The 59,432-nt window shown below is 41.2% G+C and overlaps 3 protein-coding genes and 4 long non-coding RNA genes across 13 annotated transcripts; 4 read left to right on the forward strand and 3 right to left on the reverse strand.

The window, feature by feature from the left end:
* Positions 1 to 9,960: 9,960 nt before the first annotated feature.
* On the forward strand, positions 9,961 to 27,620 carry LOC124202003 (paired box protein Pax-6-like). 2 transcript variants are annotated; one of them, XM_046598275.1, is made up of 11 exons: positions 9,961 to 10,554; positions 15,242 to 15,279; positions 16,631 to 16,796; positions 16,874 to 17,054; positions 19,637 to 19,806; positions 19,891 to 20,045; positions 26,052 to 26,234; positions 26,329 to 26,411; positions 26,492 to 26,784; positions 26,851 to 27,338; positions 27,410 to 27,620. In XM_046598275.1, the coding sequence occupies exons 2-11, from the start codon at positions 15,270 to 15,272 to the stop codon at positions 27,499 to 27,501; spliced, it is 1,821 nt and encodes a 606-aa protein (XP_046454231.1). In that variant the 5' UTR covers positions 9,961 to 10,554; positions 15,242 to 15,269; the 3' UTR covers positions 27,502 to 27,620. The 2 variants fall into 2 exon arrangements, with proteins under 2 accessions (XP_046454231.1, XP_046454232.1); XM_046598276.1 differs by having other exon boundaries at positions 16,655 to 16,796.
* A 425-nt stretch (positions 27,621 to 28,045) lies between these two features.
* On the reverse strand, positions 28,046 to 29,619 carry LOC124202004 (zinc finger CCCH domain-containing protein 11A-like). 2 transcript variants are annotated; one of them, XM_046598278.1, is made up of 5 exons: positions 29,431 to 29,619; positions 29,064 to 29,301; positions 28,902 to 29,003; positions 28,674 to 28,835; positions 28,046 to 28,602 (listed from the first exon to the last, which is right to left on the reverse strand). In XM_046598278.1, the coding sequence occupies exons 1-5, from the start codon at positions 29,488 to 29,490 to the stop codon at positions 28,160 to 28,162; spliced, it is 1,005 nt and encodes a 334-aa protein (XP_046454234.1). In that variant the 5' UTR covers positions 29,491 to 29,619; the 3' UTR covers positions 28,046 to 28,159. The 2 variants fall into 2 exon arrangements, with proteins under 2 accessions (XP_046454234.1, XP_046454233.1); XM_046598277.1 differs by having other exon boundaries at positions 28,046 to 28,606; positions 28,678 to 28,835; positions 29,431 to 29,618.
* A 4-nt stretch (positions 29,620 to 29,623) lies between these two features.
* LOC124202001 (cytoskeleton-associated protein 5-like) lies at positions 29,624 to 38,635 on the forward strand. Its single transcript, XM_046598274.1, has 30 exons — positions 29,624 to 30,018; positions 30,177 to 30,288; positions 30,353 to 30,501; positions 30,589 to 30,798; positions 30,912 to 31,083; positions 31,143 to 31,275; positions 31,328 to 31,545; positions 31,605 to 31,799; positions 31,865 to 32,045; positions 32,114 to 32,604; positions 32,669 to 33,039; positions 33,099 to 33,282; positions 33,425 to 33,607; positions 33,740 to 33,976; positions 34,037 to 34,202; positions 34,282 to 34,664; positions 34,722 to 35,015; positions 35,078 to 35,281; positions 35,366 to 35,501; positions 35,599 to 35,792; positions 35,860 to 36,248; positions 36,319 to 36,406; positions 36,470 to 36,549; positions 36,628 to 36,760; positions 36,822 to 37,009; positions 37,079 to 37,244; positions 37,322 to 37,669; positions 37,734 to 38,024; positions 38,098 to 38,214; positions 38,281 to 38,635. The coding sequence occupies exons 2-30, from the start codon at positions 30,190 to 30,192 to the stop codon at positions 38,383 to 38,385; spliced, it is 6,105 nt and encodes a 2,034-aa protein (XP_046454230.1). The 5' UTR covers positions 29,624 to 30,018; positions 30,177 to 30,189; the 3' UTR covers positions 38,386 to 38,635.
* Positions 38,636 to 40,004: 1,369 nt separating this feature from the next.
* On the forward strand, positions 40,005 to 40,859 carry LOC124202005. The gene is made up of 4 exons (XR_006877844.1): positions 40,005 to 40,045; positions 40,111 to 40,225; positions 40,436 to 40,607; positions 40,679 to 40,859. It is a non-coding gene; the product is annotated as an uncharacterized LOC124202005 (long non-coding RNA).
* Positions 40,860 to 41,533: 674 nt separating this feature from the next.
* On the reverse strand, positions 41,534 to 42,757 carry LOC124202006. Of its 3 annotated transcripts, none has more exons than XR_006877845.1 (4): positions 42,676 to 42,757; positions 42,486 to 42,613; positions 42,193 to 42,277; positions 41,534 to 41,831 (listed from the first exon to the last, which is right to left on the reverse strand). It is a non-coding gene; the product is annotated as an uncharacterized LOC124202006 (long non-coding RNA). The 3 variants fall into 3 exon arrangements; XR_006877846.1 differs by having other exon boundaries at positions 42,691 to 42,749; XR_006877847.1 differs by having other exon boundaries at positions 42,486 to 42,603; positions 42,676 to 42,749.
* Positions 42,758 to 43,080: 323 nt separating this feature from the next.
* LOC124202007 lies at positions 43,081 to 43,807 on the forward strand. The gene is made up of 3 exons (XR_006877848.1): positions 43,081 to 43,286; positions 43,367 to 43,548; positions 43,617 to 43,807. It is a non-coding gene; the product is annotated as an uncharacterized LOC124202007 (long non-coding RNA).
* A 1,313-nt stretch (positions 43,808 to 45,120) lies between these two features.
* On the reverse strand, positions 45,121 to 47,780 carry LOC124202008. 3 transcript variants are annotated; one of them, XR_006877852.1, is made up of 4 exons: positions 46,343 to 47,780; positions 46,131 to 46,270; positions 45,858 to 46,083; positions 45,121 to 45,399 (listed from the first exon to the last, which is right to left on the reverse strand). It is a non-coding gene; the product is annotated as an uncharacterized LOC124202008 (long non-coding RNA). The 3 variants fall into 3 exon arrangements; XR_006877851.1 differs by having other exon boundaries at positions 45,858 to 46,062; positions 46,131 to 46,292; positions 46,343 to 47,656; XR_006877850.1 differs by having other exon boundaries at positions 45,858 to 46,062; positions 46,343 to 47,649.
* Between the last annotated feature and the right edge of the window lie 11,652 nt (positions 47,781 to 59,432).

Raw genomic sequence — 59,432 nt, forward strand, 5'->3', positions numbered from 1 at the left:
TAACACAATACTCTTTAAAAAAAAAAGATGAATAGTTCTTGTGATAGTGACCATATAGAGCTCAAAATGCCACGTAACATACGTGTATAGCCTATATGTATTTCTATATACCCATTTTATCGTCGTAAAATACATTGATAGGGCGCGTCATTTGTATAAATTTAATAGTTAAATACTGTTAAATATCAGCGCAGTGTTCAAATGACTCAGCCCCGGGAAAGTTTTTCTTTATTCCTTATTCTTATTATATTATTTCGGTCTTCTTCTTTGGCTATCCGCATCATATGCTGTTAAGCAAATGGTACAGAAGTAATTCGGTCGGGGGCCCCCCTTATCATTCACCACCTTGTGTGCTGCTACAGCTCTGCTGCTGTTGGATATTTCGGCCTCATGTTTTTATATTATATAAGGTATGACTACTAGCTACATATGGATAATAATAGAGAAATACCTCGGAAAAAAGGCCCTCTCAACAAGGTTATATGTGGGAAAATGTCATATTTCATACACATTGTATAGCCTACGCAGTTTTATAAGCGTGTCAAAGATTTTTGTCGAACTATTATAATACGTGTAGGCCTACACGTTTTCCTGCTTTTGTGACCCACAGCATTTGGGTTATAAGCGACGAGGTGTCAGCACATTATAACCCGTCAATTTCGATATAGCCTACACAACAGAAAAGGATAGAATGGAACTGTTGGATGGATGAGTTGTACAAATGTTTTTTTTCGCAATTGATATTATTTCCTTTACGTGCTGTCCGTCTTATTACTGTACTGAATATGGAAGCCCTTTTCCGGAGGAAATCTCTGTGCTGGATAATAAGAGAGAGAACTCTTTTATAGAGGCATATCAATAGAGCATTGACGTGTGGGCGCTTGTATTAAATACAGCAGGGCCTAAAGCAGTTGGCAACGTCACCAGTTGCGGTCTGAAAAATATATAGGACTATCCGGCCAGTCCTACAGCAGCCACTCGGACAGCAGGCCAGAGAGGGAAGAAGAAAAATGACGAATGGGTTTTCTATATAGAAATATATAAAATATATAAGGGTGACGATTGAAAAGAAGCGACCGACAAGGGCGAACGAAGGAGGAGCACAGCCCATAGAAAAAGAGAGAAAATATAAAATACATAGAAGAAGAAAGAAAAGAGACATCTCATTTTGGCTGATATGCTTTTGCGGCTTGTCACTTGCATTGCAAAGTCACTCTACAACATTTCCAGGCATAGCCTACAATATATATAAATAGGCAGCGCATGATACGGATGGATATATGGCACAAAGCGGCCGGCCGCTTGCGCTGGGTTATTATAAATAAAATATGAAATGTGTGTGACGTAGGCGTCTCGTGTGCGAAAGCAAAAATCTCTCTATAATACATAAATATATATATATAACAAGAGCAGACCCAAAAAGTGTGTATGTGGCGTCGATGGCGTCATAAATCATCAATGGCACGCTGCCGTTGATAGCCGACCGTCGCTTGTATTTTGCCATACCAAGATAGTCTAGTACAACATAATGTGTAATATTGAACTCTTCTGCAGAGACTCGATATACAACCCCTCGATTTTTTGAAACGAAATTTTACAGTCTCCCCTTTTCTTTCGTGATATTTGGTTCAAATTGATTTATATTCATTTCCCCCTTTTTGGCTGCTGTCCCTGCTCCTATCTCTGTGTATACACCCCTGTACATAGGCTACACAATAGGAGTTCAACATAAAATACATAAATAGATATACACACAATGGATAAAAGATACAACATTGTATCGTGTACGCGCGGTCATTTCATTTTTTTAAAACCGCCAGCGAATTGAAATTTGATTTACAACACGCGACGTTATTTTAAATAAAATGTTTTTCTTTAGTTCTTTATACCCTCATGGCATCCATTATTCATTGGAGAGTATCTTTTTCCACTGTCTTATTTGCATCCAAATGGACGATATGACACCGATTGCCATTTGGCACTGCGAGGTCATCAATAGGCTTTCACATAATATCTTATGTATTTAAAAATTCAAATTTAATGTGAATGGTTAACAATGTTTAATGTGATAATAAAAAATTGGAGTCGCAACTGTTGGACTGTTGCCGAGGCCAATTCGTACCGCGTTCAGTACATCGGGACTCCCGAAATATGTGTTCTTTCGGTTTTGTAGGTCTGCTGTTTTTTTCACGCTTGAAGGCTGAATTAGGCTGTATTTAATTATATAAGAAATTGTGAAGAAAAAATTGACTTTCTCTATACTGAGAAACCCTATACAGATGATGTTCTTTTGTACACCTCATTTGCATTTCAAATGGACACTGTGACATTGTGATTGTCGTTTAGAGGTTGCCAAAAAATCGTATTTCGCTGTCGGGGCATCCCATTAAACAAATTGTTCGACTCGTTTCAAATAATATTTCGCCGACTATTGTAAGTCGATGAACCCCGAACAGATTGGCAGCAGCACACAAGTGGCTTCCAAGTGCGTTGAAAAAGCTATACAAGCGAACGGGGTCATCAAAAGGGGAACTGGTGACAATGGCCATCTTCAACTTTATGTGTTATAGGTAATGATTGATGCTGGTTTTTATTCGATTCACAAAAGAATCAACAGCAGCAGCAGTAGGAGGAAAAGGTCAAAGGGGTCCTGCTACTTTTTGGAGGTGTTCCGTTCCACCCTCTGATCCCCCTCCCATACAAATAACTATATAGGATAACACCTCCCCACTCTTTTATGGGCGAAAGAATGAAAGCCCAGGTGTTAAACTGATTGTCACTCCTGTGTACAGCACATATACAGAGACCCTAGATACTTATACTAAACGTCTCTTGTAGGGTCGTTATTTAAGCCATAGTCAGATATGAATAATATAACCCATTTGGTATTACTCGATTTTTGATTATTTGTTAAATCGATATCTTAAAAACAATTGGCTAATTAGAATAATAGTGTCGTCTGCTGTCGTTTAGTTTTCACAAATTCCGAAAGACACGCGAAGTTTCAGCTCTCAAATTTCAAGAAAAAAATAGATAAAAAACAGTGAATAATAACTATGGTGGACCAAACAATTACACAATAGCTTTTGGGTAAATGTGGCTGCACGAAAAATCAGCAAAAATGACAAAAATGTGGTCGTCCTATGAAACTTTGGTGTCGTGGGTCTCCATGATCTCCACTCGATGTTTTTTGGCGGGTAAATGCTACTAAGAATATAGAAATGCAATGATTGTGGGAGCTCATACTGAAGTACTCCTGTTCCAAATGTGTGCAATGTTATAGTTCCTGAGATTAGCATTTATATCATGTAATTCCCCTGTTGATGTGTGGCAGTTTTGTTTTTTGTAACCTCTTTCTTTTGTTTGCAGATTTTACGCCTGATGAGCCAGCCAACATAACCACATGCCAGTTTTGCTTGTGATACCTGTCGTCAGCAGCAAAACTAAGGATCATCACTTGGGTAATGATGTGTGTTACTTTTATTCAGAACTGTGACCTGCTAGATATTCTTATGATGCACAACTTTCAATGTAAATGCTACGTGGAAACATTCCATTCTCCCTATATTATAAATTAGGGTTCACTCGCTGTTTCATTTTAAACTATTCCTTAATTGCTGTTTCTATGTCAATATTTTTCGTAACCCATATTTTATTTTTCATTTAGGTACAGCATCTCATTCCATTGGAGAAACTACCCAGATGTCAATCAAGTTATGGATCTCTCCTTATCCCTTTTCTTTAAATGCCCTCGTGTATGCCCATGCGAGTGTGGGTGTATTCACGAGGACACCCTTTCAATTCCCTATCCCGGCTGGTGTAAGTCAACTCTTCAGAGGATGGATGGAGCAACTTTAAATGGATACCTGGCCGTTTTTCCCAGGCATAAAGGTAGGAAAACTGTCTCTCTATTCCTCCTTTTTTTGACTGTTTGGGGGGCGTTAATTATGAATCGTAACATTGTACGAAGTACGTTTATTCCTGATGAGCTAGGCGATTGACTGTAACTGTTTTCTCTTGACGTTTTTATTTTTTCCCATTCGGGGTTTATTCAAAGAAATCTCAATTGTCGAACGACTGCAAACCAGGCTTGTTTTTGTATCTCACAACTTTGTCTGTGTGTTAAACAATCCGATTCGAAAATATTTGAGCTTTTAAATACTTGAAGCAAAGTGCAAACAATTTTATGACCAAGAGTGACCTGCCACCACCACACTGGCACCTCCTCGTCTGTTGGTTGTATTAGCCAGACATGAATAACCCATTCTGTCCTCCAGAGTAGCTCCTTTATAGGGTCAAACACCTTTTTTACGTGATCAATAACGAGCGAAAAACCAAGTCAATGTACAGAAATGGTCTGGGACGGTTGACGACTTTCTCTTTTTGATGAAAATCGATTTCCTTCCTTCATTTTTCCTTTTATAAACAACAAAAAACTAAGAAAAACAAAAGAAGAGAAAACTGTTTTTGGCGCGAGCCCAAACTAGCCATGATCAGATTAAAAGATCTCTGCTGTAGAATATCCTTCCATTATTACAACAGCAGCAGCAGCTTTAACCCTAGACTCTTCTTCTTCTTATATATTTTTCCGTTTGTTGTTTCCTTTTTTTCTATTTCTTCATCTCTCCGGGTCGTTGAGTAATTCAAGACGGCCAAGGATTTTTGAGAACACGAGAAAGGCGGGTTTATAATAATAATAAGAGATATATTTTGTCCTCTCTCTCTTCTATTCTTTTTTTTTCTTTTTATCGCGTTTTACGTATATATCTATTTTATATTTATTCGTGGCGTAGCTTTTTCTTATTTCTAACGGCGCTCCTCTGGTTCCCCGAGCTGCTGAGCTTGACAACGTCTCCAATGGCCGATGCCAAAGATGCGACGCCGCCGTCGCTGGATGGCCGCGTGACTCTTTCGCGTGTTTTGTGCGGTCCCCATCGCACACATTAGCTCATGGGATGTATAGACTTGTGCTGCAACATCTAACGGCGATATCCAGCAAAGCAAACGACAATAAAAATCAAAAGAATATTAGCTCAGCAGGCCGTGGTGCCGTTGGCATCAGGATCACTAGTTCCCCCACCCAAGAAAAAGAATCCTGACGCAATACGTCGCTCGCTGGGGGACCCATGTGATATCGGGTCCTGATTTCAACTTTCGGCTCCCGCCAGCAGATATGATCTCGTTCATCATCGACTATAATGATCTCCTTTCTATATATATTTTGTGTACTGTTATATTTCTTTGATGGCCGCCCAGCACCGAGCTGATGTAGTGATGTATAACCTAGTCGGTTAGATGGTCTGTGTGTGCTCGTACAAGTTTCTCTCTGGTGACGATATCCTTTTGATTTTGACGTTCCCGTTTGTATTCAATCTTGGCGCAGACAAGAAGAAAAAAAATAAAAACGGAATCCTTCCATCTATCAGCTCCCGGTTCAATGGGAGAATGAGCAAAAAAAGGGATAGTATAGGGGGATATACACAAAATATGCCGTCCAGCAACCCTGCAGTGAGAGAACCCCCCGCTGAATCTATCCGACAATAGTTTTTCTATACCAACAGCTAGAGAGTGTATAGTATGTACAACCACCGAACCCTCCTACTTCTTCTTTCTTTCTCATGGCAAGCTCTCTTTGACAATGATTTCCGGACGGCGGCACTCTTCGACTAACATCCAGCCCAACAACATACACATTTAAAACTGATTTTTTAAAAGCAGCGCGTTTATTATTCTTTTCTCTTTTTCACCAAATCGACGTTGACTTTTGAGACTTGTTGGGAGAGAGACTCAATGTCTTTTATCTGGTCGATTGTTATTTCGAACAAGAAGGAAGATGGACTCAACGGATGAACGAGAAAGTAGGCTGCAAATAACCTTTGCGTTTGTGTCACTAAAGAAGGTTCAAACAATTGAGACGAGTGTATCGGCCGACCACTTTTCAACTAGATGAAAAGTATTAGGTTTACAAATGTCAGTGACATGATTAGTCTCAATTCAGACTCTGCTGCTACCACCAATTTGAACAGACCCGGAGTAGTAGCAGCAGCAGCTACCGGGTTGTAGGCTCCTTTGATAGAATGAATATGATTAGGCCTATATCTTTGGCTGGTTGATAAATCAAACTAGGGAAAAAAGCAGCAGCAGCAGTTGCTGCTGCTGTGGATGAGGACTACAAATATCTCTCTGGAGAGAAAAAAAGAGGCTCCCGGGGGTAAACGATAAAGAGACTATTAAAGCTGTCACTTTTGTGTTTGAATGTCGCTTTATTTATTTGCCTTTCGTGTGGAGAGAAAGAAAAAGAAGAAGAAGACGAAATTCAAGAAGAACGGCGACGTAATTTTCCCCCCTTCTTAAATAAAATAAAAATAAGAAAAAGCAACAGCAGCAGCAGAAGGCTATCCTGTTACGAATTAAAGGTAGAAAAAGAAGGAGCCAGCCAGCCAGCAGCAGATGGTCTTGATAATATTTTTCTTTTTTAAACGCACAAGTCAAGAAAGAAGTTTTTGGGGACCCGAAAGAGGAATGTCAGGATAAAGTAACACGGCAGCTATATACAGTCGCAAGTTTGTCTTGAATTTTTATTTTATTTTTCATTCCTTTTAAGAAAAAACCTCCCCCCTATTTATATGCATATTTCTCTCTTTTGGCCATTAATTAGTCACGGACGGACCGAAAGTGACTGTATATAGCTTCAGATATATGTACACCTTTTTTTTTTTATTTTTTTCGTTTTTGCTTCTGTGCAAGGGGAAATCTGTCACCTGCGACGGTGGGGCGTATATATATTTCCATAGAGCATAGGCTACAGCAGCATTCATAGACCGCATGTTTATTTATTTATACCCACCACCACCACTACTACATTTGTACAACATAATAGAACGCTGGCTCTTATTCAGATTTTCTTCTTCATTCGCATCCCTATACCCTCCTCTTATCATCATCTTTTCTTTGATTCAAATTCTTTTTTTTTTATTTAACAAATTCACCTGCTGTATTTCAAAGGTGCAACAACAGAGTCTATATATATACTTGGACGTTCTACTTGTATACAACTGCCTACTTTCATTAGGACAGTTTCAACCGGGGAGGTCCCATCATCAACGAATAATATTTCAATAGCAATTATGAACAAATTTTGATTTACAAAAAGGGGCTACCAACTTGGCAAAACATGGGAATAATTATTTAATCAGATACTATTTTGTAAGAAGAAAGAATTATTTGGAATTTTCGAAAAAATTATTTCTCTTCACAAGTTTGTTATTATGTTATTGCACCGGCCACTGCTGCTGCTGCTGTTTGTCGCCATATTGCTGGATCTATCGTCTATATACTCGCAGCTCAGCAGAGACCGCCGACTGGTCAAAGATATGGCCACAGCCAAATAAGAAAAAAAAATCTTTTTTCTTTCTTTCCTTTGATATATAAAAAGAAGCACACAAACCCGAGGTACTTTATGTGACACTTCTTTCCGTTGAAGAGCTCTCTCGAGAGAAACTCTTTTTTTCGTCCTTCTTTCTATTCTTTTGCCTTGGCTGCAAGACTGTATAGCCGCCGTCCAGTTAACATTACGACCGTGTGTACTGTAGCCCCTTGCTGCATTTTCCTCCCTTCTTTCGTGGGTTATTATATTCTGTGTAGTACTCGATAGAATATAAGGGCCCCAGTAAGAAAGAGGGGGGCTACTCTCTCTCTCTCCTCCATGGCCGACACGAAATTACGACTATTTGTATAACTCACGGGGGCCGACAAGTGTCGCAATAAAACTTATTCCCTCTCGCCATTATACACTCCTCTCCTCCTCCGGTCTCTCTCTATATCTTGTAATGCGCTATACGCGGTAGCGCTATATGATTGCGTCATCTAGGGCGATCGGCCAAGACGAATTTCGGGATCGATTCAACGTATTTTGGGGGTTTGGTAGAGACAAAAAATTCACCTGTCGAGTTTTTTGCCATTTGGTTTAGTTGTGCCAGAAGCAAAAGTCTGTAAGGTCTCTCTCGTAAATCCTGTACTACATCCTGCTAATGTTTTTGGGTATGCTACAGCTAGGCGATCATCGGAATAATGTTAGACTGTGAGTAACCTAAGCTGTTTGTATGACGATATGAACTCTTGACTGTCCCGTCTATATGTATATATTTTCTTGTCAGGATTATCCGCCATCAGCCGAGAGTCTATAATATTTTAGAATGCGATTCATAATATTTTCCAGAGTTTTTTTGATTTATTAGTCTGGGTTCCCTTTGATCTTTATTAGATGTGCATTTGCCTTTAGTCTGTTAGTCATAAACCTAATCCCTTCCACGTCACACGCAATCCCCCCTCTACCCTCTGCGACTACTGCTGCGTTGATGCGGTGTCATTTTACCGAGCAGTGATACACACACACACATCAGCCTACCTTTGATTTTGATTCAAGTCGCCGACATGGGCGGCATACATGGCCAATTTTTCATCCAACTAAATCTTAAAATTTTATTCACAAAAATTAGCTACGAAAAAAAAAAAGAAGTTTTTTAAACCCAAAAGATTTTGGCGGGCTTTGTGCATTCTCTAACCGGTTGTTTGTTGAATGTATCTAACGTCATCATTCTATCCTATTTCACGACCATGTTTGTCTATCCCCCCTCCCTTTGCCATAATAACACTAGACACACACAAAAAACCAGAGAAAAAGGAAACACAAACAGACACAAACAGACAAAAAATGGATCAAATAACCACCGAGAGAGAAGAGGGAGCACTGCATATAATAATGTATCCGGCGCTTGTTTACCGGTTTGATTAAGAGAGCTATTTGTGACGGGGCGTCAAAGGAAAAAAAGACTTGTGTGCAAGGGTGGAGGGTGCTGAGGGGGTTGGATCCATTGCATCAGATAGACTCTGCTGTGTGTGCACACACAAGAACCTCAACTGTAATATTCAGTAGCCGGCGAGGTACACTGACGAGTAATACTCTCTGAGACCCCCAAAAAACGGTGTCAACATGTATTCTAACAGGCCAAAATCAGAGTGTAGACTCTCCTATTGAGAGCTAAAGAATTATAACGATCCTGGGGTACATAGAGGGGAACAGCCCAGCAAATAAAAGTAAAAAAGGATAAAAAGTGAGGGCCCTATAATCTCTCATACCGACCGCGTGTGTTTGCTCAATCTCAAGGCCTTGTTTAGATTGCTGCATATGACACATGCACATAGGTATATAGGAATAATCAAATCTGTGTTTTTTGGCTGGGACTGGGTTGTTCACATCTAATAATAAAAGGTCTAGTCTCCCTCTTACCCCACGACGGAAAACCCCCCTGCAATCTTTTTTTGACACCACACCATTGACAGTCGAGGGACTTGATATAAAGAAGGGGCGGTGTGTGTGACGCGGTCGAAAATAACCTATCATTAGACGTAAATAGTGTACACACAGAATGACATCGTCTTTTATCTGGCGCTGTGTGTAATATTACACCGGGCCATGATTACACACGTATGTACCCCGTGATTATACCGTGTCACTTTTGTGGTGAATCGACAAAGAGCGCAACATTTTAATTACATTTCACCCTGGCAATTGCCAATTGAAATTCACTTGACTCGCCAAATTATTTGTCAATTACTTTTTCAACAAAAATTTTAATTCCCAGTGTATACTAGAGTGCCACCGCTGGCCTATGCTCAGTGGGATGTAACGGCAGCGTATAGAGGGTGTGTGTGTGTGTACATAGCGGCGAAAGAAGGAGGCGGAGCTTCGAGTGTGGAGATCCCTTGGCGTTTGGGATCACCCTCCATGGGCCAGCCGAGGTTTTCGGGTTGAAGGTTTGCCGTTGAAGCGCTCTGATTGGCTTCCAAGCGGTCGATAACAAGCCCAGCAAGGACCGCCCCCTTTTTCCTTTTCCTACACACACACAGACAGACAATATACGTGTGTGTGTATAGAGGAAAAAGCAGCCGAGGAGAGAGAGCGACAACTTGTAAGCTGACCCATCCGGATAGAGGCTCGTGGCCGGAGCATTAGCAACTGGCAGTCGAAGGCAGCCCACAAAAGCTGAGAGACTCTTGACAGAGACAGTGAGGTACTGCTGAGAGTTAAAATACGAGTCGAGAGGAGGCCCAAAAGCATTTGGACACGGTGCTCAAGAGCCGCTCACTTCAGTCGGGGGAGGTGAATCGGTTCAACACGAGCGCGTCGACTTTTTCTGCTCTCTCGTCCATTTTCGCCATCGGCAGACCGACTTAAACAATCGTTTAAACAACAACAACAACAGTTTTTGAATTTTCCCCATTTGAACTTTATATCGGCCGAATTTTGGGTTTGGACCGCTGTGCTCCCGTTCGTACCTCAGCTAGAAAAACCGGTGTGCTTTAACCGTTTCAAACTTCCCGCTTGAATTTTTTATTTTCGTTCCGGTTCGTTCGTGATTCGAGTGAAAACAGACACCACCCAGTTTATTAAAAAAAGACATCGATTGCATAATTACTTCATCGGCGAATTTTAAATTTCATCGGAAATCGCCGTGTGACAAATAGCCGAAAAATATTTCATCAACTGTGCCGGTAAGTCGTCATCACTGTTCATTCATTTTTCAAATGGGATTTACAGTTGGAAATGATTATTTCATTCGGCGAATAATCTATTAGGCTTGTTGTACCGAGGCTGCTATTAGTCTCGGCATTGTAATAGCCCCTCTCGTTTGTTTGAATTCCACATAGTGACTGGCTGGTATGCGCAATATTGCCAAAATCCCGGTGACTAGATTGGAAATCCTTGCGAGTGGATTAAACGAATTCGCTTTTATTAATAAGACGGGGGGCAAAAAGAAACTTGCGAATGAAATTTGTATCAAAGGGGAACAAAAAACTCCGGCGAAAAAGATTTTTGCCGGAACTGCGTTGCCTGGAGACGACGGAAAACATCCGGGCCCGAAAAATGTGTTTAGATCTCTGGGATCTATACTTTTGCAGAGTTACAAAATTTTGTTTTTCGCTTGTGGGGGTTGGAAATAAATAAAAGGTAGACAGGAAATCAACATTTAACCAGCGTCAATGATGGATTCGACACGGCCCCTTTAGAACGTCAAGCCTATAGCCGGCGGAACCAAAAATGTTAGTCTGCGCCTATAATATCAAACGAATAGAATAGTAGGCAAATAAAAAAATTTGAAAAAATTAATTTGAAATTAAAATTGTCGACCAAAAATAATTGGCCATCGTGGCTGATCTACTCGGAGGTCGTTTTTCGTATAAATTCTTCTGCGTGCCTGATCCAATAGAAAAATTCAATTTGACAGAAAGAAAGAAAGAAAGAAAGAAAGAGAAAAATATGTCTATCTTGTGATCGTCCAAACAGACAAATAATCACCAGCCGAAAAATCAAAAGGAATTTTTACTAGGAGAGATTATAAGACGACTGGTGATGGCGGCGGCGGCTGTCTGTGAATGTGTGGGAGAAAAAAGAAATGGATACAAACAGCCTCAAACACAAGAAGAAGAAGAAAAATAGCCAAGGCAACCAAACAATGTATTAAGCTAATCCGATAGTTTCTTCTTCTCTATCTCATAGAGACACACACCGACCGCAGAAAATCTTCTTCTCTTTCACCCTCTTTATTTTCCACATTTTTTTGGTCTACCCCCAATGTCTTTCTCTTGTTCATTTTTTGGAAGTAGATTCTCATTTCCCTGGACCGAAATGGGCTGATTATATTTTCACCCAACGGTATCAACTGAATTGAGCAGTTGTACAATAGTCAATTTCGCACAAGCGTCCGTCTCAAATCATTGGACAAGCGAAAAGAAGTTTAGTGGCACGGAATGATCCCCCCATGACCCCTGGCTTTCTTGTAGTACATTTAGAAACTATTTAGGGTCGATATATAATCAACCGAATTTCGCCTTTTTTTCCCCAACAATATATAAGGAAGTGTGTCCACGTGTCCACGTCATGAAGCATTGGAAAAGGAAACCTGGCAATTTTCTCCCTACCTACTACGTACACATATATATATTTAACAGGGAACAGAAAAAATAAGAATCGATAATATTAGGCTAGCGGCCCAGTCATTCGAAAACAACACAAATCAGAAACAAAAAATGTCTAGACCCCAAACTGAAATCACCGACAAATCTCGTTATCCTCTTTCTTTTATGGCCAGTGCTGTGTGCTATCTACTGCGTCGTAGGATTTTTCTTCGTCACTATACGACAAACACGTTATGAGCTTAGACACAATAACACAAACGGTCAGGAGCTAGACGAGGTGAAAGGTGAAAGAGAAGCGCGAAAAGACGCCAGAATAGTTTGACAAGTTCTAACTCTCCTGAAATAGAATCACGAAACCTTTGTGCTTGGCGTTTTCTGTATTATAATACCAGTCAGTCGTGTTTCCGTCCGCTGTCGGAGAAGGTCCGTCGATTTTGATTTGACTGGACAATCAGCGCGTGAACCAAAACGGGAGAGAACGTAATCCTTGGCCGCACGATTCTTATTTTCTTCTTCTATTTTTTGTGTCCGTCCCATTGTCCGTCACCCATGTCACACCATGTGTGTGTCGTTTCTAGCCATAACGGTCAACACACACGCTGTGTGTGTGTATAGTACGCCAATCCAATTACAAGTGCCGTGAACGAAACGGACGTAAGGGAGAGAATCGAGTTTTTTTTAACACCTTGGGCTCATTTGCGTGCAAGTGAAATTTAGCTGGCCCAAAATCCAGCCAGTGGGGGAGGGAGGAAGCTTATTATGAATGTACTATAGGGTATATGCATGAGTTAGACACAAGTGTGAAATCCCCCCCAAACTTTATTTTTTTTAACAGCCAGCAAACAAGATTTCTCTTTTTCTTTCTATCTCTCAAAATGAGACTAGGACACTGTGTGATGATAAATTGGTCGAAAACAAACCCAAATAGAATGACACATGAATAGTAGTAGTACGTGATACTAGGCTATTCCGGCACGCAAATAAATTGTTAAAACAAGAAAAATGTAATACGCGTGTGAGAGTATAGGTCTTCCAAGGGGGAAATCTGTGCAGGCGTGAGGCCTATACTCACGCGAAAGCTTATTATAACTACGCCTAAAAATATAAGACGAAGGTTTATTTAGAAAACGACTCTTGTGCTCGCAACTGTACATCGCTGGGCGTCAATGTTGATTTTGTTTTCAATCACAAGTGGGAATGGAATATTTTTTCCTGGACAGAGGTCAAAGGAGCCCCTTTTTACAAGTCCTCCTCCTACCTCTCGATTAGTCTGAGGCCGTGTAATGGCGTCACTAATGGCTGTTACGGCCTCATAGGTTACGCGGCCTATACAACCCGGTAGCTGGGCGAATAGAGACCCCCCTCGGTGGCTGCAGCAGTAGAGAAGATGTGAAGACATAAAAGCCGCGACCCAAAGAACCGCCATTGGGCTCCTCCCTCCTTTGCATAGGAGCTGCTGAGAAAGAAAAAGAAAACAGATTTTGATATTTTTCCTGGAAAGATCCAAGTGAAACGATGAGGGGAGAGAAAAAAGAGCCGAAAAATGGTGAGGATATTGAGGACTCTACAGCTATTGAGATCACTGTGCATTTGGCCCTTCTTTTCTCCATTCTTACACGTACATTACATGTGTTCAGGAATATATAAATGAAAAGCTGGCCGGCTATACACTGTGTGTACACTGGGAACTTTTTTTGGGGGGACTAGGCCTAAACAGGAGGCCCCTTTTTTTATTCCCCCCGGCGAAAAAATTCATCCAAAAGAGATATATGTACGCAGGCTATATATGTGTATTCTGTACAGCTTTTGATTGATGTATAGATAGCGCAATTCAACATCGATCAATGTTGGGAGCCGCTCACGGCCGCCAACAACAGTAGCACCAACCGCCGGGACATCCCGCTGACATTGTTCACAACCCCACCCGATCTGATTCATTCAATCTAAACAGTTCCCATCGGAAGCATTTAGCTTTTTGTGTTGTACATGTCTCATTTTCGACAATCATTTCAGTCCATCGCTATTTGTTGCCTTGGGATATCATTCTCAACGTCAGAATTTCAGAGTAAAATTCTAAATTCTGAAAATGATTAGAAAATTAGGGATTTAACTATTGATTGGTTTAACTATTATTTTTTCTTGGCTTCCAAGAGGGGTTCAATTTGATACTAAAATAATCCCGATCCGTTCAGCGGGAGTGGGTGAGAAAATCGCTTTGATCGTTTTTGGGGATTTAGTTTGAAAGGGGTCGATTTTTAATCTATATCGATTTCTTAGCAGGGCTAATTAGAATATAAGTGTCGTCTACTTTCTTTTGGTTTCCCAGTTTCCAAAAAAATGAAACGCACATTTCGTAGTCTGTGGTCTAGATTACAAATAAAAATAATAATAATAAAAAAAATTTTGATGTAAAATAACTGTCGATTGATTTATCATTAGACTATCAATGTTCACATTTTTTGTCGGATGATGGAAGACGTGTTAACGCGGTAACAAAAAAAAATGTCTCAACCGAATTTCAAAAGGGGAACACAAACAAAAAATTTGCTGTCAAGTTTTTATTTCAATTTTTTTTTTGTTGCGTTTGTTATTTGTTGTAGTCGAGTGCGTCGACTTTCAAGTAGATGCTCTTAGGGGGTGCCAAACAAATGGCTGCCGCTGTATAGAGCAGAGCAGAGAGGACCGATTATGATTTCATACACAAAAATTCAAAAGGCTCCTCCCCCTTCGTTGAGACTAGACACAATCTATGTTGTGTGTAGAGTTGCTACCGTATATTACCGAGTCCTACACCCATTGCCAACATTTGACGTTGTAAAAACTGGGCGGCAGCGGTGGCAAACCGAAGCCTCACCCGGCCCACCCTCTCCCCTCAATCACCCTCCCATGTCTGTACATAGGCAGCAGCTGAAAAACTCCCGACTGAAAAGAGAGAAGTGGTTCAGAAGCGAAAAAGAAAAGGGAGGGGACAGGATTATGTCATAAATCACACACACACACACACATCCTCTTATAACAAATAGGACGACATGTGTAAACTCACAACCCCCCTCTCTCTATGTGTATTGCAGGGGACCCTGTATTATATAGATATTGATAATAATTTTGGGGTGTCGTGAATTGTGTGTGTCTCTTTGCTGTATCATGATGTCAAACACTCTCGTATATCAATTGATGTTTTTGGTACAGCAGCACCTGATTCGCTACTATGAAAACCATTTTTGTATTAAAATTTTATTCATTTTTTAAATTTCTTTGGCAGGGAGGACGTTGGACTCGACAGCGGAGCCATGATGGACAGTAAGTTGATCGTTCGATTTACCTTTACCGTGTCGTCACAACCTTCTTCTTTTTCCTCTTTTATTTTCTTCGCATAGTTTATTTTTCGGCTTCTTATTTGACATTTCGTTTCTTCTATTCCTTGAATATGTTTTGGCGAAAGATGGAAAAAATGCGTAGCGAATCAAATCCATTTTGGGGTGTACAGAATTTTCTTTTTAACGATTGAAAACCCGTTTTTAACGGATACAACGCTCTAAATCATTTCAAAGATTACAAACAAGTCCAAGTACTCTTAATGCATTCAAACTGCGTCCAGAAATAGCTTTATACTACCTCCGGTAAATTTGTATAACATCAGCGTATCTTTATTTTTCTTGTTGAAATTTCTGATGAGACTGTCAACATGTTTCCATATAAGAGGGGCACAAGAAATATGTAATAAAAGTTGGCCGAAATCCAATAGAGACGAGGTTTTTTTCCTCCTTGATACATGTCATATCATTTCATACCTTTATACGTACGTACGTATAGACGTAGGAATCGTATAATATCCATCTCCCGCGAGTATTTTAGTTTTGAAGGGTGGTTAGCGTCGCAAAGTTGGGGGGGCTGACAACATGGAGCGCCGGCGATGTTATAATGACGCCGTTGCTCGGCAGCGTTCATCACTTTTCCTCGCCGGCGCGGGGGGGTACCTCCTTCGTTTTCGCCCCACTTTTGTATCTCCCCACTCGAACGTTTTTCCCAATATCGCCGGCCCTTGACCGATTCCACTGGGTATAGAAAAATCTTCTATTTTTTTCCCAATGTGAGTCTCATTCCTTTTGCATGGGATTGCAATTGCAATCGTCTACCGAGTTCCACGCCAGGGCCATTCCTCATCTTTGCTGGTCGAACTTGACCCAACTCCAAGCACATCCCTCACTCTGTAGAAGAGAAATGCCTCGGTTATATCATGTAGGCTACAACGCTAAGTAATAGCCTACATGAAATGCGTTGGTCGTATTAGATTGAAAAAGATCAAAGAGCGCTCGATCGACGTTGGTGCTTTATTACTTTCGCCAGACACGCGTCTCCCGCCCTTTCCAATCTTTCTGAAACTTTTGGTATGAAAATACCAAAAGCTACAAAACAATCCAATTGAAAATTGCTGGGCGGGCTTGGGGTGGGTGGAATATCGTACATAACGATTTAGAACAAATTCAATTCGTTTTTATAAATCTTCTCTCGACTATCTGTGCCATTTGTTCGGTTTGTTTTGCTGAGCATTTCTGCATCCCTGCGCACTCTTTTTTCCTACCTTCTTCGTTTCCTTTTTGTGGCTGTTTCGATGACAATGTTGCATGAACACGTACCGTCAATACCTTAGGTCATAGTGGTGTGAACCAACTAGGCGGAGTGTTCGTCAGCGGTCGACCCCTGCCGGACCAGACGCGCCAAAAGATCGTCGAATTGGCCCATTCGGGAGCCAGGCCTTGCGACATTTCGCGCATCCTTCAAGTCTCCAACGGATGCGTCTCGAAAATACTCGGAAGGTAATTCAAATTGAAAAAATCAAATTTTAAATTTCCCGCCTAAAATTTCGACATTTGAAAAAACGTCCATTTTTCAGGTATTACGAGACGGGCTCGATCCGGCCTAGAGCCATTGGCGGCTCCAAACCTCGGGTGGCCACCAACGATGTCGTCGGCAAAATCTCGCAGTTCAAACGCGAATGCCCGTCCATCTTCGCCTGGGAAATTCGCGATCGTCTCCTCCAGGAAGCCATCTGCAATAACGACAACATTCCCAGCGTGAGTTTCACTTTTCATTTTTATCAAATTTGCTCAAATCGGCCTGCAAAGGCCAGCACGTTTAATAATGTCGACCGGCAACCGATGACATGGAATGAGGTGATGGAAAACGTTACGTTACATATTCGGTGCGCACATATTGCCCCAGGAATTTCATATGCGAGCGATTTTCATCCGGGGTGGGGGGCGTAATACCTCCGCAATTGGGATGAAATGTTTCGAGTTGCACTTGAAAGGAAAGTGGTGCCGGCCTTATTCCTTTGACTGATACTTGCCGGATCAATCTCGCATATATTCACCTTGTTAGAGTTTGGAAACATCGTATTATGTATAGGATTGCTAGGATTCCATTTATTGTATTATTATGCGTGAAAACTTTGTCCGTCGGATGACGTCGTGCATCCGAGATGGGGCCAACTAATTGGTCGACAACCTCGTGAGCCGCTTGTTCACGCCGTAACGGCCGCATCGATTTGCGTTAGTTATAAGACGGAAACATGTTGAAAATCTTTTTAAAAAAAGAAACTGCAAAGGTTCAACTTTTATTTATGGGAAACTCAAACGGAAACGAACGAGATCAATCGATAGAGCTCTCAACCGAAAGACCTTCCAATTATCGATCGGCTATCAAAAGCCCAAAAAGTCAAAAAATATATCTTGGACCCTTTGACGTGTGAGTAGGGATATCCTCCTCTCCAAATAATCTACAAAAGAATACGTGTAGATAGAAAAAGACAGATGAAAGGGTTGGTGATGCTCAGTCCAAGTGGTGTGTGGTGTCTGGTTTTATATATAGATTGAAGTCGACGTGATTGTGTGTGTGTGTATTTACCCATTTCTCTCTGACTCGTCAAAGAAGCCGGACAAAAGTTTGGGGACGGGCCGTGAGGCGTAACCCGTCCTCCCATTCCCACCCATAAGATAATGAAAGTAGAAAAAAAACACGCTGTTTAGTAGCCCCCTTACGTCATTTCATTCATACCCATGCATTTGGACCGAACTGGGAGGAGTAGACACACACACAAACTGTGTCATTAAATGAAAAGCTAGCCTAGAATTAGCGAGTCAAACAGTACGAGTTTTAAAAAGCCGGTGGTGATGGCCATACATTCGATCTGATGTGACTTGGACGCCCCCCTTGGTTATCTAACATTACCACGACGTACAAGAAGTATAAAAAAGTGTCTATAGATTCAAGAACTAGTACTTTTCCCCCTTGTAAAAAGTTGTTCTATTCATCTTTTTTCTTTCTTATTTGTCCGTGTGATTTTTTTGTGTATTCCCCCCCTGGTTGTGAACATTCTGTTTGGTATTGTGAGACACGCCGTCGTTTAGGGAGGGGTTTTTTTAGCCCTTTGCGCAATATTATGCAGAGGAATCCTGCAGCGAGAGATTTTCTCTTTTGTTCGCTTTTGGGTTTGGCGCAGACAATCGAAACTATATGAACCCATGCCGTCACTCCCACGGCCACTGGCTGCTGGAATAAAAATTTATATTTTTCCAGGCACTGGGCGTTCAACAAATTTTTCAAGGAAAAATTCGAATTCAAGAAGAACCGTTGTGGAGAGAAAATATAAAGTGTCTTTTGTGTCACCGGACAACATAACCACCAGACTAGTAGCCCATTGGAAATGGAAGAAAAGAATTTCGGGTGAATCTTTTCATTCTATAATGTCTGATCGAACCATTTTTCAAGGTGGACAAATTCGATTGTGTTTTGGCGCAGTAGATTTGTTCACTCCCGGCCGCCAAAGGTGACCGGCGGGCGGACTAGATTGACGGAACAACACGGGGGTCTCGACCTCATATGTGAATGGGCCCCCAAAGTAGGAAAGAGGTGGAGTCGGTCCGACCCTCTTTCTCTTGTCTGCTCAAACCAAGGAGGAGGGAGAGGTTCATCCCGCCAGGATTTTTATATAATCAAAAAAAAAAGCCCCTGTTGTTGTGTGTGTGTTGGATTTTTGCAGCGATGATGGCGGGACGAGCAACAACTCGGCCGGAATACAAAAAGAGAGAGACGCAATTGTGTGATGAATTCGCCGTATGTGGTCGCTCCTATTTTTATAGACGCTCGGCTTTTTCGCGTGTGCATCTTTTTTTCCTTCTACCGTGGGAAGGTCCGCAGGTCATTGGATGAATTCTCCTATATGTACATGACCCAATGTTGTTCACCCTCTTGTACAACACACAAGGCCTACCGAAATATATATAAAAAGGGAGGCCAGAAAATGTCGGTGAGCATCAGCAGCAGTAGTCTGAGTAGAGAAAAGCAATGGGTTTTCCTCCGCGCTTTTATATACATCCGATTCCGGACAATGCCCAAAAGTCTCTCCGGGTCGTCTCTTTTCTTATACTATAGCTCGGCTCTTTCATACTAGCTATAACGATCCGTGTGTGTACATATTTAGTTGGTGTCCTGCCACACAAAAGCAAAAGGAGAATAACGGAGAATAAGAAATCGAAATTTGGTATTTTTCAAATAGAAACTCAACTTTTATGTTATATATTTAGAAAGTCGATGGCTATTGAAATTGTTACTTATAACTTATGATTCTTTTTTTCTTCTATCCTTGAAACGGCAGGTTTCATCCATCAACCGTGTGTTACGCAACTTGGCGGCGCAGAAGGAGCACCAGCAGCAGCATCAGCATCCGCACCAGCACGCCACTATTCCGTCGCCGGACTCGGTCTACGACAAACTCCGAATGCTCAACGGGCAGTCGCAGTGGCCGCGAACCAACACCAACACCTGGTACACAACAAAACAAATTGAATCAAAGAAAAATTTCAATTTTCTTCATCGAATCGACTCTTTCTTTTTAATCAAAATGATCAGGTATCCCAATGGCAACGGCGCTGGATTGGGTTTAACCACCGGAGTAGGAGCGGGTAGTCCACCTTACACCCCATTGCCCGGAGCAACGAGCCCGGATCAGACCCCGCTGTGTCATCAAATATCCAGCAACGACGGATCCTATAACCACAAGAAAGGTAAGCATTTCTTCTTCTTCTTTTTTTTCGTCTCTAACGTATTAGGTTTTATTTCTCTCTCCCGGTGTGTACATCTCGGCTAGCATCTCACCGAGAGATAGAGGTCGGAGGGTTTGTTATTAAATCGAACAGGTATATCTAAAAAGTCTTGGGCTACAGCGAAAGGGAGTCGAAATCAAATGCGCCATTCTTCACCTGTTGCCTGCCATCAGACGACACTCAATCTCGAATGAAACATAAGACATAACAAGGCTCTTTAAAAAAGAGAAAAACAGAGATGCTAGTATATATTTATAGATGTGTATACGTTTTCTATCCCTTTTTTCGGCCGTTTTCTTTCTTCTTTTGTTCCGCGTTTCGGTTCACTTGAGTAACTCTATCTAGAAAATAAATGTAAAAAGCAGACGGTGGAGGGGGGAGCTTATCTCCTTGGCTGTCATCTCTCCTTCAAAAAAGAAAAAGTTAAAATAATAACCAAGAAATCGACGTTGAGTTTTTGTGCTGTAAAGAACAAAACTTCTCCCGTTAGATTCTACCCCTCCGCCTTTTTGTTCCGATCGCAGTTACACGTTTCGTTCTGATTGTATTTCGACAGTTTCATGTACGTACGTACAAGGTTCTTGTAGTTGTAGTAGTAGGAGGGCGACGTAGCCAGAGTTCAAGTTCCTTCCTGTTTTGGTTGTTCCTTATATTTGCTGGGAGAGAGACAGTGCCGGAAGTGCGCCACGCGAGGTGATATTAGCCAGGAAGTAGGAACGAGAGGAATCGTTTCAGCTATGCGCACGGCCCGTTATGTCCATAGCATTCGGCAGCAGACTTTCTCTCCAATAAATAAATGGCCGACAATCAACGATTAGATTGAAGAGTCCAAGAAGAAATCCTGGGAAGGATTTTCATCAGCCAAAGTGGATCTCTCATGTCTGATGAATTCGTTATTTCGATCCTAGTAGCAGCTACACTTTTTATTCCTATTCTTTCGATTAATAAAGACATATCCCCAAAAAAAGGGATACACACAATGTCAAATGGGTTGGGGGATTAGACGTAGTACAGTGTCTCTCCTATTCATCCCGATCTGCTTTGCTGCTATAGACACACTCGTTGCGATTAAAAAAGCTGGGTGGGGGGGTGGGTGGGCCGCGTGCCGGTCGCACGACCGCCCCAGCCGACTGTAATACTATACCGACAATTCCCGAAATTGACTCTCGACAAAGTCGAAATGGACGCACGTGATGTGCAACCCCTTTTTATACATATATATATATCTCCCCAATAAGGAAGTGACAGCAGTTGAACTGTACAAGAGAATACAAGGACGAGAGGGATGAGCTCTTTCATCGCCGACGATCCGTGTCATCGAGTGTTGTTGTACACAAACTCGCGCAGTTCTTCTCTTGTGTGCACTGATCAAAAATCAAGAGAATAGAGAAAGAGAGAGGCTCTTTTGTCTGGACTTTTCTGTCGATTCTTCGTGCTCATTCTCTTTTGTCGAGTGGTCCATTTTTTCTAATCATCCGCTTCTCAATCAGCCACCAGAGTTCCTCTTGTTTATTTTCACACAGACAGATGTAAATGTTGATTCTAGGCCTGAAACGCATCGATCCTGTTTCTTTCTCTTTTCTTTGACAGCTGGAATATTTGGGGAGCATCGGAATAATAATTCCAATCACTCCGTCGAATTTGAAATGCGCGCCACACACAAAATGTTTCTACTCGATGCATTTGCAAGTTATTTGGGCTATTGACAATTGAGAGAGGGGCGCTCGATTTAGTCGTGGATTGAGCGTGTCGGCGCGATCCTGAACGAATCGGACGCCCTGCCGAGGGGTGGTGGAGGTCGAGCCCTAGCGCCTGTATAGGCAAATGGGCGCGACGGATGTTTCTCAATGGAAATGTCGTCCCTTCACGCCTGTGTGGCTCCCGCGTATATATTTCTACACGCTCTCAAATCGCCCCAAGTATGTCGTCACGCTCCTTAGCGTCCATGTCTCAATCGTCGATATAAATTTCATCTATGACAAATCCAGTGCTCTGTAATCCTCCCTCTTTTAGAGCTACCCCCGCTCTGCACCCGACCCAAAAGTCATCCGAATATTTAGGCCCTCCGATCAAAGGTTAAAAGAGACTGAGGTTGAATTCGTCACAGATACGCAAAATGATGGCCCCCCTCAATGGCAAACACCAAAATCTATGGCCATCAGACTAGATGATGCTGCTTGTGCTATTTCCTAGGCCTCTGGCTGGCAATATCTACATGCGTGTGTCTACGACATGGATAACCCGCCCATTTTTGTCTTTTTTTGTTGGCCTGACGCCTTATCCAAGTTGTTATATCGATCCATCTTTCTCTTTCTGCGCTAGTCACACACAACTCCCAGGGAGGCTATATAGAGGCTCCTGTCATCTCCAGTATTTATCCTGGAGACGAAAAACAAGTTCCTAATACGGGGGAACTGACAGACCATTAAACAATTGAAAGGCAAAATCAAGTTGAATTCTCGACGACATTTCGAGGTGAATCTCTTCAAGGTCTCACCTTGTATGGCGTTTTTCTCTTGTTTTTCTTTTAACACGCGTGCACTGGTCACTCGAGTGCAAATAAGCCTGTCGGGGGATAAAATCACGGAGCCTACGTAGTACAATCTTGTTACCATTTGGGTAGATTTTTCCTACACGGGCGTGGCGCAGGGATTTATGTCGAAACTCTTTTTACTTTTCACGGTCGATAGAGCCAATTTTTGGAAAAAAGTTTTGGTACTTGGCGAAAGTTAGTCGATAATCGCCGGGAAATTTTTGAAAGAAGAAGAAAAAAGGGAAATTTTGGCAAATCCGATAAATGGCCAAAGATGATTTGGTTAAAGCTAAAAATTCGCTCTTTGATTATATGCAAAGAGAGTCCTGAAAATGCAGTTGCTGGGTGGGGAGAGAAATAAACAAAAACATTCAGAAAAGAAAAGAAAAAGGGTCTTTTTTTGGGTCGTCATCAACGGTCGCATTTTCATAATGGCCGGAACGGATCGATTTGTCATCACTCGACGACGGCACCCCTGGCACAGCAGGACCCCCCGATGACTTAATGAGCCTTTCCTCTTATTCTCGCCTTCTCCCCCTTCCCTATCTGTGTGTATTTTTTTTTTTACTCCGCTGGATGCTGCGCGAATAATCAGCCCCAGGCTCGCCCATCATTCCTTTCCCTTTTGTGTCTCCATTGCGCCTACGCTTCCGACTTTTTTGTTTGTTTATTCCTTAAAGTACGACATCAACTTTTACCGGAATAGATTCTACGCTGACGTGTTGCTAGGACATTTAAATTGTCTATAAGAAAGAACAAAAAAAGATGATCGTTAAATTTGTTTTTTAAAATAGCCAGAAATAGTTTATCTTTTTCTTATTTGCCTTCAATTGGCCGATTTAAGTTTTGATGTTATGTAACACCCCTACTATATAGTACCTAGTTTTTATTTCTCCAAAATCACGCAACGCCGTCTGTCGATCCTCCAACCCAACAGTTAACCACGCCTAGGTAACGTCGGTCATGCTTCAATAACGCTTCGCATCAGCTACAGCTCCATTTCTTCTCGATTTCTTTTCCTTTTTATTTACGTTCTATACTCGGCATCCATTTTTATTTTTTTAACTGGAACCCCCGAATTTTGTAATGAATTTCTTGCCAGTCATCAGAATTAATTGACTTATCTATATTCGTCCATTCGACAATGAGGATCGAGCGCAAATTTATAATCCAGTTACATAACAAATTGGGGGAAAAAATATCGAGCGTGTAAAAGGCGGAGCCAATAGATCATCTGACCTAGGTCACGTGCCGGCGCCAACTAATAACAAGCGCTCTGATATTATTCGACATAATATTATACAACAACTGGTATATCCCTTTTTTTTATTTATCCATCTATTTCACAGGATCGTTCGTTCCCCCTCTGAAACCAGTCAGCGCTACTATAGAGGTCCCTTTTTTTTTATTTAGCCTACACATATATATCACTGGTGGTGCTGACTGGCTTTTCGGACTCTCTCTTGTACCTCTATCGCTTTCATCATTTCTCCCTTTGAGTTGGTGTGTGTACACCGTACTATCACGGACTCACCCTTCTCTCTAGCTGTATATATATCCAGCGTGTTGGATGATTAAAAGGGAATCATCAGAGTGTAAATAATCCTCGAGCAGCGGCGGCAGCGGGCAAGGCCGGCAGCAACCGTGCCCATGTTTTTCTCTTCTTCTTTCTTTTTTATTCGGGGGATTTTTTCTCTCATTGTGTCGCTGCAACTGCCTTTGATGCTGCCACGGCCTATAGTATTAAAAAGACAGAATGACACTAGAGAGAGAAAGTAAAAAGCGTCTGGTGGTCTATAGTTAATGCTTTGATAGTTTATTATATCGACGCTGTTTCGATTCATATCGATCGCCGTTCTCATTCAAATGCGACCAGGTAACAACAACCCAGTGCACAGTCGGTATAATTGTGCGCTTCCAATTCCAGTTCGGATGGCAGTAGCGTAGGGTGTTGTTGCCATGCCAACGCTCCCGTAGTGCTGGATACGATCCCATCCGCGGCTTATGCACAGTGTATCATTATTAAAGCTCACTGTCAGTCGTTCCGGGAAATTCAAACGGAGGCGACAAGTTCGACTGGATATACGCTTTTCCGCCGTCCGAGCTCTCCTGTCAAACTGTGCATGTCGTTTGAAAACTAATTGATCCACGCGTCCGTCTTGTTCCGATGGCAACGAACCCGGAACGAAAGAAGGACGGTTGTTGGCGTGAGCAACCGTCGAGACCTTATTATTAATCCAGCACCTCTCCGATTCATCTTCAAAAATGTTTTAGAGCCGTTTCTATCAATCAATCAATTTCAACCCTTCACACCCTCCCAAGCAATCACATGTATATATATCCCGAGAGTTTTTAATGTTCATTCCGGCCGACTATTAGTATTAGCTGGGAATCGACTGTATTCTCTATCTGTACAGACCATAGGCATTCAGACCAGGCGTGTGACTGCGTGATGGATTACCGCGACCCACAAAACCTTAATACGCGGCTCCCATAAAGTCCCCACACACCCTCCTACACACGTCAAATGGCTTCAGTCCCGTCCGTCCTCCTGACCAGCCCCACGGGGGCGTTGATAATGTCATTAGTCTGCTCTTATTAATCGATCAGAGCAGCGCCTTTAGATTTGTTGTTTTTTCCTTTTTATTTTTCTACGGGAATCTCCGATGAGGTTCAACTGGGTTTGGAAAATAAAAAAAAAGCCCGCGGGACCGCACAATGGGGTGGGGAATTGATCCCGAGTCACGCCAGTCGTTCGTTATACATAGACGACGCCTTTAGAAAGGCTAAGAAAAAAAGGGGGAGGCGACTGTCGCTTTTGTTGGGTCGAGGGAGGCGTCGACGGCAGCAGCAGCGGCGCAACTTAATGCGGTTATCGGTGTTTCTGCATGGCTGCGCCGGGTAGAAGGGAGAAATAGCCGAAATGGACTCGACTCACGACAGCCAATTCCACCAACCCTTCGCAGCAGCAGGGCCCCCCCCCCTCTTCCACCATCTTTTTGTATTGTCACCGGCGGCCAACGTTGGACGGGTAGAGATAAGCCGCCGTAAATATACAAGTCGGGACAACCCACGCGATGTCAATGTCAACTTCTTCTTGTTTCCTTTTCTACCGAAAAATATTTTTTTCTTTTATTTATTGAACGACAAAAGCCAAAAGAAAACAAAGTTGAAGGGTTCGGATGATGATGTAGCGAAGCGGTCGATGAGATTAGCGTGTGATAATGTGGACCAACATCAACAGACGTTGTGTTTTTCTAAATATTATATCCTTGTGTCTTTTTCAAACTTTGGCGCCCTTTGTTGTTGGTCGTCTGCTAATCGGACCGATGATTTATGACCGAGTCCCCCGATACCGTTGTTATCTCATTGCAGTTTTTGTTCCTGCTTTTTATTTATGTTGTTGTTGTTGTTGTTGTTGTCTTGATTTGTAGGCGGTGACGACGTGATGTCGGAAGACGGCGGCGTCAGTTCTGGGGAGAATTCGCGGTCGGCTCCGCCCACGCCGACGACGACGACACCTTCCGACGACGACCAGGCTCGACTGCGGCTCAAGCGCAAACTCCAGCGCAACCGCACCTCCTTCACCAACGAGCAGATCGAGAGCCTCGAAAAAGGTGAGCCTCCCATCCTCCCCAATCCGCTTTCCGCCCCCTTCCGTCTCACTGACAATTGGTTTACTACATTTCTCTCTCAATCCTTTCCTTTCAGAATTTGAACGGACACATTATCCAGATGTTTTCGCCCGCGAGAGACTCGCCGCCAAAATTGGATTGCCGGAAGCACGGATCCAGGTATAGCATCCAGCGGATGACCAGATTTTTGTTGAATTTTTTAAAATGGCCGTTTAATCGCAATGTTCATTTATTTTTAGGTTTGGTTCAGCAACCGACGAGCTAAATGGCGTCGCGAGGAGAAATTGCGCAACCAACGACGTGGACCGGACCAACAACAATCATCTTCGCAGCAACCGGATCAAGTCAATCCTCAGCAACAGCAGCAGCAGCAACAACAACAACCGCAACAGCAGCAGCAACAACAGCAGCAGCAGCAAATCAACGTCGTGGAACCTCCTCCCAGTTCACCGCGCAGTGTTTCCCATTCCGCCAATTATCCCGGCGGCATTTATTCGTCATTAGCAACTTCCATGATGACTGACACGTACAGGTAATTATAGAACAATAATTATAGAGTGAACGATAATCATTCCTAACGATTGATTCGGCCGTTTAGTTCTGCGTTCAACGGAATGAATTCGATGACGGGATTCAGTGCCATGGGTCATCATCCGGGCGGCCATGGGGCCGTCGGACCCGTCGCAGCGGCCGCCATGACCCCGGTAACTCCGTCGATGAGTCACATTGCGGCCGTCCCACCCATCGGCACTGGTCCTTGTAGCCTTCAGCAGCAACAGCAGCAGCCACACCAACAACAGCAGCAACAACAGCAACCGCCTCATCAAACTCAGCAACCACGGGACCATCACTCCGCTCATTCGGTCCATTCGTCGGGTGGCTATTCGTGCATGAGTCGAATGTCTGGTGGTTACGACATTTCGTCCTACAACCGCCACCACCCGCACCTATCGCACGCCATGGGTCAAGTGAGCGGCCCAATCGGACCAACCGCCACGTCCGTTTCAAATTCGCTTGCTCACAACTATCATCAGTCCGTCAACAGCCAGTATGGAATGCATCACAACAGTCACAACACCACTACCGGTAAAGATTTATACAAGCAGATTTAAAATAAAACGAAGAAACTAATTTCAATCATTTTTTTATTTTTGAAGGTTTAATTTCGCCTGGAGTTTCTGTTCCAGTGGCTGTCCCAGGTCAACCCACTGCCGAAATGCACCATCAGTACTGGACACGACTGCAGTAGATTATTGATAATATGCCTAACTTAGCCCCGTTCATGTTCTATAAAAGATGAATCCATTGGTATCCATGATTATCAAAAAGAAAGAAAATTCTAAAAAAATTCAAAAACCTATAAAATCTTACAAAAAAAAAATACTAAAAAATATAAAATTAAATAAAGATCAAGCAAACAAAATAAACAAACATACGTGTTTACATGACGTACTCTTTGTTCAACACTTGGCTACTTGGATACTAGTGTGGGACCATATGGCTTTTACGTTTCAGAATTGAATACTGTATGATCATGTTCTTGTTTTTGTGCTTTGTCTCCATCATCAAACCCTGTCCCATTATTTGCTCGTCGCCTAATCATTTCATGTTGAAATGTTTCTTCACTGTTCCATATTTGCTATCTGATTGCTATTTGCTTCGTGCCGCCAAATGTCACGAGAAATGAGCGTTTCCGCATCTTTGTGATGGCGGTCAATTCTACTGGTGAATCGGCAGCTTGCTGACGACGTGTGACTGTCGTATATAGATTTGGGACTTTAAAATTGTGGAACTGGATTTAAAACGCACATTTGTATTTTTCTTCCCAAGTTGTCGTGTGTCATTATTATGTATCACTTTGCAGAGCAATTACAAACAAGCAAAACAGCAAAAACAAACATGTTAATTTAATCTCCCAGGATATTATCGATCTCTAATAGAAGTTCGTCATCGTTTAATGAACCGGTATTGGCATCTCCCCCATCGTCCATGTCATCTTCAAGGTAATCGTCTGCTTCAGTCGAGTCGGGCTGGGACTTGCTAGACGCTGTAGGATCTGCCACGGGGCTTTCCATCACGGACGTAGGCACTTGGACATCTGAACCGGGATCGCTTGCAAGTTTCGGTCGCTTGATTCGGATTTGTTTTTTGTTTTGAGGTGCTGGCCGTTTCGCACTAGTTGAAGAGCTGATCAGGTCACCGTCGACGGTGGTTGGACAATCCTTGGGCCCTTGGCTTTTTGCCAACTTTTCCGCTCGAATTTCTTCCAGTGTTTTCACTTTGAATTCCGAATTCTGTTCAGGTGGCTGACTGACTTGCAGACGATTTCTTAAGTCTGTTCTCGTTTTGCCTGCCTTTAAAGTACAACAAAAGTGTGTTCATTAAGTGGTGCTCTAAATTCTAAACAAAGCATTTGTACACCTACTTTTGTTTTGCCTTCAGCTGGCTGGTCATATTGATACAGAGCAGCATCATGTTTCTGAATCTGTTCGAGCTTGAGTTCTTCCAAAGACTTAATTTTGAATGCATCGTCTGTATTTTTCTGAACTTTGCTGGGAGAAGGAATGCTTTCAGTATCAGATTCTGCACGAAACAATTTTAATATTTTAGTCAAGCACATGAAAAATATGAAAATAGCTGAAATCAGACCTTCATTAATGCTGACAACCATAGATTGAACTAACGGTGGAGTGCTTGTACCATTTTCGGAAACTTCTTGATCGCTTTTTGCATTCTTATTGACTGTTTCATCTACGAGCACACAAAAGGTATAATTAAGACATATTTGATTAATGAATTTTGGCAAAATACCTTTGTTTGGTGAAGTGTCTCCTAACTCTCTTGATGATTTATGAAAGAATGGACAATGAGACTTCTGACATCCAACTGGTTGAGATTCCCAATAACAGGGGATTTGGGAACGGTTCTTTTTTAATTCCATATGACGGAAAGGGCAGTGGAGTTTGCTGCACATTCCTTGCTGCCAATAGGAGCAAACTGTTTCATTTCCTAGTGCTGCTGCTTCATGGCGAAAGGGGCATCTGTCACTCTGAGTACATAAATTGATAATGAAGACTATTAGTATTAGCCATTTTCGTCCAGCCAACTTGACAATTACAATCACAAGCAGCCACAACTTAGCCGATTGGTGGACGTGTCAAATGGAATGCAGACCTACCTTGGTACACGAAGAATAGTAGAAAAAGTAGCAATCGTCATTTTTGGACGAACCTTTCATTTTATAAATATGTTAAGGATAATAAAGACCAAAAAGATTCTTAATTTTACGAATTTTCCCTTGTACAACACAGTACAATCTTCCAAACTTCCAAACTACAAATACACAGGGATGTTGTTAAACAGAATGTCGAACGTTCAGCGTTCGGGACGACGGACGGACAAATTTGGAAACGGTGAAACGCAGTGAGTTTAATAAATATCAAATAATCGTGATATGAAATTAAACTAAAATAATTAATGGGTGAAAAAAAATTACCAAAGCAATTTTAATTTTCGGGAGGCTTGATAAGATAAAAATAGTTGGTACGTTAGTCACTTCGTGGTTCTCGATTTGAAATTGCTGTTTATTACTCCTGTATCCCTTCCTCTGTCTGTGGCCAAAGTGAACGACGGTTGAACCAGCTGATCTATTCAGCTTTATTTCAAAACGGCCTTTTTGTAAAGTTGACACAGTTAGAGAGATAGAAGCAGGTGTGGACTTTTAATCATCAGGGTTTCAAACTTAAATTTTCACACCTAAACTCAGGTAGGTTATTCTTTTTGTGTTGTTACAATAAAGTTGCTAACATAACAAAATTGCTGCAAAGTGCTTAAATATTACATTATGTGCAAATTGCATTCACCTGGCATTGGAAATCAATGGTGGGCTGGTCTTAATTGAGAGTTTTTTCTGTCATCCTGTAGGTGCCTGGTCACTATGGATGAGGACACAGAATATTTGAAACTCCCAATAGAAGATCAATGCGTTCATAAACTGTGGAAAGCCAGAGTTCATGGATATGAAGCTGCTTTGAAAGTAAGTAAATCCCATTTAAATTAACAGCTGGCATCTAAACTTGATATTGTTCTTATTTTGACAGCTCTTTGGCCAATGGGAGGAGAAAAGTCCTGAATGGAATAAATATACTTTTCTTATGAAAAAGATTGTGATTGATAGTAATGCAGTGGCTCAAGAAAAAGGTCTTGAAACGGTCCTCTGTTTTGTTGAAAATTCAGCACAGGCTTCTAAGTATGAAGCCTTTTTACAATCAATCAATAACTTTGAATTCTCTGCAATATTCAATTACTAATGCCTTTGTTTCTTTTCTTTGTTTAGAACTGTCGGTGATGTAGTTAGTGGACTCATTGCAAAATGCTTGGGTGCTCCCAAAGCAAAAACAAAGGATATGGCCATTCAAATTGCATTGATGTATGTTGAAATAGAAAAGTATGAAATTGTGCAAGAAGAAATTTTAAAGGGAATAGCAACTTCTAAAAATCCCAAAGTTGTTGCAGCCTGTATTGCTACTCTGACTCAAGCACTAAGGTAAACAAAGATCAAATTATAATTTAAATTTTTTATACTTTTAAAGATATTTCATGTTTAAGATTGCTTTGCTTTTTGCGTTTTACGTGATGCATTTGAACTTTATTTTTCAGAGAATTTGGACCTAAAGTTATTAATATCAAGTTGGTACTGAAACAAGTCCCAGTGCTTTTAGAAGATCGCGACAAGAATGTGCGAGAAGAAGGGAAAAAGTTGGTGGTGGAGCTTTATAGATGGATTGGACAAGCTCTAAAGCCTCAATTGTCTGCCCTTAAACCAATTCAAGTAATTTGTTGTTGTTTCATCCATTTGAACAAATTAATAAAGTATAATTTTTCTGCCAGGTTACTGAATTGGAAGCTGAATTTGAAAAGCTTGGTAACGAAAAACCCCAACAAACCCGATTCTTGCGTTCACAACAAGATCTCAAAGCTAAAATGGAAGCTCGAATGACGGAAGGAAATGATGCAAATGAAGGTACCAAGTTTCTTTTATTGTTAGAGAGTTTAGATAACATTATTTTTTGTAGAAGAGGTTGATGGAGCCGAAGCTATTCCGGACATTGATCCTTACGAATTACTGGAACCCGTCGATATTTTATCTCAGTTACCGAAAGATTTTTACGATAAATGTGAAGCCAAAAAATGGCAAGAACGGAAAGAGGCAGTGGACGCGGTAGAACAATTAGTAGCAAATCCAAAGCTTCAAACTGGAGACTACGGAGATTTAGTCAGGGCCTTGAAAAAGGTAGTAGATTTCATTGGTTTTGTATATTGTATTGTAACAATGTGTTTTTTTCTTTTCAGATCATCGCCAAAGACTCAAATGTAATGGTTATTGCCGTGGCCGGCAAATGCATGACCGGTCTGGCCAACGGACTAAAAAAGAAATTTTCACCCTATGCTTTAGCTTGTATACCAACAATTTTAGAAAAGTTCAAGGAGAAGAAACAGAACGTTGTAACTGCTATGCGTGAGGCCATCGATGCAATCTATCCCAGTGTAAGCGTGCATTACAATAACTTTGAATTATTAAAAAACACAAAATTAATAATCATCATTTGCAGACGACGATTGAAGCTATTCAAGAAGATGTCTTAGCTGGACTAGAGAACAAAAATCCATCGGTCAAAGCTGAAACTGCAGCTTTCTTGGGTCGATGCTTTTCAAAATGTAATGCAACAGTATTAAACAAAAAACTTCTAAAGGCCTATTGTCCAGCTCTGATCAAAACTTTAAACGAGTCGGGTAATATTTCATAAAATCTCTTCTGTAACTGTTAGAGCTTAAAGAATGTATGTATTTTTCATCACTAGATCCTGGTGTACGTGACAGTTCAGCTGAAGCCCTTGGTACGGCTATGAAAGTCGTCGGCGAAAAAGTAATCATGCCTTTCCTTCCAGACTTAGAGGCCATGAAAATGGCAAAAATCAAGGAATGTTGTGAAAAGGCTGTCGTTTGCGGTAAATCTTCTGGTCCAGCTAAACCCAAAGCTGCTGTTGTCGCAAATGATGTAAAGGAAACTACTGCTAAGCCTGCTGAGGCAGCACAAAAGAAACCTGGGGCTGTCATTAAGAAACCGACACCAGCAGCATCTGGAAGTGGCCCGCCGAAGAAAACTGCAGGAAAACCATTGGCGAAAAAACCAGCTGGAGCGGGTGCCAAAGTCGAAGAAAAATTGGAAAAAGAGCTTTCACCAGAAGAAGTAGAGGAGAAAGCTGCTGCCATTTTACCTCCGGAAGTGATAACTGGAATTACGGATGCCAATTGGAAGACTAGATTGGGTGCTATGGAGTCTTTGATGCAGGTATTAGATTTTTTTTTGGTCTTGTTTTTAAATTCATTCATTTATTTATTTATATATGTTTTAGACAATCCAAACACTCGATAGAGTTGACATACCTACACAAGTTTTGGTACGAACTTTGTGCAAAAAACCAGGCTTGAAAGACAACAACTTTCAAGTCACTAAACTGAAATTAGAAGCCGTCAAGTATTTAGCAGAAAAATCAGATTTTTCAAAGCGGTCGGCTGAATATGTCATTAATGACGTTGTCGACAAATTAAGCGATGCTAAGAATGGATCCATCACTACAGAAGCATTGACTGCAATCGCCGAAGCTACTGCTCTAGATTTTGTGGCCAATCAAGTTACTGATTTTGCCATGGGACAAAAGAATCCAAAAGTTCAAGCTGAAGCACTGATTTGGTTATCAAACGCAATTAAAGAGTTCGGCTTTGTGTAAGTTAAAAAGTTTTTGGCGAAAGGTTTATCTAGTTTAATTGTATTGGGTTAATTAGGGTCCAACCAAAGCCAATTATTGAAACTGCGAAAAAAGGCATTAGTGCGACTAACCCTGCAGTACGAACTGCCGCAATTACGCTCGTCGGGACGTTATTTTTGTACATGGGTCCGCCTCTGCGGACGTTTTTTGACGGGGAAAAACCAGCTCTTTTGCAGCAGCTTAACACAGAATTCGACAAGGTACAATCTTACGTACAAATTGATTTAGTTTGCAGCTCTTTATTTTAAATTCGTTTTTAAGCATGATTATTCTGTTATAATTTAATTTTTATTTTGTTAATTACATTTTCTACAATCGGTTATGCATGATTGTCATAAATAGTATTCCGGTCAGACACCCCCCGCCCCCACACGAGGAGCCGCCCCTAAGAAGCAAGCTGAAGGTGAAGAGGAAGAATCCCAAGAAGTTGAAGAAGTAAACGTTGTCGACCTTATCCCTCGTACCGACATAAGTGGGTCAATCACCGAAACGATCATTACTGAGTTAAACGATAAAAATTGGAAGGCAAGTAAATTCATCCGGACAAACTTAGGAAGAGAACTGTAATGTCGTGGCATTTAAGTTTACGATATTATTTCTTTTCTTTTCGTTCACTTCTTTTTCAAAATGTTATAATATATTGTAAATTATATCTAGGTGCGTAATGAAGCCTTGCAAAAGGTGACAACCATTTTGAATGATGCCAAATTCATCACACCCCAATTGGGAGAATTACCGACCGCACTTTCTGCAAGAATGTCTGATTCAAATACTAATTTAGTTCAGCAAGCTTTGACAATTGGTCAAGCTCTTGCCGTTGCTATGGGACCGAACTGTCGCCAGCATGTCCGCATTCTTTTACCTGGATTTCTACAAGCACTCTCAGTGAATAAGGTAATCTTGTGTTCTTACAGCAAATTAAGATTCTATTCACACTGAATTCAAAATCTTTAGCCAACTGTCCGTGCCACGGCTATAACTTGTTTGAACACTTGGGTAGAACAATGCAACGGAATGAAAGAATTCTTTGAAGGTGAAGTCATTGCTGACGCACTGAAAGCTGGAAATCCTTTCGTCAAGGCAGATTTACTCACTTGGTTAGCTGAAAAACTTCCCAATGGTATGATAGTGTTCGTATATTTGAAAAAAAAAAAAAAAAAACCTTTGTCATTTGCTGATGTGTTACATTTTATTTACAGTCAATGCGAAAGTACTAAATAAGGACGACTTAACTGCCTGCGTACCTCATTTGCTTGCGGCCATTGAGGATCGCACAGCTGATGTGCGTAAAGCAGCTCAAGATGCCACCCTTGGTTTCATGATTCATCTCGGATACGAGAGCATGAGCAGGCATGCTTCGAAACTGAAGCCTGCCTCAAAGTCCATCGTACAAGCACATCTCGATAAAGTTCGCCCTAATTTACCTACTAAACCAGTTGCTGCTGCTGCTCCTCCTCCAGCTCAAGCAGCTGCTAAGGCAAAAGTTGTTGTTCCTCAGTCTTCAAAGGAAATTCCGAAAGAGGATGAAGATTCTGGGAAAGCTCCTGCTGGAAAAGTCTTAAGAGCCCCATCGAAGTCTAAGGCAAGTAAATTAAAGTGTTCAAGTATTATTGGTAATCTAATGAATGACTCGACGCAGATTGGCGGAACCGCTGCTTCAGCAGCAGCTGCTCCAGGAGCAAAGAGTAGTCGTAAAAAAGATGATGATGTCGATACTTCACCGTTACTACCTTTAAATAATCTGAAAACCCAGCGCGTCAACGATGAAGTCAAATTGAGAGTACTGAAGTGGAATTTTGCCGTCCCGAGAGATGAGTTTGTTGATCAACTGAAAGAACAAATGAATGTGGCCGGAGTTAACAAGTCTCTAATGACGAATATGTTCCACATGGATTTCAAATTTCACCTTAAAGCTATTGAAGCATTGAATGAAGTATTAATTAATTCTAATATGGTCCCATATCAATCACTGCTAATTGCCATTTTTTTTATCAGGATTTAAACAGTAATTTAGAGTCCCAAAAAGCCAATTTGGATTTAGTTCTAAAGTGGATGACTTTGCGATTTTTCGATACCAATCCGTCAGTTCTCCTGAAAGGATTGGAATACCTTCAAAGTGTTTTTTCGATGTTGGCTCAAGAGGGCTATCATATGTTGGATTCTGAGGCTTCGTCATTCATACCTTACTTGATAACAAAGGTATTTACATTTTTGTTGTGTCGTGATTTTTTTCCTTCTGTGTTTACAATGCATTAAATATGTTTGGTCTTATTTCATTATCAGGTTGGTGACCCAAAGGATGCAGTGAAAAATAGCGTTCATGGAATTTTTAAAACTTTATGGCGTATATATCCGGCTAGCAAACTATTTCCCTACGCCATGGAAGGCATTAAAACCAAAAATGCGCGCCAAAGAACTGGTATTTTGAAATCATTTCAGCGGCGAAATATTTTGTCAATAATGCCAAAAAATCTGTGCTCTTTTGATTTTCACATTTTATTTCTTCTTTTCAATAGAGTGTCTTGAAGAACTGGGTAGCTTGATCGAAGAGTTTGGCATCGCGGTTTGCCAACCTTCTCCTAGTGTTGCTCTTAAAGAAGTCGCCAAGCAAATTGCTGATCGAGACAATGCTGTTCGTAGTGCTGCTCTCAATTGCATTGTCCACGCTTATTGCCAAGAAGGAGAAAAAGTCTATAAATTAATTGGACAGGTAATGTGTGTGTGTTGTAATTGTAATAATGTATCTGTGTATTCTTAATATTTTCATTTTTTTTTAGCTCTCTGAAAAAGACATGTCGTTACTTGAGGAGAGGATTAAACGTAGCGCTAAAAATCGTCCACCTCCCGGAGCTGGCCCCGTCAAAACCGCCCAAACTCCTACTCCCAACCCAGCTCCAACCTCGCCCGATAATCGATCTGGCGTACCACTTCGAAGTGCCCGTCCAGCTTCTGCTTACTACGCATCTGATAATAAAAACACCCGGGCAGAAGTGGCAGAACGACCACAGGTTCGACCGATTTCCGGGGTGTTTGCTTTGGAATTGGAGCAGACTGTTCAAAAAGCAGCAGGCCTTAGAGGCAACATTGATTCAAGCATACACATTGATCTAGTTCAAGTTAATTTTGATGATATCTTGAACGAGGCTGTTCCTATGCCACGATACAAGTATGTTATTATGATTGTAAATCATTTATCTTCATTTACTCATTTTGTTTTAATTCAATCCAAAATGTAGAAGAGCAGCCATAGGAACGAGTCATACTGTCGATCAGTTGGGTAAAACCAATAGTTCAGATCCAACCCTGGACATAAATATTTCTCAGGTAATATTAACACTCAAAGAAAATCACATATTTCAGATTCATATTCTAAATTATGACTATTAGATTGCCCATCCCTCCTTGAATGTCTCTTTAAATGCCGTTCAGTACGTCGAGAACGTCATCAATAAATCAGCGGACGAGAGGTAGGGAATTTTTAAACAATCTATTGACGAATCAAGTTGATAACTTTATGTATATTTTTTCTTCTGTATATTTTTAAGTTGGCTGGAGACCCGAGTAGATCAAATACTGATCGGTTGTACGATGCAATTGAGACTTTTATACCAATCTCAAGATCGTTCATTGAAAGATGTCATTCAAGGCTACAAAGCACTCCTTCGATTATTGATGGCGGTATTACCCTTTTGTATACAGCGTGTAATGCATTCCTCTTAAACAATTTTGAATTTTGTAGCTCTTTGTTCAAAGTAATCTTGCTCAGCGCGGATCACGAGATGTCTTGCGCGACTTAGCTCACCTGAGTTTGCATGTCATGCTGGATTCCCGATTGGAAACGGCGGATGACGCTGATCAGGTTGTTCGAGCATTGAATGTGCTCGTTTTGAAGATGGTTGAAAAATCAGATCACACAGCAATGACCAGGTTTACTTGAATTTCTAAATTAGGTTTAGGATGTTCTCTCGAAAACTAATTGATTTAAAATTCCTTAAGCGCTCTACTACGACTCCTTCATGACGCCGTGGGTAGTGATAATTCAAATAGCAAGTACATCGAACTTGTAATGAAATGTTTATGGAGGATTGTTCGAAATTTGAGCGACTGGATTAATACCATAAATATAAGTACTATTTTGGTGGATCTCCATACTTTCCTCAAGGTTTGTATTTTTGTCATGATAATTACGCAAACAATGCTTTACTTATGTCAAATTTTAAATTCATTTTATGACACTAGACTTATCCGTCATCAGTTTGGAAAGATCGTCAATCGGATACACCTATAAGAACTATCAAAACTATCATTCATACTCTCGTGAGGCTACAGGGTGATGCCATTCTTTCCAATTTGGGAACGATCGATAATCTGAAAGATTCGGAACTGGAGCCTTATCTTCAGAAACTTCTCAAGAGCGGCGTATCCAAGGAAAAAGATGCTGCCAACAAATTACCTCCCAGTGATCAGCTATCCAGTGTGCCTGAAAAAAAAGATGGATCAAGTAAAGTACGACGCCTGTCGAAGTCGACTCAGGAAACGTTGACTGCGATCTTTCGCAAAATTGGTTCAAAGGAACTTTCTCAAGAGGTTATTCTTATTTCGTTATTCTTTAATCTATTATGAATCACGCTTAACTAAAATTTTATTTTAGGGTCTTGCGCAACTTTATGAATTCAAACAGCGATACCCGGATGCCGACATTGAGCCATTTTTGAGCAGGTCGTCTGATTTCTTCAAGAACTACATCGAACGAGGACTGAAGTTCATGGAAGAGAAGAAGCGAAAGGAACTTGCTGATGGTTTACTAACTCCTGACAACAATAACCCTGTCGAAGGGAGTCCAGTTCAACAATCATCTGGCTCCGAGTCCGGAGTAAATCCAGATGCATACAGGGAAAGGCTGAAGAAACTTCGTGCCCTCGCTGGACTGGAAACCAGTCATGTATGCTCGTGTTTTTTAAACACTTAAATCTGATGATGGGGTGACATTTTAATAATTCTTCCATTCAAAACAGGTTGCAAGTTCGAATTCTAGCAGCACGATGAATCAATTTGGATACTCATCGTCATCGTCATCCATTACCGTTACTCAGACACGGACTGTCTCAACAATATCTGCGGACTTCGAAAACGTAAAGATCGCTGCAGTCATAAATCTAACGGCTGTCTAAATTACATTGTTTGTTCTTACTGTTAAGGTACCCCTGGTTCCAAACGTCACGTCGAGTTCTTCAGCTACAAGTGGTATTGAAGACTATCGCCGACGCTTGGAGATGTTGAAGAGCGGAGGTCATCTTTCTTAAGGAATTGAATGACTCGCTAGCAAAACTGCTTGCCCCTTTTGTTCTGAGCTATAGCAAAGCGCTCCGATCAAACTTTTAAAAATGCACCTTACTTGATGCTTTCGATATTCTTTTTTTTTCTATCTTTTGGTTTGTTACGTCCCTTATTATCGAATCGTTTGTAGCCTTCACATTTCTCTCAAAATGTCATTTGTGCTCTAGTAAACCTAAATTTGCCTCGTAATAAACCGATCACACATTTCTAAGAGTATCTCGAATTCATCTTTTGTTATTTTAAGTTTTTAACCCGAAAAATTGCTCATTTACTGAGCTTTGAAAAAGCCTAAAAAGGCAACACCGCTTACCAGTTTTCTCCGAAAGTCCGAAGTCAGTCTGCACTGTCTGCACCACAGATAAAGACCACAAAGTAGAAGGAAGTAGAGCAAACATGTCCAGTCACAGCAAAATAATTGAGTGAATTGAAGTTATATTGAGTGAACGGAGTCTTGATTCACCTTTATGCGACAATATGGAACAATATGGTGGTTTCTTGGTGATGACGAAATGATGGATCTGGCGGGGGAAATATTGGGTGAGTAACCCCTTTATCTGTTATTGTTATTTCAATTTGAGCTAATAAAGGAAGCTGTAGATGAACAAGAGCTGACATTTTATACTGTTACTTTTAAAAGTTTGTTCTTTCTGACACTAGTACATGGCAAAGCATTAGATAATTTCCAGCTATCAGAAGAATCAGTTACCTTTACTTTGCACATCTCTAAATAAATTTCTCTCTGCTAATTTGAGGTAAATTTGGGTTGTAGCTAACCATTTCTTTTTTTAAAACAAAGTTCACTTGTTAGATTTTTCAAAACATTCTTTATTACTTTTCACATCTCTTAAATAATTATCGGCAATTTCTGTTAGGCAATTTTTAGTAGAAACTGACTGAAACAGCAACAGAGCTCACTTTTTGAAAAATTGCTTTTTTTCTACTTCCGGTTTTCTCATTTCAGTCAGTAGTTAAGTAAATATTCATTCGACGCACAAAACAACCACGTATTCGTGGTCCTCGTCAAATTTTTGATAACATGTTTTTTTTGTACGTTACGGGTACTTCTGGTTTAGAGAACTATAGTTCAGGATAATCTCCAAATTTCATGGAGATCACGAATTTTTGGTTTATTTGGTCATCAGCCTAATGGTTAAGGCGCTATCACTTACTTCCGGTCTACTTCCGGAAAATTTGGAATTGCATGATGCTTGCAAGTGAGCTTTGTTCTCTGTCCAGTTCTCAACATTGATGTCTAGGTTTTAGCAAACAAAAATGAGCTTTTCAAGTTTTGTGAGTATTTTAAGACCAGTCCTTCAAAAACTGAGTTTTGAGACGGGTCAAACAGATGGCGTGTGTTTATTGTGTCAGTTATGGGCTTATGGCGCCTGTCAAAAAGTTAAGCTCTTCAAAAATCTTTTCTTCAAAAATTACCAATGAATTCTTAGGTAAACTCGAGTGATTTCGTCTGTAGCTTGTCGGTGATGTGTTCTATTCCATGTAAATGTTGGATAACCTTAATGTTTTTTATCAACTTACAGGAGGAAACGTGAAAGTCGTGCAGCCTACCGTAAACAATTTTTTTCAAACTCATAATACTCTACTGAATGTGCCATCGAAATGATACAGGTAACAACCAACACTAGCTTTATTAAAGTATTGCTGAAACCTAAATTCTTCTCTTCTTTAATTAGGAATCATCTTAAATATTGTCTGTTTCTATTGGACTTGCTAGTTCACCAACTCCAGAGACCAATCTCTCATTCCATCTTCTAGAGAACCTTGAAAAACTGATTGGTGGTTTCATGTGTAAGTTCACTTCTCATGACACTGAACTTTCTTGGTTGCAGTCTAATATGTATTTAAAAGTATTGATCTCCACTTACGTCTACCTAATGTTTAAGAGACAATTTTGAGTGTGTACTGATAAATGTTTAATTATTCTTTTAGATCATGGACATCTCTAACATTGATGGCACAAATTATAAACAAGTTGACTTATTTTTTTGTAATTTACAGGTTCCAAATTACAGTTTTCTAAATTGAAATGACTGACTTTATGGGAACTCATATGTCATTTCAAGAAAAAGGACAGGACTATGCAGTCAACACGATTCCTTGTTTGCTAACCGTTGGCTGCCACCATTGAATCTCCCTTTTAACTTCTTTAAACGGGCCCTCTTGATTTGAGGTAATGTTTTCTGTCGCTACAATCTTATTGAAAATTTGTGTCATCCAAATAAATTTTCGTTCTGCTTACAGGGTAATCATACGCTACTTATCGTGGACTTCAACCATTGCTGGAAACCAACCTTGAGAGCATGCTGTCATTCAAGACTGATAAATTGTGTAGTTATTTACAAGTGCATATCTGGGCTCCCTTCTTTTCTGTGGCCCCGTTTCCCTAACTAACCACTAACCAACGCCCGCCGGTGGTCACTCACCCGCTGTGAAACCAGGAGGAGGGGAGGGCTCTGGTCGAACGGGGACTTGGAAGGCGCATGATCCGATGAAAACTTTTGGAGGGTCATGAGTCTAACCCGGAAGCCTAGTATGACTACATCTCCCCGGAAAAACTTGCCTCGTACTTCTCTCTTCTTCTCGGTCCAGATACATATCTCTGGGGGCCGTAGACATGTCCTATAACAGCATGTGCGAGTTAAAACAATGCATCCACTACCCAATGAAACAAATAGCCATGTTTATTTATTGTGGAAATCTCCGTCAGTCAAGTTACAAAGACGATGTAGATTTCCGCAAAACTAAACCATCGCTTTTTGTCTCATTGCCGCAGCGGTGGTGGCGGGTTGCGTTTTAAACTCGTGCAGTAGTAAACCGTATTGAACCGGACGCTCTGTTTATTGAATTTTTTCAACATTTAAAAAAAAGTAATAAAAAACAGTTTTATGTATTAAATTTTTTATTTATTACATACATCACATTGTTAGGGTTTAACATTGGTTTATGTGGTTTAGGGTATAAATTTGAGAGTTGGTAGGTGTATGTTTGTGGGGTATGAAGAATTGGAAGGTATAAGTTTGTGGGGTTTGGAGATTAATTGGTAGGGCTATGTTTGTAGGGTTATAGATTAACTGATTTTTTATCCAAACTTGAATTGCCCCCTCCCTCCAACATCCTCCACTTTCCTTTCCCAATCCCGAAAACATGTTTATTATTTGTTTGACATAAACATCCCATTTGTTTTTGTTCCTTCTTAACTCCTGAACGATAACTGCAGACACAATGACAATTTAACAATATGATGATTGATGATGCAATTTTGGTAACACAAAATCACCACCAAGGAACAACCAGTTGAACTTGATGCAGAAAGATCTTTCACCAGACACCAGCATAGGCTGCAACAACGTGCCACATCGCGCGGACAGCAACTACGCGAACATAAACGCTAAACCTATAACCAAAATTAAATGAAGTAATCTTCAGCATCAATGGAAATGCTGTCAATGAAAAGACAAATAAATGTCACTTTACGTTATTTACAAGAGTTAAGCCTTATCATAATTATACCAATAAGAAAATTGTACACGTCAAATTCAACAGAATGGCTGAAAAAATCAATGTGTGAATTAGACTGGAACAAAGAAGAATGTGAAGCTAAGACTTAAACTAGCTGTTAATATACAGACATAATGCAAATTGAACAAAATACTGCCTGCAACTTCCGTAACAAGACACCAGCAACAAGGAACAGACACAGGTTAACTTGATGCACAACAATCTTTCACCAGCCAAGGGGTGAACAAACAAATTACCTTGTTGACCGTGTTGGTGGTGTTGGCCTTTTCCTTATCCTTGGATGGGCAACAAAAAGGTTCTCATTCGGTCTAAATGCAAAATCTAAAGCAAAATTTAGATTAGAAATAAAAATAATTAAAACACATTGCACACAAAATGATGAATTCTCTCTCTCATCAACAAGGAAGAATTGGATCTAGCGAAGGTATCAATATCTTAAAGATTTACAACTTGAAAGGGAAAAGTTAATGTGAACATTATTGTCTTACAGAACACAGTAATTCCAAATATTTTTGGTAAAATAACTAACCTGCAACAGAAATGATTTTTCTTCAGAAGACATGGGTTGTGAGCTTGGATTTTTGGATTAGATCATTTCATTTCTATTGTCACAAGGACCTAGTTGGCAAGGTACATCAAAACTTCAGCTGAAATTATCTGAAAACATTTAGTCAAGAATGCAGTAAGAATTATTAGCTAAAGATTGTTTTATCTATTACTTAAAAACAGTTAACTTGCTATCCGATCTCCGCTGTTAAACTTTTTTGACGTGTACTGTCATGTCTGTCTGTGATTGACTCTGCAACCAACTAAAGATTCAAAACTCATTACTAGATGTCGCTAGTGTCGCCGATGTTGTTCTTTCATGGTGAAACGAGGCGAAATGAGCGAAACAAATTGTTGCTAATTTATACTTATTCCTGTGATTTCAAATACCAAATTTAACTTCGTATGTAGGTTTATCTTTACTTAGTTTTCTTATTTTTATACTGTACCAACTTATTTCTTCAAATTCTAGATGCCTACTGCTACAAGTTGACTTAGTGCTCAGTCAATTTCCATCCATTAGATCCTCATGCTGTCAAAAGCCTAAAACTCATGTTTGAAGAGCACATATAGTGGAATATAAATGTGCCGAGATAAGGTATTTCCTCATTACTGCTACCAGACTATTACAATTCAGATTTTCATATAACATAGGCATTCTTGCTTATATGAATCATAGGATCTTTTCTGAATCTCACAATTTTGGTGGTGTACCCTGCAACAGCATGTTTGTTGTTATGGCTGTTTTTACTTTGGTTTAGAAGGCAACCCAGCTAAGAGATAGGTAGAGTTTTATTTCTTTTAGGTAAATTTGTGTAAATTTGTAAATAACGTAGAGAATTTCCTTGTCCCATTTCCACTTAGAGTTTCAGTGACATGAAGTGTGTGAAGTGAACCTCCTATCACAACACTACTACAATAGTTCATGACACTTTCTTTAGCATCAGGAAATTTTTCTCAACATGTGGAGTAATGCTGTTGGTTGCTGTGAATTCCATTTTCACGGTTTTGTCATCGTGAACTTTTCAGTGTGCTTCTTAGAAAAGGTAAAGATTGATATGCTTTATTCATTTTTATATTTTCATTAATCTAAAACATTTTTTTTTTTTTACAGAGCACGCAGTTTCTTTGTGGAATCGTGTGGTCCTGGGACGGAGATTCTTGAGTCAACGCTGGTGTTTGCCCATGACCAACGTTCTGCTCCATCCTTATCTTCCCGACGTAAGCTCATCCAGCTTCTGCTTCATCGCTTCGTACACAAAAATATAACTTGTCTTACTTCACTGACGAGTTGGAACACTTCAGTGGTCGCTTCCGTGCCGCTGTTACACACCTGCAGTCACTCACAACGGGATTATGCCCAGGTACCCGACAATTAACTTATTTTCGAAGACTATCTATTCTAATAGTATACTTACTTGTGTCGGTAATAATTCCGAAATCAGGCCCTTCTTGCGCGCAAACGTAGTGTTACTTAGACGTTTTATTTCTAACGCTAGATGGCTTTTCGATAATTGTCAGCTGTTAAAACTGTCAGTTTCAGTTACTTTAAAATCTCTTTAACCATGTATCGGCAGCTGTTGTGTGGAAATTTTTTAGTGAAAACTGACGATAACTATTCCCCCAACAAAGCTCACTTGTTAGATTTTTAAATACTGTGTTTTTTTTTCTACTTCCGGTTTTATCATTTCAGTCAGTAGTTCAGTAAATATTCATTCGACGAGCAAAAGAACCACAAATTCGTGATCCTCGTAAAATTTGTAGTAAAGTTCATGTTTTTTTTTGTACGTTTTCGTACTTCCGGTTTTGAGAATTTTCCTGAACTATAGTTCAGGAAAATTCTCGATTTTGGCCAAATTTTCGATTTCGTTTAAATGATACCTAATCGACCCCAAATTTCATGGAGATCACGAATATGTGGTTAAATTTGACGACAGCTCAGTGGTTGAGGCACTGTGGTTACTTCCGGTATACTTCCGGAAATTTTTTCATACAAGTAGCAAGTGAGCTTTGTTCTGTTTACAATTCTCAATATTGCAAGCTTGATTTTAAGTTTTTAAAATTGCATCTTCAAATCTTTGAGCTAAAAAACCTGACTGTTTCTATCTGTATTATGTAACTTTTATTGGCATTTCACTTAATAACGATTGTTTTGTCTTTATTTAGGTAATGCAGAGGAGACGTCGAGAAGATGAACACTAAAACATCTCCGTTATCTCCAAAATGTCAGCGCGGATCATCATTTATTGTTGGTAATATTTGTGTTTGTGTTAGTTAATCCGTTGTCTGCCACGCCTTTGTTCTCCCCTACCTCCTTAGCACGGGCCTCCTAGAGGCCTCCTAAATGCGTGCATTCCATCTTCCCTGTCAGCCCGGACTTGTCAGCAATGGCAAGTCCCACCTTGGTCATGGATCCTTCAGACATGGCGCGTAGAGAGTAGAGAACAACCTACGGGTTGTATGGCGTGGCAGCCAACGGGTTAACTTAAGTGTATGTATGTATATATGTGTGTTATTGTAAAAAGTGGTGGAATTGTGGGTGGAGGTGGGACAATAAAGCAATTCCTTTAACTTTTGTGTTTGCTGTGTCTCTTAACTTATAACAAAATCATATTTAGCACTTGACTTGTATATTTCTTACAACTTTGAAGTTTTACATTAGTTAAAGGCAGAAGTGGCTGATCATCTCCAGACTCTTTAAATAAACTTATATGAAGAACCAAACACTATTTGCAACTCCTGTGGCACAGCAACTTCAGGAGAACTCCAGCACAGCTACTTCAGTTCTTTTTCTTCAATCCTGTATCAGCTGCATAATGACATCTCTCAACTGGAAACAAGCTGCAAAACCACTGCACATTGAACAGCATAGGCATAGCTTTAAGTATCACCAAGTCCTATGGGGAAAAAGGAATATTATTTTCCATGATCAAACTTAAGATGCAAAAGAAATCATGTAAAACAATTGACAGACATTTTTCCAAGATTCCATTGGCAAATGAAATTTTAAATGAAGATTAAATCTCATGAAAAGAGAATTCTGTACATCTAATTCCTAAGTGTTAGAAAAAGTGTTATATTACGTCTAAAATTTTAAAGTGAAAAATTACTGAAGTATACTTTTACCAAAAAAGTTGGTAATACAGAATGGAAATTTTTGTTCTAGTTTGATCAGAAGAAAATTGTTAACTCAAAGGAAGCTGATCACTATCTGATATCTTTCACGGAAACTTTTTATTTGGAAGCAAGAAATAGCACCACTTATCAGTTGAATTTCTACATCAGATCAGTTGAATTTAGAAAAAAAAAGACGCAAGACTTCCCAAGTTGCAACCAAAAAATTCAATCAACTTACCATTTCAAAAAGTCTTCCTGCAATGACACTTCAGGATATCACCAGCTCGTTAAACTGCATACAGTAGCTGCAACTCATGACTATATCACATCTTTCACCAGCTGGCAGGCTGCAACAAAACCACTGTGGCCATGATGCCAGCCATGGAGCTCAGAATTTGTCGAGTTCTCACATTCTGCAACAGTTAAGCAACGGGATCTCCAACCTGAACACCATTTAATAAAATCTATAGCATCATTGCAGAGAAATTGATCAACAAAATTACTCTAAAACCTCTGTAGTGTTTCTGCGTGAGATGAGACGTACATCCGAACAGGTACAGCAAACAACGGACGATATTTCTGCAAAATGGAAAGCAGTTGCAGTCCACGTGATCGATTATTTGGCCAAGTGGAAATTACATGCCAGATTACCTGTAAATTCACACAGCAACGTCTAAGATTAATTACATTTGAGAAATAAAAACTAGAATTTAGTCAAATTACCATTAAATTTCAATGCTGAAAATGTAGATCGACACACGCAATTCCGTAACGAATTTGGAATACCTTTTCACTTGGCGTTTCGGAACAAAATGGCGGTAATTTCGTCCTCTCTCAAAGACACTCGCGTCATCTGGCGGCTGTGGGACAACTTGATTTTAGCCACCTACTGACGGAGCCAAAAGATTCCTCCACGATTACCACGTTTGACTGTACGGAAAGGAATCAAGGACGGATGGATTGTCGGAGATTTGAGATATATAAAATTCAATGGAGTTCTACTATCAGACATGAAATTAGTTTTAAAATCGTTAGAGTTCTATTGTCGGGCATTTAAAATATTTAAAATTCAATGTAGTTCTATTGTTGATCATGAAAATAATCAAAGAATTAAGTTAAAGTTAAGTTTAAGTTAAAATTCGCATCCTTTAGCTCCTGGCCTCCTGCATTTGCTCTGTGTGTGCTTTACTGTCAACAATCGCCGCCTAACATTTTTTGTCATGTTTTTCATTGTCATGGCCACGCGGAAATGACGCAGACGACGTCTGAAAGAAAGCCTGAGCAATGCGTGACAAGCTCCAGAGATGGCGTTATGGCGGGTTACATCGGAAATTTGAATGGGAATGACAGAAACAGTCGTTCGTCGTGTTGGATCGAATTAAATTTGATCAAATCAATTTAAAAAAAATTAACAAGGCAGTTCCACCCTTTCAGGTGGTGGGTTTTGGAGTTAAAGCGAAGTATAAAAATTTCTTTGCCCGATAAAATTTCATTCAATTTCCATGATCCGTGATGTATGTTTAAAGAAATCGTTTTGAATAAACTTTGATTTACACTACAAACTATTATCTACCCTAATGTAATTTCTATAAAAATTGTAGTGTATTACCAATGAAAAGAATGTCTTTTAGTAATAGTAGCTTTACATGCGCAGAATCGTAATTCGCTGTTGCCTGAGTGAAATTTGCGGCACGTCTAGCTCCGTCCCGATAGATTAGAAGTAGTACTCTTGTAATAAATATAATGGATCTCAATAGAGGTGGGAGGGGATAGGGGGGGACTGCGGATCCATCTCATAACCATTGAAAAGCAGCCATGCACAAACGGAACCATCCTCTTCTTCTTCTTCTCCTTCTTCTTCTTTTATATCTCTTTGACATTCAGGTTATTCTCTCCTTGGTCTCTACATCCCTTTCTTAAGTATATATATATAGCCGGACAAAAAGCGAGAAGACGCGGAGGAAGAGAGAAAAGACGAGACGGAACGCGCGTCCGCTCCTGCTGCGCTAATGTCGAGGAGGTTGCATCACACGCCACGATGCATTCGCAGGAGATCAATCCTCCCCTTCTTCGTCTTCCTCCTACACGTACACATCATCTTAATTCGGATACATCACTTTCTTTTGTGTGTAACTTTTCTCTAGATGTAATAATAGGACCGTGTGTCATCCCTGTTTTATAATTGGTGCATCTCCTGTACGTGAGTTCTTCGGCTTATTTTATTGTAAATTTCATCTTTACGTTAATTATAATTATTGGTGGAAGACATGAAAAGCAAAATTTTAGTTGTCATTTGGGCGTAGACATTTGTGAAAATCATCTTGTTTGTTCAACAGCGAAGAAAGAGCTACAAACACACACACAAACAGAGCCATCAATGCGCATCGGGCCGTCGCTGCTGCTGCTGTTTGCCGGCGAGAAAAGGTGCTGAGCTCGTCTATGGATGTTTTCTTCCGCGACATCGGAAGCGAGAGAAGAGAAGAAGACGATTTGAATTGAAACCAGGTGAAATGAGGAAGAAATAATCGACACGGACGCATCAAAGAAAGACAATCAGAGAATTCGTCTCGGCGGAAAATGTAATCTTCCAACATTATCAAGGAAGAAGAAGAGGAGAGGAATGATGGGTTCCTCCATCACAGACATATATAAATACCGCCCTGATGCTGCTGCTGCTGGCGTCAATTCCGGGCGGGAACGGGAGCGCCAGCCGAGCGGCGAATGCGCTTCGCTCAACTCTCCAACAAGAAATGTAGAGATCAAGAGAAACTGAGCACGATCGCGACACGCTGTGATGTGCAGAGTGTTGATGTGTGCGTCGTCGTTGGTGGCAACGATTGTGCCTCGCTTCATAGTCTGTCAAGTGTTCTAACTGGCGGGGGGAGATGGAAATAAATATAGCGAGCGATCTGCGTTGCTGCTGCTGTACAGACGAGACAATTTGATATGTGAAATGTCTGTGCTGTATAGGAAATGAGAAATTCCAGCAGCGTCGCAGCCAGCAGCCAGCAGCAGGAACGAAATATAAGAGAAAAGCTTTTCATCTCTCTTTTTTTCTTTTTCTATCAATGTGATGTAGGCGAGCGGCAGAAGCCTAGAGAACATGGTCTCTGCGTCAGCAGCGGCGACAGGGCAGCCGAGCGCAAATCAAACTCTAACACGTTTCCGTATGCATCGCCGCCCTGCTGTGCCATCGTCGCGCACATACTGACGAAACAAAAGGCCAAGACGCCGGAATATTTAAAATAAAAGAAAAAAGTAGAAAAAAGTGTCTTGCACACGAAACTTTTTCACCGGGTATTACCCTCTCGTGACTCGGTGGCGGTGGCAGCTCTCTCCGATCTTTTTTACTTGTCATTTTCACACGGTGGATTCTCTAAACGTGCGCAGCACAGCAGCCAGCCCGTGAAACGAAAATCCCTTCACTCGCAAGAAACGCGGGGAAATCGAATTGAAGGCCTAACTCCTCTCGCCCATGAGTATATAAGGCGCACTTTGTATTCTTTCGGCAGTTGCTTTTGGGTTCCGACGCCACTTGTCTGATTACACACGACACAAGTGTGTGTCTCATCTGCATACAAACACTTTTTCTTTTTTTTTTCTAATTCTATTTAAATCATTTCCCGTTCTGAGAGGACAAAGAGAAAAGAATTAGCGTCAAAATAGATATGAAACAGAAAAAGAAAAGAGGGTGTTTTCAATCATCCAAAGCTGTTATGATTATAACTTAATCATTATTTCCACGACGGATACAAATGTTAACGGATATTGTCGATAACAAATATAGTAAGGGAATTAGCATGCGTGGCAATAGAGTGTCGATATGATTTCCTGTGAAGATGAGCAGCACTTCTCTAAACCCCTTTTCCAATTAAACGTCGCTTTGATATTTGGGAAATCAACAAAGGGACAAAGCTAAGGAGCGTGCCAGTTGTCGTTGTCGATACAGGAGGACCCGAAAGTCTCCCGCGGGTCTCTCGTGTCACCAGTCGACAAAGCCGTCATCGTCGACGTTCAACTTGGTGACGTTTCCATTAGGGAGAGAGAGACACGCGCGCTCCGAGATTTTCCCCAAAGTTCTATATAATCCAAGTGGGAAAAAAGGATTGGCCTTATCTGTAACTCACCAGTCTATATGTGTACGATATCTCTATCCAATGGCCTACAAATAACCAGACTATAGCTGCTGCTGCTGCCTGCTATGCTGGTATCATATCAAATGGATAAGGGAAAAATAAGTCTGGCGCCACTCAAATATTATTCCTCGACGCAAATGAGATACAACAATAATATGGGCACAATATGTTAGCTCGTGTCATGTCACTTTTGACATTTATACTGTCACCGCCCCTCGATGGGCAGCCCCTGTTGATCTCTGACCCACTCTGCACTCTCTCCATTCAATCGAACCCTTCTCTTTGAACCACTACTGGGACTCTATTCAGATTGCTGGTGGACCCTTGATAGATATCGTTGAGGCCATTGACAATCATTAATTAGTCGTACATTGCGTAACAGCAATAACAGAAGCCTGTGTACTATGTCTAGCACGGACGAAATGTTGACTGTATATTACAAAAAATCCTTCATTTCGTTTTTTAAAAAAAGGATCTTTACATAATCTTGCAACTGGTGTTGCGTACATAAAGAAATTGCAAGAGGAATTTGCCTGTTTCCGGTTTCACGACTTTTCGTGATAATTAGTTTTTAGAAATGTCCTTCTATTCTGTTCTTTGTTTTGGTTTAGAAAAAAAATACTACCGGAGCTTTTAGCCTAGAAAACTAATTAGATTTGGTAATTCCGTGTTCACGTCTAAACAAGTCCATTTTAATTCAAGTAATTGAACCCTTAATAACATTCAATAATATGATTAAATGACTCAAATCTTACGCAAAATAATTGCTCTATCATTTACACTCTGCTGTTCGTTACAATTCATTTGCCATCCATGCAGGGCATATAGAAAGTGAAACAAAATCCATTCAAATTGATTTTGGGGTGGGCGCTATAGTAGGAAATGTGTCTGTTTACTCTGCCGCTTCACAGCCGTATACTATAGAAAAGTATTACACACTCAACTGCTGGTTTCCGGATCTACTTGTCGGCCATAAGCTAGACATAGTGGACCGTAGAGCAGCAGCAGCAGCATCTTCCTCTGCGTAGAGATAGATATATAAATGTACGGCTCATTGCTTGCACGCGATGATGCGCTGGGAAGAAAAAATAAATAAATAAAAAGGAAAAACGAGAAAAGAGTAAAGAGCATCAACAGAAAAAAAAAATCCTGCCGGAAGGGCGGGAGCGCCGTGCATCGGTCACGTGACTCAAAAAGCGGCACTGATCGAACGCTCTTTTCTTCTTTTTTTCCCTTTCTTATTCCTCCGCTACTGCTGCCTGTGGCGATTCATCGAAAACCCCGTCGTCATATCTATTGACTCTGCGACACACACAAAGACTGCATATAACATATTGAAACTGGCGTGCCTCTCTCTTTTATCTCTATGATATCTCTATAAAGTTTATTTGTTTCCGATCTCGTATATACCCCCCGCGCGCAGCACAAATACACATAGAATGCGTGTTGGTGCTGCAGCCCATGTCCCTTTTTTATTCTTTTTATTATTATTTGTGTGTACAAAAGAGTCTAGATAGATGATATCCCCGCCATTGATGAGTGCCGAGTATATAAATATAATAATATTGTTCTCTCTCGTCTTTATTGATACATCTACTTTTGTCGGCTAACAGCGGCTTTCTTGTCCGGCGGGCGGGCAGCCTCTTTTTTGGCCATCAATAGATGGATGGCGAGCTTCCGACTAGAGAGGGAGAGGAACGGACACCGGAAGACGATCAGCCATTAGGAGGTCAACCGCTCTATCTCGCCGCAGAGATCACAACTGACAACATCAGTCTCTCTCTCTTGGTTTCCTCTCTCAAAGGGGCCCAATCGTTTAGCTGGCCAACGAGCCGGAACACACCACCCCCAGCTCAGTTCTTATAATATTCTGCTGCCGTGTCAGTTGCGACGTGGTCAGTCCGTTGTCACTCCGAAGTTCCACTCAGATTTCCAGATATCTTGTACGAAAGAAAGTCATCAACATACAGCCCCCGCTCTCCGTTTTAAGTTTTATCACCGCCAATCTTTTCAAGTGCCAGTTGTTGTTGGAGGGTCAAAAATAAAATCCGACATTGTTACTAGACTCGTTGAACTGTGCGATAATGAAAAATAAAATCAAAAGCGAACGACGACGACGACGACGGTCGGACCCTTTTTCGGTTTTAATCGGTGAAAGGGAGGGCGATAGAACTGCGTGAGACTTTGGTTCATATCACTTGACATGGATCCGTTCTATATATAGTATAACAAGAGGATTTGTTTGTATTGCTTCTCTGAGACTGTTGTTGTTGTTGTTATTACGATCAGACCCTCTATAGCTGCGCTCTTAATGTCACAAATGGATACACACAGTTTGACTGGGGGGACGCCCGGGACACGCGACCAGGCGCGTGCTGCAACACTTGCAATCTCTGTATCTCTCTCCCGTTATAATATCCTCTTCAAAAAGATTCTTCCGCCGAGCTCAATCTCCGTGCGGATGCTGCCCTGGCACGGTGTCATATCCAACACACACAAACGGCACGCGACTCCTCAAAAGAAATGAAACCCCCACCCACCCACCACCCATAGATATAAGGTCGTCACTATAAAATATTAGAATCTAAAGCGCTCAAAAAAGAAGTGTCGATATATATAACCCCTTTATTTTTTCCTATTGTGTGTGTGAACCAAATAACAGGAGAAAAAATCAAACTCGGGATGATTCGAAGTGGAAGACTTTCATGTCCTCCAAAGTCAATGACGTTCGTGATTTAAATGAACGCGCACATCGCCCGCGTTTCACGCCTACGTTGATTTCAATCGACCGACATTCAAGAGCTTTTATTTCTTTAACATTGTCAAGGAATAGATTGTCTTTATATATACCTACATCACCGGACACATAACGAACTATACGTTGAGAGAATACGAACGAATGTCAAGGTGGTCCGCTATATACTTTTGAAAAATTTGAATATTTCTATGTTGAAAATAAGAAAATGAAATTGCCGAAAAATGTAGAAGAAAGGAGGAATTGGTAGGAAAAAAGAGAGATCTTGACTGGCTGGTCGAATGCATGAGCGACGCTGAAGATTGCGTGGTAAAGTCATTAGCGAGGGGGGGGATGAACGAGGGAGAGCAGCGAGCGAATTCAGCGATTCGGAATCAATTGGTCACGTGGTTTTCTTTGAACTAGAAAGTCTGCATCAGCTAAGAAGAAGGGGGAGAGAGAAAAAAAAAGTGGAAATTTTGTGCTCATCATCGTCCTTCTCTCTCCCTATGCGACACTCGAAAAATAATAAAAATAAAATAACCCGAGAATATCCGCAGAGCCTTTGGATTCCGGATTCATCGATCGAAAGTTTCCAGCCCCGACCGCATCTCTAAAAATTCGATGAAGATGAGATGAAACTTAAATCATCCCCCCACTACTCCTTTCTTGAGTGAACCTTGATGCTATTATAACCCAATCGCGTTCTCGTATCTATTCGGGAGTCCCGGCGGCCACACAATCCGCTGCTGAATGATTTTCTGGGCTTTTTTTATTATTATTATTTTTTCATCCCTTGAAATTGCTCCTGATATCGCCCATAGCTTAAGCCTATCTAACCCCGTTGATTCAGTACTTGGAACGCAATTGACTTGCCACTTGACTCGCGCCCTCTGTCCCCCCCCCCTCCCGCGATATTCAATGGCCAAAGTTAGTTCTGTGTTCCACTCGACTTCTAATAGAACTCGACGAGAACTTGTTACAACATTGACGTTCCTCCTTAACAGGCTTTACCATCCTAAAAGTTCCAGGAAAAAATTGATTTTGGCTGTTATGTTGTTTTTTGAGACTTGGATCGAATCGCTATAGAGTCTGCCCGTGAATATTACAACAGTAACTTCCAACTTCCCTAAATAATAATGATTCCTAGTCCTCAAAGAATTGAACAAAATATTAAAGAGTGTTTAAGTTGCTTCGCCAACGAGAACCATTACGTGACTTGTCAGATGGATAATGTTGCACAAGGAAACTCTTGAGATGCCTGAAATAATTCCTTCACCATTTTCTTCTAATTCGGCAATGGCCTCTGACAAGAAAGGAACCTGAGTCTGTGTCTCTCTACCTCTGCCAGATTTTTACACTTCAAAATAATTCACACTCGGGTTTTAAAAATTAAGACAAACATGACGGTACCTGCCAAAATAGTAAAATATCCAATGGTAAAGTTCCCAAATTATTTCCTTTTAGGTTTGATCGATGATTTCCCACTTTCTAAAATTAAAACGCAAAAAGACGTTTCATGTGTCATTCGCTAAATTGTCTGCAATGTTCTGGAATTGTTTATATGGTATTGCGTTTGCCAAATTGCGAAAAATGAATTGGAAATTGAATTGAATTTATTTTTAAAAAATTATCGAGTTGTTTATCGAATTTGTCTTTGAAAAAAAAACCCAATTCTAAATAAAACAAGATATTGGGAAAAACTCGACTTGTCCCTAAATCAAAATGAAATAAAGATGTCTCCCAAACATTTTTTCCCAGAAGAAGAAAAAAAAAAGGGCGTACATATCATCAAAGAGTATATATAATTTATATCCTAAGATGAAATGGAAGTGAGTTGTACGTTTATAGGGTTTGGGTCGTGTGTTCAACAGACGGGAAATAACGGCGTCAGTCTGTGTAGTGTAGATGCGCCTCCACCCCATTTTCCTTCAACCGACCGACCCCCCCATTTTCTCTCTTTCTCTTCGACGACGTGGTGCATGGAGAAAAGCGGAGGAGGACTGTGTGCAAGTCTAAAGGAGGGAGCGAGTTTGTGTGTTGCAGCCGAGCTCTGCGCGGGCCGCCTATGCGGCAGAAATCGCATTCCGGTCAACCAGGCGGAATGGTATAGACTTTAGAGGATCAGCTGGGGCTCTCTCTGTGCTGCATGTACATAAGACCTTGCGACTCGATGCAAAATTGTTTTTTTTTTCTTTCTTTCCTTTCTTCTTTTTCTTCTTTATATTCTCCATTCTCTTATATTATCTCTTTTCTTATATTCCTTCCTTTATTTTCTCCCCGACGAATCTTCCTATTCATACGAATCTATTCGATAGATTTTTATATTTTTACATTTCTCTCTTCTCAGCCAAGACCCGAAAAACTGGACTCAAAAACCTATTCTGGCATCTTCTTTTGTGCCGCGCCTATAGAGAGAGACCGACGAGTCATTTCATCCAGCCGATCCCACTCTCTCTCCATCATTTCTCCCACGACATCTTCCGCCATCATTCTCTTTCTTCGCTTCGCTCTCACTATATATTCCGATATGACTGCAATGTCAAATAAGTATAAATGTATACTTATATTTGATAATCAGGTAATGTATAGACTATATATTTCTATGGCGTGGAACTTGAAATTCACCAAAGAGTTTGGCACAAATTCCCAAGAACAAACTGAACTGAATAAATAAACTCGAGTTGCTGGGAATTTTGTTTGAACGCGAAAATTGGCACTGGTGAAACTCTCGTCAAATGGCGAACGGCGACGACTTTTGACCGCGGTCCGTGCCAGGCGCCAGCCAAAGCGGATGGAAAAGTTGATTGTGAAGGAAGAGAGAAAGCGCAGAGCTATATAGAAGAGAATAAAGGATATGACATCACGGCTGACCGAGCGCATTCGTACATACGCGCACACACACACAAAAGAGGAACGGAGCCGCTGGCAGCTGTTGGAGATGGCCAGCAAAGAGAGAAGGAGGAAGCCTCAAGTTAACTTTTTGTGAGCGTTTAAAATTGTGCCAACCCCGCGTGTGTGTCTCCCGCTCGGCGATGGATGCCACAACGCCGAAACCCCCTTCCAGCAGCAGCAGCAGCAGCGCTAACTAGATGCGTCTAGTTTCGCAAAATCACCCGGCCATGTGCACTTGATCACGGATTGTGTGGACTGGACGCAACTGGGAGGGGGCGAGGTCGAAACTTTCGTTTCTCGGCTACGCGGGATTGATGTCGGTTGATTAGCGGGTCTATCAAATTTAAAAATATCACAAACCAATCCGACCCAAACGAATGAAATCAAATTCTATAGTTATAGGGATGAATCATATTATTCGGCGGTCTTGTTTGTAGGTTGGCCAAGCCAGAAAAGGGAAAAGCTTCGCCTACATCAGCTGTCATAATCTCTGTATTGATGTTGATTGAATAGGGTGTGCCGAGCCTTCCATGAATAAGGGCTGGGAGGAGGGTGTTATTTTATTTTTTTGGGCGCGATATAGTTGGAGGAATCAAAACAACAACAAGGACATCGAGATAAGAAGAGAAAGAAAAAAAATCAAAATCTCTTTTGATATAGGGAATTGCGCACCCTTATGCTGGCCTTTCACTGCGGAGGCTACACACAATAACGCGCCCAGCAGATCGGCGGCGGCTATAGATTTCTCAGGCGCGATTACACCGTGTCTGCCAAGGGATCACGGGCCATCTGTCCGACACCTTTACCTTTCCCACAAACTCTCGTCCGTTCGTTTAGCGAGCAAAGGACTAAGCGGACATTGCGGGCCGGGTGTGAAAATTCCATAAAAGCTCGCCATTTCGCTACAGGATCAACCAGTGCAATTGATTTCAACCGAATGTTATCCAATTAAAAAAAATTCGTAAATTTCAACATTCAAAAAACAAAATTCAGAGACCAAATCGTCCGTCATTAAAACAATTTCCAATTTAAAATAAAAATGTATCATTGATTTTTCAAGAGCCTTTCGACAAAGAAAATCAATCACTTGTAACCATTTCGATATGCAATTCTCTAGTTTCTCTCTTTCTAGCCTATATAGACACACATAAATCTTTATCTACTGATTAGATTTGTTAGGAGGCCATTTTTTTCTACCCTCTTCTTCAACATCCCTCCCTGTTCTTTTTTTTTCCTCCCGATACGAACATCGAGGAGCATATCAATAGCGAAGGCTCGATTCAAGAAGGGATCAAATGCTGTGTGCCCCAGTCTCTATCCCCCCCCCTCTCTCAATCTAACTTTCTTTTATGTATCCTGTCGCTGCTGCTGCTGCTGTCGCTCTTCCTGCTCCAGCACAGTGATGAGTTCATCGACGTTGAGAATGCGCCCACTGATCTTGGCCAGTCGAGCGCGAAAGCCATTAGCCACGCATGTCATGCACATCTGTATATGTTAAAGGGGGAAATAGAAAATAGAAAAGGTTCGGATGCGATAGCTCGGCTCCACGTTTTGGCGACTCGGCATCGAAGATCATCCTGCACACGAACCTCGGCCGTCGTTGGTTTCGTTCGTGCATCGCCACGACACACACAAACGGAATGGGTAGGCGCATTTTCGGCATCTCTACTACTCCTACACACATCCAAAATTCGTGAAATTGATTCGCTCAAAAGCATCGGCGGCTTTTAACGTTGATGAATGCAACTATTCCCGTGTCGTTCGGCATGTCGAAATGTGTAAAACAGGACCACACGATATAACCAGAGGTTCGCTATTACATTTCCTATTGCGTCTACATATGTTTGGGGCGGAATCATTACAACTTGTCGGATATAGCCTGGACGCGCAAAAACATGAGTCTCTTTATAATCTCAACTAATCGCAATGGCTATAATAAAGCCCCCCGGCATCGCTCCTTTTGCCCGTTGCGTCTCAAACTGATGGGACTGGTCTCGTTTTCACGCTCGGTTGACCAGCGTTTCGGAATCTCTCCGAATCACTCCCCCCTCTACATATACTTCCGTGCGGATGTAGTATAAGACACATCAGCTTCGCTCTATATATCTCTGTCCCTTTTTAAGAGACAAGGAGGGTCAAATGATATGGGGTGGGGTGGGTGTATCGCGCGGTCAGTCGCCGGTATTACGCAATGGTGGATATATGCGGTACTCCACAAATATGGACCCCTTCTTTTCCACCCTTCTTATTCTCAGTTTTCCCGTATACTACGTGGCACACGCCCCATAAAGCAGCAGGCCACCACCACCACCACCTACAGAGTTTGTGTGTCTTGTGTACGTGTGTGTAATATTTCTCCCATTGATAGGGATCCGGCGATGCGAGAAAAAATCCCAGAGTCAACTTTTTGGGGTTTCTACATATAAAAAGGTTGGCGCAGTTTTTTGGAAAAACAACGGGGAAAAAAAGGGCAGGCATGCGTTCACATGTATATGATGATTATTATGGGTATAGCTTTAATGGCGCTTGGATGTTTGGATCTTGAACTAAGAGTCTGAATCGATACTGGAAGTATCTGCCATGGCAACAAGAACTGCTGGATAGAAAAGCAAGTGGAAGGCAGCCAAGTCTATTTTTCTTCTTTCATTTTATATATTCGGGGGTTGTTCTATATATCGTCGTATATTACATGGAGAGAGTCTCTCTCTTTGGCTGCTGGCGGAAGAGAAAAAAAAATGAGAAACGCGTATAAGAAATCCAGCGGGGAAGGATCGGGAATGGCAGAGGTGGAGCTCGACTGATGTGGAGGAGGGGGGTGCCAGCCCGAAGGCGGGATGCAATCGAACCGGATAACTAGCAAGAGGGGGGAGTAAGGATGGCGGAGGAGGAACCAGCTCGCTAGTATTATTGGTTCCTTTTTCTCAGTCACGGAAGACGCTGGAGCCCCTTCAGGGCGGAGTCTCAGCTCTCTACTCCGGATATTTCTTCCATCTTCTTTTTCTTTACATCACAAACTTCCTTTTTATCTGTATGACACCATACCATCTCAGAATAAAATGAAGTTAACTATGTATACTAACTTAGGAATTCGACACCAAATTTTCAGTAAGGATCTAACACTCTAAAATGTTGGACGAATTACATAATAATTGTCCACTGGATTATGTCAGCCCCACCACTGCTCTATACTTGTGCGTCGGATATTTTTGGGAGATTCGAAATGAATCAAATGGGCACGGATAAATCCGAAAATGATTTTGGCTCAAAAATCCTAGAAGAAGAAGAAGAAGAATCTGTGTGACGGGATAGCGAGAAAGGTGTTTGACGAGAGAGTCGAGGACTGGCATATTGACAGGACCCACCACTTTCCTTTATACTGTGCCGCATTCTGGTTGAGTTCAGATGACTGGCAATCAGTCGATCCAGGCAGTAGTCAGTCAGCCAAGCCGGTCCTAGTGGCTCTCTTCTAGTAGTTTCACGTCTGTCTGTCTATACACATCCAATGTGGGGAGGAGGTGGTGGATAGGTGGAATCGCAGAGAGTCAAAGGGCGGAGACGACCATGGTGGGGGCCAGAAAGAGAGAGAGGGGGGGCTAGCTCACATATTACGCGCTATTTCGGGAATCTGAACGACAGGGTCCCGACGGATGGATAGAGAATCGGCGTTGCGGCTAAATGCAAAATTACACGTAGCGGTGAGCAAGCTTCCAGCCGTGATCCGTGATGAAACACATCCACACAGCACACACACAACAACCAACAACATTTTACTTCTTCCGGGATGTTTCCCCTCACCGCAATGGGAAAACCGCGAATAGGACCGTGATATCTGCTCGGGCTAGCAGAATAAAGCACGTCCCTCTCTCCTCTCGGTTGACATCAACACGGTCCTTCAGGACCCAGGACCGGAGGGGGGCCTACCCAATCCCATCAGCCAATTAGGTATCCTTTGCACCTGTCTGCTCCAGCGGTTTTCGGAGTGGACATGCGAGACCCTCCAACCGGAGCTGGGCAGCAGCCCATCTCTATATAACGACGACGAAGCTGC

Source organism: Daphnia pulex, chromosome 9 (genome assembly GCF_021134715.1).
Source record: "Daphnia pulex isolate KAP4 chromosome 9, ASM2113471v1".
Classification (NCBI taxonomy): Eukaryota; Metazoa; Arthropoda; class Branchiopoda; order Diplostraca; family Daphniidae; genus Daphnia; species Daphnia pulex.

Coding starts and splice junctions, on each gene's coding strand:
- LOC124202001 (XM_046598274.1), top strand. CDS start 30,190: ATGGATGAGGACACAGAATATTTGAAACTCCCAATAGAAGATCAATGC. Junction 30,799..30,911: donor ACTCTGACTCAAGCACTAAG/GTAAACAAAGAT, acceptor TTTATTTTTCAG/AGAATTTGGACCTAAAGTTA. Junction 36,249..36,318: donor GTTCCTATGCCACGATACAA/GTATGTTATTAT, acceptor TCCAAAATGTAG/AAGAGCAGCCATAGGAACGA.
- LOC124202003 (XM_046598275.1), top strand. Junction 17,055..19,636: donor ATAACGACAACATTCCCAGC/GTGAGTTTCACT, acceptor TTGAAACGGCAG/GTTTCATCCATCAACCGTGT. Junction 26,785..26,850: donor ATGATGACTGACACGTACAG/GTAATTATAGAA, acceptor TCGGCCGTTTAG/TTCTGCGTTCAACGGAATGA.
- LOC124202004 (XM_046598278.1), bottom strand. CDS start 29,490: ATGAAAGGTTCGTCCAAAAATGACGATTGCTACTTTTTCTACTATTCT. Junction 29,004..29,063: donor AGACACTTCACCAAACAAAG/GTATTTTGCCAA, acceptor GTGTGCTCGTAG/ATGAAACAGTCAATAAGAAT. Junction 28,603..28,673: donor TGAAGGCAAAACAAAAGTAG/GTGTACAAATGC, acceptor CTTTAAAGGCAG/GCAAAACGAGAACAGACTTA.